This window comes from Medicago sativa, chromosome 4 (genome assembly GCF_051527215.1).
Source record: "Medicago sativa cultivar Bolivia chromosome 4, Bolivia_mono, whole genome shotgun sequence".
NCBI lineage: Eukaryota > Viridiplantae > Streptophyta > Magnoliopsida > Fabales > Fabaceae > Medicago > Medicago sativa.
This window is the reverse complement of record NC_140752.1, coordinates 37,132,186-37,190,411: the sequence shown is the minus strand read 5'-3', so window position 1 is coordinate 37,190,411 and position 58,226 is coordinate 37,132,186. Positions and strand designations below refer to the sequence as shown.

Genomic DNA, 58,226 nt, shown 5'->3' with positions numbered 1-58,226 from the left:
GTTCGGGGTTCAAACCTCGGCCACCACAAAAGAAAAAAACAAAATAAATTATGATTTTTTTTATAAAATCTCTAAATTAATAAATATCAAAATCACTTTTATTTTAATTTTTAACAAAATAGACCCTAAATTGTTTTTTTAATCATGATAAACAATCATAAAATTTATTATACATTTTTATAAAATCTATAAATCATTGAATGTCAATATCACTTTTTTTAATTTGTAACAAATCAGTCATATATTTAATTTACATTTACTAAAAATAAACTTTATGATGTGCATGTGATTTTATCTCACCTTGTCTTTCTAATAAAAAAACATTAATAAATACATTTCACCTATAAATAATATAAAAAATATGGGAGAAACATTTAAAAAATATATATAATCTACAAAAAAAAATCTAATAACAACTTCAAATGAAAAGTTGTTAAGAGTAGCCTTTCAACAAATAGATTTTGTAGATGAGAGAAAATTAGTGTCAAAAGAATGATGCAATTTTGTAATTTTTTTTTATAATTGTATCCAAACAAACAAAATTATTTAAAAAATGAGATTTTAATTACGATAAACAAACAAAATAAATTCTGATTTTTTATAAAATCTATAAATTAATAAATATCAAGTTTTATTTTAATTTATAACAATATGGGCCATAAAAAATTAATAAATATCAAGTTTTATTTTAATTTATAACAATATGGGCCATAAATTGTATTTTTAAAGAGGTGTTTTTTGTTAAGTAGCCTAGTGGTTGGAGCTCACATAATTTAATTGTGGTGGAGAAGTGAATTGTATTTTTAAAGAGGTGTTTTTTGTTAAGTAGTCTAGTGGTTGGAGCTCACATAATTTAATTGTGGAGAAGTAGGGTTTCCAGGGTTCGAACCCTGACCCCAACATATAATATGAAATATCCTTACCATCTGAGTTAAGCTAACGGGAATTAAAGAATAGGTTTTTATCATGATAAACAATCACAAAATTTATTATACTTTTCTATAAAATCTATAAATTATTGAATGTCAATATCACTTTTTTTTTTAATTCGTAACAAATCAACCATATATTTAATTTACATTTACCAATATACTTTATGACGTGCATATGATTTTATCTCACCTTGTGTTTCTAATAAAAAACATTAATAAATAAATTTCACTTATTTTTTTTTTTAAAGAAAATAAATTTCACTTATAAATAATATAAAAAATATGGGAGAAACATAAAGAGTTTCGAACATATCGCAGTCATATGTCCTCTTCTTAAGGGTTGGTAATCTTTCCCATAAAGAGTTCAGAATCATTTTCCCATCATACTAATCATATTCATTCGTATATCCCATTCTCTCAAGTGTCCTAGTATGGTCACTTAAATTTATTCTAAAGCCGATTGATCTGAAGCTGCCTATTACACAAAACAAAACTGTTTTTACAATTTTTGAAAGTAGCAACCTCAGAAAAATCACTTTTCAGCATTCAGCAATGTTGCTCTTAAAATCTTAGTTTCAGACCTCCGCTTCAGTCCTTGTCCTTTCGATCTAGCTGGTGAACTGAATATTTTAGCATGAACATTCCAACCACATTAGTGCAGATTTTTAATTAAACAATTGAAACTTGTAACTTAGTTTTCTCCATCATAACATAATCGATTTAAGCCATTCTAAAGCCTATTTCAGGTTAATTTTTGTCTTCTTTCTACAAGTCTAATTCCAAAGTGAAGTATGAACGAGGGGACATGACAGAAACATTCCAACAACAATGATGCATATTTTAATTCAGTATTGATAACTCAGTTTTATCAAACATAGAATAACGAAATTAAGTTCTTCCAGAGCCTATTTCGTGTTAAATTTTGTCTATTTTCAAATGGTTTTATTCCCACTCAAAAAACGATGTAAGCACAAGTATTTACTACTGCTTTTCTGACAGTATAGGTCTATACGAATTTTAACCAACAATTCTTAAAATTCCACCATAACCAAACTAACAAATACATCCCTATCTAATCAAATTCAAGATTAATAGAGAACTCACATATTCAAACGAGGGACAAGAGCTGCCATCCTGAAATTATTCTTGTTTCTTGTTCCCATAGCCATTCAGCCAAATAGTTAAGAAATTGTTGAGTTTGATGCCATTTCATATAACATTGGTTAATATAACATTGAAAATCTTAAGTAGTTTTATTTCATCATTAATTAAAGTTGGAATGTTACAACACATTTTCAAGATTACTTCTTTAATACATATTTATTATTTATAAATTTATATAAAATTAATAGAATTGATAAAAAAATTACAAATATTTTTCAATGATATATAAAAATCACATGGTTTATTAACGTCGTCTTTATCACTAATGTGATTTTATTATTTATGGTATTTTCACTTTCACATATTTTTAATCTATCACTTTTTTTTTTTAGAGAACATATTTTTAGTCTATTACTTTATAATATTTCATAACAACTATTTCATTGTTTTTATTATTATATATCTTCATCTTTATTATTAGTTTTTTCTTATTTTTCAATGTAAATATTATTGTATAAAGTTGTCCCGAACTATTGTTGAACCACTCACAATTCATGCTTGCCGGCAAAAACGGGGTAGTGGAATTTGAATTGTATAACGCTACAAAGCCTAGCCTTCGTGCAATTGTCGCTTGTCGCTACTTCATTTCTCGCTATCTCAAGCATTTCCCTTATTTTATATCTTTGCAGCATTGGTCATCATCATTTGACGATTGACTGATACTTCTCATAACAAATAATTTGATGATTAACTGATATTTCTCATAGCAAATACTTTATTTATTTAGAGATACAATCCATTCCAGGTACAACACTCATAAAAAATGAACAAGCAACATAACACAACACGTTTATTGAATCGCTTTCAAAACGAAAGTTTAAATTTATTCAGGTAACAACCCTGATAACAGTAAACATAAACAAGAACACAACATAAAGAAAAAAGTACTATTATATCTCCTTAACTTCCTCCTCATTCTCATCCTCACTCCAGCAACCACTACACCATTTATCCTCTTTTGCAATAGTTAAAAAATGTAGCCAGTACTGTGAAAATCGTTGCCTAAAAGAATAGGGGACGTTTTTCAGGCGTCTCCTATTCGAGCGTAGCCTATTGTCTATGGGGACGTTTTTTCATGCTATTTGGGCACACTTTCAGAAAACGTCGCCTGAACCATTGGAAAAGGGGACGCTTTTTTATGTCATTTGTAGCAACGATTTTTAATTGTTGCCATATGCGGTTACGGTTATTAATCGTTGCCTTAGAGTTTAAAAGTGAACAAAAATAAAAATTGGAAACATTGCTTATAGGAGACGATTTTTGAAAGTACTCAAAAAAGATTTTACAATAATTGTGTAAATATAATCATTTATAGCGCATATGAAATTGAATTTAACTACATATCCACAAAAATTGTGTAACAACAAATTTGAGTTAATACATAATAATACTAAGGAAAATGTCTAACATTACTTGATACCAAGTGCAAGCCTAGCAAAATACATGGTTCAATCAATTTTAATGCTTTAAAGTGCGAGTTTAAATAAAAAATCATCCAACTTGTTCAACTTTGATTAAAAATTCACCATCAACTATGTTGTTATCTTGAAATTCATCATCTTCTTGAAACTCATCATCTCTGTCACCTTATTCGTCATCTTCATTGATACCTTGATGCAAAAAAAAGTAAAACAAAATTACATTAACCATAGATAGTATTGATTCGATGGACAATTAGAAAGCCATCAAAAGTTATACATAACACAAATAAAAACCAAGACAATTAGTAAAACACACCCAAAGTATTTACTGTGAACAAGAAAACGTCTTTTATAAGAGTAATTTCCTACAACATCAAAGTCATAAAATAGTCATCATAACAACACTAGAATAATTCCACAATCTCTAAAATGAATCAACCTTACACTAAATAAATTCTCTAATAAGTTTGCTAATATTCTACAACCTTTTAGTAACTACAAAAAATGCCAAGATGACATGCATAAACAAAACATTTATCCCAATCCTACTTGAACTTAATTGATGCCAAGTATAACATCATCAACCTTTATCCACAATCAATCACAAATTAAACTCAACATAAGATAGCAACAACATTACTCAACAACTAATAATCAATAAAATACTCAAATTATTCTTATCCTCACATAATAACTTTCATCCACAATAACTTACAAATGAAACTCAAAAGAAGATAGCAACAACATTACTCAACAACTAATCCATCAAATACTCAAATTATTTTTATCCTCACATAATAAAATCTCTAACACTAGTTTGGGATTCAAATCTTATTAATACTTAAGTCAAATTCATCAACAATAATATTTTTTACAACATAAAACCATAGGGTAGCCACCAATATTTATTACAAGAAAATTTACAAGTTGTCAAATAACTTGATATCAACTAAAACCTCTAATAACTTTGTTAATACTCTAAAACTTTTTCTCAACCATCAACAACTCCAAAGTACCCAAGTTAAGAAACTTAAACACAAAATAGAAATCATTTAGTCTAAAAAATATATACTTTGGAAAAATCCAATTTCAAAATTAAGAAAAAAGGTGAAAAATTAGAGTTTAAGAGAGTAAGAACAAAAATAAGTCCAAATCCTAGAGCTAAAATTTTGCCCAAACATGTGCCAAATTCGGATTTGAGGAAAAAGAATACAAGGGTTTCAAAAAAATTAATCTTTTAAGTTTTCATAGCTTTAATTCAACACTCACCTTGGAAAAATGAAGGAAAAAATTTGGATTTCAGGAACCCGTGGTTCTGCACAAACCGATTCTGTTGTCATAAAAACGAAAGAGATAGTTAAATAGTTGAATGAAACATAAAAGAATAAGAAGAACATAAAGGTATGGTGGCCGGAAAAGCCATTACCGCGGCGGAGGAAGAAAAGGGTCGGCGGAAAAGATGCTCCTTACGCAAAACTAATTGGATCAATGAAAAGATCTCGTCAAAGGGATAAAGAAAACCATGTTATTTCATCCGATCTGTGAGCACGATGACCGGATCGACGCCGGAAAGTTTGGGGATGGTGGTGGTTTGTTGAAGAAAGAAGGAGGAAACGCGTGCGTACTGAAGGAGAGAGAAGGGAAAAGTTTTCTAATCTATTTAACTCTAATAACTCTAATAATAATATAATAATATTATTTTGTCAAAAAAATATAATAATAATATTAATACTAATAATATAATAATAATAATATTAATACTAATAAAAAATAATAATTCTTTCAAACAAAATTAATAATAATAATAATAATAATATATACATTAACAAAATATATTATTACCTAATTTACTATATATAAAGAAATTTGGCTTAAAATACATGAATTTGTGTTGACTTTTTTTTTTCATTACCTAATATACTCTTCATTTAAACTATTTTATTTACTATTTTATCCTTCTATAATATTATTTTAAATATTAATTAAAAAATTAAATCCCATTAAAATAGGAGATATCTCACAAGAATAGGAACAATAGTCAATATTATCAATATTATATACTATTATTTTAAATATTAATTAAAAAAATTAAATCCCATTAAAATAGGAGATATCTCACAAGAATAGGAACAATATTATCAATATTATATACTAGCGAAAAAAGGACATTCACGTGTCCGTCTTTTCCTCATTTTTTATTGCGCTAACGCGTGTAGATTATCAACGATATTTTATAGAAATGTGTGTGTAAATTACAAACTATAATTTTTTTTTTGAAGGATACAATTGACACCTCAATATATTTATACCCTTTTTTTCTTTTCTAACAAATAATCATATATAGAGGGGAGAGAAAATAACTATCAAAAATATGAGATGACTTTGTAACAAAAAGTTCCTCTAAGGGAAAAAGTTCATTTATCTATTTATGAAATTTAATGACTAGCAAAAATATAATTTTGTCTCCTAATAATTTGACACTTGAGCATATTTTTAACCTTTTATGTCTTTTCTAACAAATAATCATATCTAGAGGAGAGAGAAAATAGTTGTCAAAAAATTGAGATATTTTTGCAAGAAAAAAAATTCTTTTATATATTTCACTAAATGCAGTGTACCATTAAGATATTTGTCCTACACCGGTTCGTTGATAATTTTATTTCTGGATACCATGCATACAAAATTTCGGGCATCTTTAATTATTTGTCTAACCCGGACAACGTCGGGTAAATACACTAGTATATATTAAAATATATTAAAATTATAAGTGTATATATTTATATTTCAAAAAAAGTGTGTATATTTATGTATATATGGTTTGTTGAGTTTGTTACATTTAAAAGTGACAAAAAAAGCAACCCAAAATCTGATTAAGGGTATCATTGGAATAACAAAAAAGACAATCCAAAATTCTCCCAAAATGGGCAAATTTTCATTATATATAGTATAGATATAGATGAAGGGGATAGATATTTTTGGCTCAATTTTTTATAATTCCAATTATGGATATATATATATATATATATATATATATATATTAATTATCCATATATTATATTTTTTTAAATAATTATCCATATATTATATGATAGCTATTTTTTTTATTATTTTTTTAATAATGTTTGGAGGGTAGATTTTGTTTTTGATAAACAAGTTTAGATGGAAGATTGTCACCAAAATGTTGATGTTGTGAATCTTATGCAACATTGAAGGAATGCAGTCTTTTGTTAAAACTAAAGTAACAATCTAAAATTGTCCCCAAAAGTATCTAAGGGGACAATTATCAAATATTGTCAGAGAAATAATATTGTGACACTTTAAAAACGTCCCCAAAAGTATTTAAGGGGACAATTCGTGAACGTTTCCAAAGAAATAATATATTAACGAACCAAAAACGTCCCCAAAAGTATTTTAGGGGACGTTTATCAGGGGTTGCGAAAATATTTTTGGCAACAGCCAAAAAGCGTTGCCTAAGCGACTTTTCGGGGACAATTTTTACACGTTTCCTAAAAAAGTGTTGCCAGAGACAACAAATGGTGTAGTGAACATTTCAGAGTAGACCTTGGAGATGTGCAGCCATCATTTCGAACAAAGGTACGGTACACAACAGCGCCATCTTCTCCAAGCACTTCATTGATCCTCTCTCCACAGTTGTATCCTTTAACCTCCAAAGGAAATTTGTCAAGTTTTTCACCATTTGTATCAATGTGCAATGCAACAGAAAACTCAGCTGGATAGAAACATGCTAAAACCCTTCCAACAAGTTCATTCAGAGATTTCTCTTCATAGTCATAACCTACTGCTTCAAAGCTTGCATAGCTGAACCCATCTTCTGGGGTGACATGGATAGTTGATATTGCACTTCCCTCAATTCCGTTCATTGAGTACCCGCAAGGTTCAAATTCAAAGTCACAAATGTCGGATTTGGGAAGAATCTTCCTGATTCCCGAGTTCTTAGTCATCGAAGCTGCTGAAGATTTATCTGTCTTGAAAAAGACCGATGCCTTTTCTTTATCTAGACCAGTCATGCACATTTCAAGGCCATAGACAGCTTCCAGTGAAGCTTCTAGCTTAGCACTAGCAGAGTAAATGTGCCAAATTTGTGACTTATCAGCACCACCCATCATATAAGCTTGGCTACCAGAACCTAGTTTGCCAAAATAGCTGTCAAGAACAGCAACTTCCTCAGAAAAGCTACGGTGAGGGAACGATTGAGCTCCAGGAAAAATGAAGCTTCCGCGAGTGTATCTCACCGATTTCACAGCAATGTTAAGACCATCAGCCAGCTTAAGAATGACAGGTATCGACAGAAGCAACTTGGTAGTCCCGCAGGTTTAGATGATAAGTTTGTACGCATAGATGAATAAGCTTGACTCAGAAAGAACATATGAATCAACATAATCATTAGATAGTGAGTCAACAATGGTGCATTCTGCTGGTTTCAGAATCTCATCAATTTGGTCTTTGGACAATGCCCGGAGGCCTAATCCAGCAGGGTCAGAGAAAACACCGTTTTCTAAAAAAGTTATCTCAAGCCTCTTTTCATAGCCTTCAAAACCGATAGCTGAGTTTGTCATGGTCATCTTGACTCAAAGGGGAAAATAATTTTTGTCGTATGTAGAATATGGAGGGAGGACAAGAAAAAGGAGAGGAGTAAACTAGAATAATTTTGCAGAATGAAAAACCTAAGAACTATATCAGAACCCAGAAAATCTCAGGATGGTTTGCGGGTGCACTGCATAATAAAGAAAAAAGGGTGTTAAAAAACAAAGCCAAATCAACCAATCTTATAACTATAAAGTTAACATTAATCAAAGGAATTGAAATTGAAATGGGAAATTATTACGTTTGAGTAATCAGGTGATTTGAATTTTTCTACTCCACCGTTAGGTCGAACGTCTTCAATGATGTAACCGAGAGGAGCTTCGTACAAAAAGGAGGAATTACTACTGCTAGACTTCTTCTTACCACCTTTAGACTCCATTACTTCATTCACACTTTCCTGGAAAAAGAATAAATCAAAATGTCTATAATATGTGAAATCATAGAAATTCAACATGTAACATGAAATAATATAGCATAGCATGAACAACACATACATCAAAATTGGATAGTGACCATATCAATTTCTTATGACCTAATTAAATGAATCAGAATTCTGAATTATTATGACCTAAATCGAACAATATAAAAAATAGAAAAAATAATCAAAACATTGAAATCATCACAAAAACAAAACAATTGAAAAGAAAAAAAAGCAAAATGAAAATCGTAATATTGCACTTACAGAGAATGAAGAAAGATGAGGAACGAAAGAAAAACCGCTGAAAGAAGGAGCGAAGAGAGAAAAATTGGAATTGGAATTGGAATTGGTTTAGGTTATTAAAGAGGAGGGGGCGGGGTGGTTTATATAGAGGCCGAGGTGAATGACAATAATACCCTCATGATTTTGATCATATCGCTGGAAATAATTTTCCCAGTTCTTCACCGCGTGGCGTGGTGTGGCACGTACGTACCACCGTTCTCCTTCAAATTTGGTATGGAATCTTTTTTTATTTCTCATGAACCAATTAAATCTTTGAGAAAAGTAAAATTTAATTAAATTTAATCTCTAATGTTTTAATATTGTAACAAATTACACATGAGGTTGTAACCAAAAAAAAATTACACATGAGGTGGGGTTGGAACAAGTTTTACATTTTTCGTCCCGTCCTTGATTCTCATATTCTCATACTTACAAGTTACTTGGTGTTCGGAGGAGGTTTTTATTTGGGTTTTGATTTGTGGTTATGGTATACCGTCTATATGCGGCACCATTTGTATATTGTTTCGTCCATACCTTGCGTCTTGTGGGGTTGGCGTTTAATAATATTTTCCGATTAAAAAAAACTTACAAGTTACTTTACTCATACTCAAACTTAACAGGATGATAAATAATCTCATCCCATCCCAGTATCCGATGGGTTCTGGTACCCCCGCTCCATCCTTGTATTTGTAGTGAATCTCTTTAGTAAAAAAATAAGTTTTTTCCAGTCTCGATAACAATGTTGTAATGCATTATCCAACAATGCACTTGCTTTAACTTTTATTTGACCTAATGATTTAGTTGCTCCTTTAAATATCAACTAGATTTTTGACCCGTGCTCCGCTCGGGTTTATTGTAAAGGGATTGACATACGAATAATAAAATGCAATATATAATAGGTAACGGTGAAAAAATAACATGTGATAATCCATAGTAGACAAAATAAAACACTTCATAAAATGTATGAAATCTAAAAATATTGTAAAAGAAAAATCGGTAATCCTATCAATAATTCGGGTATATATAACCAAGTTTACATAGAAATTAGGGTAGCCGGAAAAAAAGTATAAAATAGAAGGCATGAAACGTGATCATTGATATGCTCATAGTTTCTAGAACAAACGTGCAACATCAAATAAGTGTAGAAAATATTTTCTTCAAAAAAAAAGGCAAGTGGATATGAATGAAATTGGTGCGATGCATTTTTTTAGATGGAATTTGTTAGGTTAAAAAATTGCAAACCTAATAAAGCAAATGAGCGGGAAAAAATTAGGTTAAATTGCTGCAGACGTAACAAAATTAATAAATAAGGATGAATTTTTTTACAACAAGACAATTATCAACCATTCGAGTCATGTTTGAGTATGGGTACGAGGTGGGTACTTATATCTCTGTTACCCATCCTATACTTGTGTTTTGAATTTGGGGGAACCCAAATCTAGTCAAAGCGAGTAACATACGTCAAATCGGGGTGGGTTTGTGTGAGTATCTACATGTATGAGTTTTGTTGTCATGCCTAGAACAAATCAATCATTCAATTAAAACAAATCAAGACTGCTTTGTCCTTCATTATGAAAATATCAATGATTAAATTGGATTTTATTTTGTCAAAGACTGAATTTAACCATCAAAAAATTGTGATGAAGTAAAATAGATCTTCGCACTTTTTATTTTATACCATTTTGTTTCATTTTCTTTGCTTTTTTTTCTTCTAATAATGCCACGTTTTCTAAGGTTGTCAGACTCGCGAGTATACACAGACTCGAAAATGGTCCATAGACTCGACTCTTAAACTCGTACGAATTTATAAAAAATTAAAAATAATATTAACAAACCTATATGCGACACATATATAACAAAATATCAATTTAATAAAAATTCAAACTCCATAACCAACTTGTTAGCAAACGATCTCTAGTAAATTTGCAAAAGTATTTTTTTTTTTTTTGACGTAAACAAGATTTCATTAAGCAACCAAATCGGCTGCAATAGAAGAAGCAATACAAGGAGGACATTCCTCAATCCAAACGGTATCTGAGGAACTTAAAGCAAATTTAGCTAAAAAGTGAGCCGCCGTATTAGCACTACGTTTAACATGACTCAATGAAAAAGAATTAAAACGGGAACTAAGACGATTACAATCAGCAAGAACCATACCAAAGTAAGATTGATTATTTGAGAGGTTGTGAAAACCACGAACCACATTTAGGGAGTCGCCTTCAAACATCACTTGGAAAAATCCCATATCTAGGGCAAACTGAATTGCTAACCTTACACCCAATGCCTCGCCAATATCAGGATCCGGAAGTGCTTCAACAGACCATGTAGCTGCTGCTGCAACATTTCCATCTGAATCTCTAACAACAACACCAATACCCCACATATTGTTAATCGGACCAGCAGCGTCAACATTAACTTTATAACAATGTGGAGGAGGGGGGTTCCAAGAAATGGGAGAATTGGAGGGCTCCAGATAATCATATGTTACATGTGTGTTCAACATTAAATTATAGTCATCTACTACATTCCAAGCCTTACAAACAATATCCTCCGCAGAAATTTGTTTCCCATCAAAACAAGACTTATTACGAGCAAACCAAATACCATAACATAAAGAAAGAACATATGAGATGACTTCTAATGTTGAATGAGAAATGACATGATCGAGCCAAGATATAAAAGATAGGGGAGAATCCACTAATCGAACACCCAAAGGAGATTGAAACCACACCTTTTTTGCCCAGTTGCACCTTTTAAAGACATGGTCCAAATCTTCCTCAGCATTACCACAACGAGGACAAAAAGGGTCAATCATCATTCCTCTATGGATCAACTTCTTTTTTGTGGGGAGACTATCATGAAAAATTCTCCAAGCAAGATGAATATGTTTTGGGATGGTGCGAATGTTCCAAAGCTTTGACCAACACTCTGAGTTCGAATTACGAGTAGAAGTTTGAGAAAGATCAGATTCCTCCCACTTCCTAATGGAGTGATATGCACTTTTAACCGAGAAAATGCCTTTTTTGTTAGGGCCCCAAATTTGAGAATCCATATGTGTTGATGTTGGCAAAGGGAGTTGAAGGATTTGCATGGCTTCGAAAGGCAAGAAATTTGCATTTATCAATGGTGCATTCCAAATTCCAAGATCATGATGAATAAGTTGAGACACCTGAGAAAGTTCAGTATTTGGTGGCTTTGGAGACCACACTTTGTAGCCATTCTGAAGAGGAAGCCAATTATCTTCCCAAATGTTGATGAAATGACCTGTTCCCACTCTCCAGACACATCCGCGATTCAGAACCCATAAAGCTCCATGGATACTTCTCCAAGTATAGCTTGGAACATGTCCAAGGCTCGCTTTCAGCAAATTTCCACGTGGAAAATAGCGAGCCTTTAAACACCTAGCAAGCAAAGAATCAGGATTTGATAATATACGCCAGCCTTGTTTGGCAAGAAGAGCAAGGTTGAAATCTTTGATATTTCTAAAACCCATGCCTCCACTGCTTTTGGGTTGACAACATTTATTCCAATTAATCCAATGAAACTTTTTCTTTTCTCCTTTATTGTAGCCCCACCAGAACTGTTTGATCATAGATTCAATGTGCTCACATAACCCCAATGGGAGGATGAAACAACTCATAATATAGGTAGGGATAGACTGAACCACTGATTTGATCAAAACCTCTCGACCAGCTGACGAAAGAAATTTCTCCTTCCAACCTTTTAACTTCTTCCACACGCGATCTTGAATGAAATCAAACACTTGTTTTTTCGATCTCCCGACATAGGAGGGAAGTCCCAAGTATTTTGATTGTGTCTCTACAGCCTTAAAGGGGATCCATCTTTGGAAATCAATTTTTTTCTCATTAGGAACATTTCGGCTATAAGAGATCTCTGATTTATCCAAGTTCACAAGTTGACCAGAAGAATCTTGGTATAGTTGGAGAATACTTTGTATACTGGCAGCATTTGATTGATTAGCTCTGCAAAAAATGAGAGAGTCATCGGCAAAAAACAAATGGGAAATAATAGGAGCTCCTCTTGCAATTTGGATACCATGGAGGGTGTTCCTTTCAATAGCTCTAGAAATAAGCCCTGAAAAAACCTCAGCACATAAAATAAACAAGTAAGGAGATAATGGATCCCCTTGTCTCAAACCTCTATGGGCCAAGAAGGATTGACACGGACCACCATTCAAGAGAACTGAAAATGACACAGTTGAAACACAATTCATGATAAGGGAGATCCAATGCTGGGGAAAACCCATGCTAATCAAAACTTCCTTGAGAAAAGGCCACTCAATTCTGTCATAAGCTTTGGACATATCCAATTTCAAACCCACAAAACCTTTTCGACCCGTAGTTTTTTTCCTCATGTAATGAAATGCTTCAAAAGCTACAAGAGCATTATCTGTAATTAATCGACCAGGAACAAAAGCACTTTGGGATGCATCAATAATGTCAGGTAGAATTAATTTCAGTCGATTAGCTATCACTTTTGTTACAATTTTGTAAATAACATTACAAAGAGAAATCGGTCTGAACTCACTTGTCAAAGTTGGCTTCTTCTTCTTTGGAATGAGACAAAGGAAAGTGTGATTCAGTTTGCTCAAGTCGCTGCCATTATTTAGCACGTTTAGCACCAAAAGAGAGATCTCGTCTCCAACGATGTGCCAATACTTTTGATAAAAGATTGCCGGCATACCATCAGGGCCTGGAGCTGCTGTAGGTTTCATAGATTTTAAAGCAACAAAAACCTCTTCTCGGGAGAAAGGCTGGTTCAAAAACCCTCTCATTTGTTCAGTTACTCTGCCTTGCACAACATTCACAGCTTCGTCAATTCTAGACGGCTCAGAAGAGGTAAATAAATTCTGGAAAAATTCAGTGAAAATTCTAGCAATGTCTTCTTCTTCTGAAAATTTTTCTCCATACTCATCATAAATGACATCCACCCAGTTCCTACTCTTTCTTTGAGAAGCCTTTTGGTGAAAAAATTTTGTATTGCGATCACCGTGTTGAAGCCACATAGTCCTCGACCGTTGCGCCCACCAAATCTCTTCACTCTCAAACAAATCATCAAGAGTAGCTTCTACCTCTTTAATTTTCCTCATGTTACCAGCAACATTAGAATTAGAATTCAAAATCTCAAGTTGTTTCTGGAGCTCTCGAATCTTTTTTGGGACATCACCAAAGCGATCATCACCCCATCTAGAAAATTCATCCACAACATAAGGAATTTTGGAATCAAGCTGAGAAGAATTAGAAGACCAAACCTGTCGGACTAGTTGCTCAAAATCATTATCTCTCATCCAACATTGCTCAAACCGCTTAGGCTTATTAAAATTTCGTCTTTTAACTTTTGGAGCTTGAAGACGAAGAAGAATAGGCATGTGATCAGATGCATATCGAATCAAGTTAGTTACCGAGGCTGAAGGAAATGAATACAACCAGTCAGGAGTTGCTACACAACGGTCTAAACGAGCTTTAATATTGTGCTCCCCATCTTGTTTATTGCACCAAGTATATGGATCTCCAACATAACCAAGGTCACTAAGATTGTAATTTTGTAAAGTATCCCGAAATAAATTGATTAGAGCATTTGAAGCTAGATTTCGTCCGCCTTGTTTTTCCTCGCTGTTAAGAACCAAATTAAAATCACCCATGATTAACCATCTATTTGTAGAGTAAGAATTAGCAAGATGGTTGATCAAATCACAAGTCTTGTGTTTATTAGCGGTTTCTGGGAAGCCATACAATCCAGTGCACCTCCATTCAATATCATCATTTGTGAGCTTTACTAACATATCAATGTGATTCGATGAGAATGAAAGAATAGTAACATCAACCTCTGACTTCCAGAGACAAGCCAAACCACCTGATCTCTCCCTACCATTACCAAAGCAGCTGACAGCAAAAATGTTAGAAAAACCATTCCAATTTCGAAAAAAATTCATCTCAAAATCTTTTCTCCTTGTTTCAGAGAGGAAAACAAGGTTGGGCCCTTTATCATGGGTGAGCTTCCGCAAAGCTCGAACTGCACATGGGTTCCCAAGCCCACGACAGTTCCATGCTAGACAACTCATTGGGACTGGCAGGCCTGCTGAACAGGACCCGCCATATTTGTATCGTAATGTGATCTTTTTGGGGAAGAAATATCCATGTCTTCAACTTCATCGTTCGCTTTTCGCTTTGATTCAATTTTTTGAGAGACTCCCACAACATTACCTCCATGCCGAACACTAATTCTTTTCCACTTATTTTTAGAGCATTTTTTTTTGAATTTCATGAGTATGGTCTTTGTTTATTTCCACATGAGTACCAACAACATTATCTACATTTTCCTTGGCTGACTCACCACCATCATTCACATGGGTTGCTGCTACATTAGCCAACATGTCTCCATCATACACATGGGTTACTTTTTTAGGAGCTAACACGTCACTTTCATGAATTACCACTTGTTGTTTAATATTTTGTAGCTCTGCCACTTTTTCTACTTGGCCATCTATACCATGGTTCATGTATGTCTTTTTATTTTTATCATTATTCATCTCACCACCGTTGCTATTATGTTGGATAACATTCACATATTCTACCTCCTTTCTTACTTGGCCATAATTTGCTTCAAGTGTAGGTAAACTAGTGCTATTTAAACACACCCCATTCAACTCCTTCTCTTCACCATTCGTCTCACTTTCTTTGAAAGAAATTGATGCTAATTGTGATAGAATCTCAGCTGGAAATTCCTTTCTACTGCCACCCCTTCCTTTAACAACACTATTTACCTTCTGTTTGTTTTCTTTTTTGTCATCATGAACCCTTCTACCTCCTATTTGAGCTCTAAGCCATGGTCCCAAATTTAGAGACATTTTTCCCTCATTATCGGCCCTATTTTCTTCACAACCTATCTCTCCGTGGCCAATAATTCCGCAGTGAAAGCAAAATTGCGGAAGTTTCTCATATTTAAAATCAACCCAAAAAACCCCATCCTTTTTGCTTCCCACATTTGCACCTTTCTTAATTTTGTGAGAGATATCAAATATAACACAGGCTTTCATGATTAAAGATTTATCGGGCATTTGAAACATACCTGTATCCAAGACCTCTCCTATCGTAGCCCCAATTTTGGCCGCCATGTTCTTTGTGCGACAATGAGAAGGCAGTCCGTGGATCTGCACCCACAGAGGGACCTTGGTAAAGTCCATGTCTTTAGGGTCTATGTCACGGCTCCATGGATGAATGATAAACCATGAGTTTCTGAATAACCATGGACTGCCGTTGGTGATTCTCGCAAGGTCTCGATCGTTATCCATGAAAATCTGGAACGTTTTGTCAGCTACCTCCTCCATCCTCAAACCTTTAGGGTTACACCATATGTTGGCCAGGGCACTATGCACAGAACCCTTATGAATTGGTTTCTCTGTTACAATCTTTCCCACCAAGCTTTTTTGACACTCTTGTACACCCTCTTCTACATCCTCATCATCAAAGATGATGATGTGTTCCTCTGTTATTTGTTCACAATTATTATTTTCAGACTCGCTAGGAGGAGAAGAAGAAGACGCCATGGAAACTGGAACTGGAAGAAAACGTAAAGGAAATTGGAGTGATACACGTTCAAACGGAACGAGAACACGTTGAAAACGGAAAGAGAACGTGTTGAAACAGATTGCTGCGACACTATACGCTCAAAGTTTCTTTGAAACCCTAGCAGAGAGTCACAAAAGAAAGCGGCGCAAGGAACGATAAGATGTAATTTTTATCAATCAATTTAAGAACTCAGCAAAAGTAAATAGATAAGTATAAATAAATAAATGGGATAATTACAATGACCTCCCCTGAGGTTTCTTTAAATGACACTGACACCCCCTCTAATTTTATAATAGACATTAACCTCCCTTAAAATTTTCAAAATAGATAGATACCTCCCTCTTCAATTTAACACCGTTTATTATTCTGTTAAAGTAAAAACGCTGTTTTCCAGTTAAAAAAAGACCATCTTCATCGACAATACCATTGAAGATTATGTTGTTGTTTGAAACTTTTTTTTATTCTTCTTTCTTTTATTTTTATTTCTTCTACCAAATTGTCGTATATATAAAAGGCAATAACAAATGAACTTAAATTAAACAAATTGTCAATACCAAATTGGTGATGAAATTCTGCACGTACATCAAATCCCTAAAACTGTAAATTAAACAATGGCCCAAAATCATTGCATCAACATAAATAATAGAAGAACCCCAGAAATTGTAATTCAAGGTTTCCCTCTTCTTCAAACCCATCGATGAGCAGTATCACGAGTGATTTGCCCATTTCTTAGAATGGGAATAGACATACAATGAAAGAGACACACCTATGTTTCACGCCCTTTGTTTTGTTTCCATGGAGGAAGGTAATTTTAGGGCACTAGTTGCTTCGATAAAATGAAAACCCAGGCAACATGAGTTTTTAATCTTTTTGTTTTTCTAAATAACTTGACGGAAGCTAAACAGTGTCTCACGGCAGGGGAGGTCAATGTTGAGTATGAAAATAGAGGGGGTGTCATTGTCATTTAAAGAAACCTCAGGGGAGGTGAGTGTAATTATCCCTAAATAAATATGCTCATATAATTTGTTACACTTTTTAAATAATAAAGGAAAAAAAAAACCAGACATATATGTATTCATATCCTATTTGTTACATTTTTTTAATATTTTAATTTATACTTATCTATTTGTTACATGTGTTATTTGTATTCAAAACTGAAGGCATTTTTTGAAAGAAAAAGCCAACCCAAAAGAGCTGAAAGAGAGTGTTTTCTTTATATATAGTAAAAATTTAATATAGTGCTAACAAATCTTTTTCTAAAATATTTTGAGTCCTAATCTTTTTTTAGAGGATTTAAAGTTAAATCTTTAACATTATTATTTGCTTACGTTTGTTACATTTGTTTTAATATTTAAATTTATTCTTATCTAATTGTTACATGTGTTATTTGTATTGAAACTTAATGGTATTTTTGGAAAGAAAAATCTAACCAAAAAGTGTTGAAATGGTAGTTTTCTTTATTTTTTTTATTTTATTTTGAGTGTGTGTGTGTATGAATTCTTTTTTTTACCAAATTCTTAAAAATTACACATACCATTTTGGGCCCGTTTGTTTCAGATTTTTTCCAAAAAAAATCTATTTTTTCCCTTAAAAAAATCACTTTTTTCATTTTTAAGTGTTTGTTTAGGATTTTTAGAAAAATCATTTTATCAAAAAAATCTATTTTGACCCTAAAATGAAAAGCTATTAGGATTAGCTTTTCTCAAAATCTATTTTTTTCAACAACAAGGAGATAACACATGTGCATGTTAGAACTCATTTTTTTAAAAAAATGGATTTTTATGGATAGTAGGCAAACACAAATAACTTCAGATTTTTTTTTAAAATCTCTAAAAAAAATCTCTAGATTCTTTTGACACAAAATCTATTTTTTTTAAAGCTGAAACAAACGCACCCTTTATTTGTTTTGCATTTTGAACCTAGAACCAAAGACTCCTTCCCTCTCCATTGAATTATCGATTGCAGCAGCGCCACCTTCCACCACCACGTGCGACCCACTCCCTAACCTCTTCACTCTGTGGCGCGACCACCGCCATCCTCCGTCCAAGTCCACCACCTCGCTCTCCAAGCCTCCAACACCTCAGGTTTGTTTTCTAACTCTCATCAGAACAATCTGAATGAATGAATCTCCCTTTTTTGTTTTAAATTAGTGTTTTTTGATTTTGGATTCTTTTATATGAGTGTTTAATTGATTGATTGATTATGAAATTGGGATTATGAGTAATATATTTGTGTTGTGAAACCAAACCATTGTTAGGGTTCTGTCCAAAATTGGTACTAATTTGTTGTTGTTGCTCTTGATATGCCTAAATAAGCCAAATTGTTTTGGTTCATTGTGTAATTCAATGATTATTATTTCACTTTTCATATCAATCTTCTAACACAATTGAGCTACTTCAAGTATGTAGTGGAGTTATTAAAGCAGACACTGGGTTATAACAAAAAGGTTTTCAACAATGTTATATACTTGTTTAGTATTGCAGGCAACAATTACTTTGGCATTCACAACCTAAAACCTAATGTCACTCGGTTATACCAAAGACAGTTTTCAAGATGGTAATAGACAACTTGACTAATACACTAGAAAGCATGTTATTATGATTAAGTTTATAATTATAGTAAGGGTAAATTGCATTAACCTCCCGTGAGGTTTCACTAAACAACACTAACACCCCTTCTATTTTATAAAAAAAACATTCACCTCCCTTTAAGTTAACACTGTTAAAGTACCGTTAGTTAGAAAATCACAATACTACACTTTGCTTCCTAAGTTCCTAGTTGATCCAGGGAATCAATTCATTGACCTGTTAAATTTATGTTTTTTTGTTGCTCATTTTTTAAAGGTGCGAACTGTTGTGCAACATTGTTGTGCTCTGTTTCTACGATCCTTACCGCGCCGCACCTTAGGGGAATATGAAGCTTGATTTCATTGACAGCTACATTCTGGTTCCATTCCACCAATTCATTCGATCCGTTTTACATTCCTTGGTTTCTTCTTCGTCATTAGAGGTTGGTGATGGTGAGTCGATGACTTCTTTTGCGGAGAGTGAGAGAGACGAAGGAATATGCATGGTGTGGGGTGTATTTGTGTGTGTGAGTGAGAGAGAATGGTGTGGTGAGTTGTTTCCTAGCTTTTGGCATTTTTTCCCCAAATTCTTTGAACGAGATTCTATCATTTGCCTTTGATCTTCCTTAATTTCTTTGGCCACTTCGTTAACAATTTTTTTTTTCTTCTTGTTAATAGTTAATTCTTCGTTTTTAGATTTTTGCATCTCCTCTCACTTTTTTGTTGAGGTGTGTACTCAGAAGTCTAAGGATTCAACATTTACAGAAAGAATGGCAATGGCTTTAAGAGTGTACTGTGCATCTTTTTTAACTTGAAGATAATGTTGTGCAACATGATTCTATTGCGTTATGGGTGAATAAATCAAGATTTGAAGTAGCTAGCAAAATATAGGATATGTTCTGCTACTTTTCAAGCACTGTCAATGGCTTTGACATCTAGTGCTTGTGGTCAAGAGACCGAGACTAACCATTCAAAAGTACAAGACGCATCTATTGTGAACGGACCAACCAAGCTGTGTTTTAACGGAGATAAACAGTGTTAAGTTAGAAGGGATGTGTTTGTCACGTTGAAAATTAAGTAGGGGAGGTTTTTGTATGGTTGAAAAATAGAGGGGAGGTGAGTGTCATTTAAACATACCTCAAGGGAGCTTGGTGTAATTTTCCCTTATAGTAATAATTATAATTATCAAGTTTATAAGTTTGAACCCCCTGATCCAGGGTCCTGGCAACGCCACTGGTGATACTTGGAATGCATTGGACATACTTCTTGTTCAAAATATCATAACTTCACATTCAAGATAAAGGAAGTGGAAGCTGTAAATATTAAATATTTTTGGAATTGATCGACCCCTTTGTATATTTTATATCTTACGTCATGACAGTTACTACTCAGGCCGAACTGTGGCTTCATAGTTATATTGGGCGATTTATTTTGCTATTTCATCATGATTTATGGCTTTTGGTGTTTTATTCAAAGGTTTCTGGTCACTTTATTGCGTATAAATTTTGGATTCTGCTACTTGTTATGTGTTTTGAGTTGTCTTAGTCAATCATAGATGTCTTAAAATAATTGATCATTTTGTCTACATAATGCATATTGACTTGTCATGGTGCCTATTTCATTTTTTCCATGTTCCAAAATTTTAGATGAGTAGGGTTTAAAGATTCTTCATTATGATTCACTCAACTCAACATTTTAATTTATAATTTCATTTTCAGGAAAGTATTATTTACTTGAAAGTGTAAACTGTAAAGTACTTTCAATTTGAATGATATAATTAACACTCTGCTTGACATTTTTCTCTTGTAAGGAATGAAACGTTTGCAAGAATCTGGTTCCTCTCAACAGAAACGACAAAAACTGTCGTCGCTGCCAAATGAAGAGCGTATACTCTATGACCTTATACTTAGGAAGGAAAACTCAGGGATCTCAAAAACAGACATGAGAAGAGAAACAAACCTTCCTATTGCTGCGCTTAATAAACACATGAAGGCACTTATGAACAAGAGTATGGTAAAGGAACTTCCTTCCATTAAAAACAAAGGTATAAAGATCTACATGGGAACAGAATTTGAGCCTTCGAAGGATATAACTGGTGGGCATTTTTACAGCGAAGGGAGTCTTGATACGGTTTTTATAGACGCTCTAAAGCAAACGTGCTTGCAATGCATTTCATTACAGAGAGTTTCCACATGTGATGGATGTTTGGAGTGGGTTAAAAGGAGTGGGGTCATCACAACTCAAGTCACGGGAGAACAAATAGAAGAGATTTTGCAAACTTTGGTTTTAGATGATGAGATCATGCAGATGACAAGTACTGGATATGGGGATTTTGCATCTATTCCTGTTGGCAAAACTTGTTACATATGCAAAAGCAAGGGTGAAAAGAAATCTGCTGACTCGACTCCCTTTCCATGTTTTTCTTGTCAACGGATGAGCTTTTGTTCAACAGATGGCGTTATCTCTCCAACAACATGTGTCTATTATCAGAAATGGTTGGATTTTTGAATGAAATGACTCTCGGAGTTCTGACTCTCATACAACAGTTATCGTGGTTTCTTTTTCGTTTCTCTTTTAACTTTATTGCTCAATGTATCTAACATCCTTCCACATTTGCTGATTTGCTGTCCAGATACACATTCAACCTGTTGGTCAAGTTGAATGAATGAATCTCAGGTTTTTTATTGCTTTGCAAGAATCTTACAGCCGTACTGTTTGTATATTTTGGTATGCTTGGTTTTCTATGAATAAAATTACGTGGATCCATTGAATCCAATTCCTAAGTATTTTTTATTTTTTATATATATGGAATGACCAATACTTGTTTGGTTTCCAATGTATGACTAACTAGTTTCATTCAGTTTATAATTTGAGCCAAGTATATTTCATTATCAAACACCAGTCCTTTGATAACAATATGGGAATTGTGTAAGTAGTAAGAGATTTATTCATCTTTAGCAAGTGATTAATGGTTTGTAATCATGACTTTTGAGTAATGAAAAATTTCTAGTTAAGAGGAGTGAATCCACTTTGTCGTTTTTAGTTTAGATTAGTCATTGTTGCCTATAATAGTTGATAAAAAAATGGGGCTTTGGTCACATTTATTATCAGCACTGAAACTAGTTTGTAACTTTGTATTCTTGAAATCTTCACTCATTTTTGTTGAGCATTGTCTTGTGTTTCATCTACCTCTCTTCCATAAAAACATATTTACCCTAACAAGTGTAACGTTAACCAAAAGATTTTATGATGGTGCGGAAGAAAGAGAAACACTTCTTTTAAGAAGCAAATAGAAATGAGAAACATGCTCTATAGTAACATATGCAATAGTGATGGTGTTTGGATGGAATTGAAATTTAGTTGGTGTGTGGAGTATCATTTGACAGACACGTATATGCAATAGTTTAATGCTTCCGAGTTATATTTAGAAAACTGGATTCATCCCTGGTGTGATCAAACTTTTATATTGACAAACACGTTCTTTGATTTTGTTCACTCCAGTTGGATGTTAAATTTCTCAAAAGGGAAATAAAGTGGAAGCGGGCTCAATTGATGTGCACTTGTTATTGATATGAAAAATGCTCTTCTCCCAACAAAAATTACTCGCTTCCAACTAAACTTTTGAAAATACCCCGCGTAAGTTAACTCACGTATGTGTATACCACAGCGTGACTTAAGTCGCGCTGGGTTTAACACATGCGTGACTTAAGTCACGTTAACTCACGCAAGTGTTAAACCCGACTTGACTTAAGTCATGCAGCATGACTTAAGTTACACTGTGGTATACACCTGCGTGAGTTAACTCATGCAAGGGTATTTTCGGAAGTTTGGTTGGGAGCGAGTAATATTTGTTGGGAGAAGAGCATTTTTCTATTGATATGATCTTCTCAAATTGGATCAGTCGCCACTATTAATATATTTTGACTATTACTTTTCTCATCCTACCCATTTCTCGTGCACCCTGTTTTTTTTTACTAAAATGCCCATAAGGTTTTCAGATTTTAAAACCCGTAATGATTTTTCACTAATTCAGATTTTATAATCCGAATTATGCTTATGTATAATCAACAATCAGAATCTCTCACATTTCAGCAGTTTTGAATTTTACTTTTAAAATCAACCAAAAAAACAAAGTAAAAAATGTTAAAAACATGTCAAATAAAATTATAAATATAAAAATACATCCAAACAAATCTAAAAACCAAATAAAACTAATGAATTTTTTTCCATTATGCAAATAAAAGATGGGATATTTGAGGTCCCCCATTTGATATGTATATGGGCTCCCAATTCCCTTGATGGACATCATTACTGATGGCTGAAGAGAGCTCTTTCATGCAGAGAATAAAAAGGTAAGGAGAGAGCGGATCACCTTGTCTCAGACCATGGGATGGCTTAAAAGGATGCATTTTGTTCCCATTCCATAAAATAGAAAAAGTGGATGAGGAGACACAATGCATGATGAGCTTGATGGTGATGTCAGGGAAGCCGAAATCATGGAGGCAATTTTGGAGAAAATCCCTGTTGACATTATCAAAGGCTTTCTCAAGGTCAAGTTTGAAAGCCATATGACCTTTCTTCTTTTTGGATTTTCTCATGAAATGAACAATTTCCTGCAAAACAATAGAATTATCAGTTGTTCCCCTACCAGGCAGAAAACTGCTTTGATAGGGGCCAATAATATTATTAAGAAATGGTCTAAGCCGATGAACCAAAACTTTAGTGATGATCTTGTAGACAGTATTGCAGAGACTGATGTGCTTGAAATCTTTGAAAGTATTGGGAGAGTCGCTTTTAGGAATAAGTGCAATGAGAGTGTCTGAAATCTCCGAATCAAAATGACCATTTTGAAAGGCTGATTTGACTAAGTGGTATATGTCATCTCCAACAATATGCCAATATTGTTTGAAGAAAATGCATTGAAAACCGTCGGGGTCATGGGCTTTGTAAGGTTTCATGGAATTGAGGGCAGCATAAACTTCACTTTTGGTAACCGGGTTGGTGAGAGATTGTTGGCCTATGTCATCAATGATTGGGTGGTTGCCTTCATTGAAGGTGCGATTTTGGTGGGGTTGGTTACTAGTGAATAGATTTTTGAAAAAGGTTTGGGCTTCTTCTTGTAAGATGTTGCTATCTGAGAACCAGATTCCATTAGGGAGCTGAAGTTTGTGAATCCTATTTTTCTTTCTTCTTATGATGGTCTGAGCATGGAAAAAGGAGTTGTTTTTATCACCAAACTTCACCCATTTCTCTCTTGATTTTTGATACCAAAGCATTTCCTCTTGAAAAAGAATATGGTTGTATTCATTTTGCAATTCTTTTTCAAGGAGAGTATGTCCAAGGGAATCTACTCTTTCAAGATAACTTTGAATTCCCTTGAAAAAGATTGTTTTTAAAGAACTAAAAAGTACATTATTAAAAAAAAAACAAAAAAGTACAATTTCTTTACTAACACGAAAAATAAAATTCAATTCAATAATTTCACAAGGACAACAAACATATTTAATTTTTTTTATCATATTTTGTAGGAAAAAAAATGCAATTTATTTAATTATATTTTTGACAAATTATGTAATGACGTTTTTATTCATTTTGACCGGTATTAAATACTGTTTTCCTTCCATCTACACAAAAATTCTGTTTTCCAGGCATGCGATTTATTTAATTTTTTAATTTAATTAGATTTAGAATATATGACTTGATTTGAGGAGAGATGACATAATGAAAGTAATTCCGCAAGGTAGCATACATGTCAAGATTTAATTGGATTATGTTACAAATTTCATGTAAGCATGTTTCATGTAAGCACGTGTACTCATACGCCTATTTGGTTCCAATATTTTTTTTGAGGTTTTGTTTCGTTCCAACTTGATAAATTAATTTTGACATTTTTAATTGTTTTTGATTAAAATTAATTGCATCTATAGAATTAATTTTTTTTTTAAGAATCTAAATTAGTCCACCTAAATTAACACCGAGGACATCGAGGAGGACACTCCTAAATTCTAAGTCAATACCACCGAACCAACTCAAGTGGGTTAATTAATTTAAGTTTTAAACTACAAGAGTGTGTTTTTAAGATTTTTTTTATATAAAAAATAACTTTTATCTTTTTTATGTGTTTATTTGGGACTTAAACTATCTTGATTGACTTTTTTTAAAATCTACTTTTTAAAAAACGAAGAGGTATTTGTCCCAAAAAACCAAAGAGACAACACATAAATGGATTAAAAATTATTTTAACACAAAAAATAATTTTTATAGATTGTAAAAAAACACAAATAATTTCAATTTTTTTTAACACAATATCCCTTTTCTTTAATTGAAATGAAATAACACATTCTTTTTTTGGTGGTGTCCGAGATTTGAACCACAGACCTTACATATATTATGCATTATCCTACCAATTGAATTAAGCAAACGAGACAAATAACACATTCTAAATAAACCAATATAAAATCAAATTTTATTGGTGGTGGTTTTACGGTCTAAAACAATCTTGCACACATAACCAATCAAAATATTTAAAATTGTCACGTCAATTAAATTATTACTTAATTTTTAATTAATATGACAATTCTAAATTTTTTGATTGGTTGTATGTGTCAACCCACCCTCATTAAACTCATTGTTTATCCAAACAGGAACCACGGTTGCCCGTAAACATACAACACCACCAAACTGTGTAAGCAAGTGTGTGCAAGTATATATAAACTCAGAAAACGTAACACCAAAAATTTCCACTATTAATTCCACTATTAAAAACGCAGAAAGAGATTAAAAAATAAAAATAAACTTAGAGAGAGAAAGCGAGAAAGAAAAAGAGAGAGTGGTTCTTCACACTCTTACATTTCTTCATTTTTCACAGATCACAGATCCAAAACAATTCGAATTTCTCAGATCCACTTTCATTCCCAATTTTCCAATTCTCAATTTCAACAATTTCAACCTAATTAGGTTTCCGATTCTCTAATGGCGTGTATCAAAGGGGTTAATCGATCGGCGTCAGTCGCACTGGCGCCGGATGCACCGTATCTCGCTGCCGGTACGATGGCCGGAGCCGTCGATCTCTCGTTTAGCTCATCGGCGAATCTTGAAATATTCAAGATAGATTTCCAATCCGATGATCCTGAATTGCCTCTTGTTGCGGAATACCCTAGCTCTGATCGGTTTAATCGTCTTTCTTGGGGGAGAAACGGTTCTTCGTCTGAAGATTTCGCTTTTGGTCTTGTTGCTGGTGGATTAGTCGATGGGAATATTGATATTTGGAATCCTCTTGCTCTGATTCGGTAATTTGATTTTCGTTTTGATTTTCTTCAATTTTGCGTAATTGTTTTGATAATCGATGATTTTTTGTGTTTTTATGGATTTTGAATTGATTGAAGATATGATTACGATGTTTTTTCGAGGATATGAGTTGATCTTGCGGAATGATTTTGATAATTGATAATTGTTAGTGTATTTATGGATTATGAATTGATTAGTTGAAATCTTAATGCAAATCAAAGTTCAATTGGACTCCGTAGAATCAACACTTCTATCGAATGCGCGTCTGGTGTCTAACAGCGGCACATATGATTACATTGAGTTATGTCATTTTCTCAATTTATTAGGTGTCCGTGCTTCGTAGCTTGGAAGTTTCTTAATTACTTTTAGATATAGTTCAGTTGCAATTTTCACATTGTGCTAAATGATTTAGTGTTTCCGAGTCTGAAAAATTTTGGTCCATTTCAATATATCATTTCTCTCTTTGTTATTGCAATTTGCATTTCCTATAGCTTTTTTTTTTTTGTTTTGAAAGCATCAAAGATTAATAACAAAAGGAATACACTTAATAGCTATGAAGCATGGACACAGGACACGACAAAGACATTGACATGTCATACCAATAGTAATTTGAGAAAAATGTAACGTAATCACATGTGTTGGTGTAGTGCTCATGTCGATGTCATACACTGACACATGTTTGGACACTGAACACGCCTTGGATCAGAAATGTCAGTGCTATAGAGTTTAAAAGTGCTTCCTAATTAATCCCTCTGTTAGACATATATGATATTGTTTATTCTATGGGTAGTCCGTATAGTGCTTTTTATCGATGCTCATTATGTTATGGAAGTCGTTAGATTTTACAGCAATATGTGTGTTTATGTACTTGTCATTCCTAGCTTCTAGTTTGTGAGACAGTGAGAGCAGTGGTCTCTTTGCTACCATTTATATACAATCTATGTTAACTAAAAACCAAATTACACTCAAATTATAACACTATAGAATGGTTTTTACTTGTCATGAAAATGGAGAAACACAGTGGTTTCTGCTGGAGTAAACAAACAGAGCTTCTTTGCTAGCATCATGTTTTTCCTTAGTTTGCTCGAAGTTGTTGATAAAATACTTGTAATTTTGTATGCAAACAAATAGAGCTTCTTTGCTAGCATCATGTTTTAACTTAGTCTGCTTGAAGTTGTTGATAAAATACTTGTAATTTTGTATATGTAGGTTCATAGCTTGATTAATCAATGCTATGATTTTAGTGTCACATACAATTTTCTCAATGCCTTAATGATTTTTTTTTTTCCTTTTCTGATAAATGTTCTCAGCTCGGAGGAAAATGAAAGTTCTCTCGTTGGGCACCTTGTAAGGCATAAGGGACCGGTATGTTCTCTCTGCTTTTATGAGCCCACCTGCTGAGTCTTGATTGTTCTTTGTTTTCTGGCATATATGTAGTGTTTGCTAGTGAAATCATATCTTTGACATATTTATATTTCAGGTTCGTGGTCTTGAGTTTAATTCAATTGCACCTAATCTTCTTGCATCTGGGGCTGAGGATGGTGAAATTTGCATATGGGATTTGGCCAATCCTTTAGAGCCTACACATTTTCCACCATTAAAGGTCAGAGACTTTTTCCCTCGATGGTGGTGTTTAGCCCCCCTCCCTCTCCTCTTTTGATGGATTAATATGGTGCTAATATTCAAATTTTATGCAATGTTTATGATCACTGTGCAGGGTAGTGGCTCTGCTTCCCAGGGTGAAGTTTCATTCTTATCTTGGAATAGTAAAGTGCAGCACATATTAGCGTCCACTTCATATAATGGGACCACTGGTGAGGAAGGGTGTAAACTCAACCTTTATATATATTGTTCTCATTGTTGTATTGTTCATACCAATGATAGATTTTTTATGCGTTTTTTAATTTGGTTTTATTCTCCAGTGGTCTGGGACCTAAAGAAACAAAAGTCAGTGATAAGGTAACTTAATCATCTCTTGCCTTTTGATTTTGAAAATGTCTGATATTGTGTTGCCAAAAAGAACTCATTATAACCTTATGTCCTATGTGAACCGACAGCGTTGTAGATCCAATTAGACGGCGGTGCTCAGCTTTGCAGTGGCATCCTGATGTTGCTACCCAACTTGCTGTTGCATCAGATGAAGATGGATCTCCTTCTATAAAGGTATAGTCGCTGCAGATTGTCTGTTTAATTTAAAGATGATGTGTGTTGACTTTATATGAGCATGTTGATGCAGCTTTGGGATATGAGGAATACAATGACACCAGTAAAGGAGTTTGTGGGGCACACTAGAGGTAATGACAGCCATTCATTTATTTATGATTCATTGTAATCTCTGTCTGTCTAGTTGTGATTATGATGCTACCTTTTCTTTTTTGTTTTATTCTTATCCTCCCTACCACAAATCCATTGAAAATATATGGAAACAAATGAGTAACTAGTAAAATTCGACAGTTGTAAATCCCTATTTTGTGCGAATTGCATATGACAAGGGATAGAGAGTGCTAGGAAGTATATACAATATAGAATTTGTATATTACATGGGCATGAGGGTGTAGCAAACTTTAGGTATTTTAGGATGTTACATTGCTTGGCTGTGGTAAAAAGTATGTGACATAAAGTTTTTATTTCTTGTTGTTTTTAGCAGTTACTTTATAGAATTTTTTTTCCCTATGGTGTTCTCTTCCTTAATACTGTATTTTCTGGCTCTTGCTTTTTGATCAAGTTATGATCTACTACAAGATTATTGATTATTGCTGTAAAATTAATGTGAAAATGGATGGTAGCATTTTTTTATTTTTTTATTTTAGGCTTTCTTGATCTTAATTTCATAGTTCTTTTATCTTTTACTGTGAAGCTACACTGTCTCCACCACTGCTTTAAGTTTATCTGACTTTATTTTATTGTCTAAATCTCTGATATTAGGAGTAATTGCAATGTCATGGTGTCCCAATGATAGCTCTTATTTGCTTACTTGTGGCAAAGATAGCCGAACCATATGCTGGGACACTATTTCTGGAGAGGTGGTGTTTGGCCTTCTTTTACTGCTTTCACATTTGTTTTGAACAATTTCAAAGTTGCCTGATTTGGAAGATTTTCTATTATAGGACATTGTTTTTTTCCCAGTAGTGACAATTTTTCTTTTCTGGTTGGGGGTGGGAACAGATTGCCTATGAATTGCCAGCTGGAACCAACTGGAACTTTGATGTGCATTGGTATTCTAAGATACCTGGGGTAATATCAGCATCCTCCTTTGATGGAAAAATCGGCATATACAATATTAAGGTACATCAGTATATATTGGGGTTTTTTTGTTTGTTGGTGAGATCAGATTTTGTTTTGCAACTACGTGTATGTATACTTTAACTATTCATTTTGAAACTAATTAGCAAGGAATGTTGTGATGAGGAAAACGAAATACTAGATTAGTTATATATTGATTTTTTTTTTTGCTTGATTATGATTGTTCACAAATTTAATAGGTAGTTGTTATTATGGCTTATGCCAGCTGAAGTAGTCTCATAAAGGGTACAACGAGTTAATATTTTACTCTGTAATATTTTTATAAAAATAACCAATTTCATGTTGTCCCTCCTACAACTCTGTAAGATCAATTTACTACGTATCTTGTTCTCCATCCCATCTTTATCATTTCAGTCGTGCTACAAATTGTAAGATAATTAGTTCTTGTTCAAGTTATAGACATGAAGTTGATCTCCAAAATTATATTCCATCTCGTAAATAAAATTCTTGGTTTTTCCAATTTCATTTCCCTTTAATTACCGACATTTGACTATAAACTGGATTTCCACTTTTGTGAGCCAAGTGTTCCTTAAATCCTGTCTCAGTTTTGACGGATAGACTTAACTTACGTTATTATTTTAACATGTTGCTTATAATTTAGGCCTTCATAATCTTTTAGTAGACAAGAAAGAAGCCATTGTGAGCAGAGTTCCTCAAATCTTATCAATCAGTTTTCATGTATAGACTTGGCTTATATTGTTATTTTAACATTTTGCTTAAAATTTAGGCCTTCATATATTTAATTTTTTAGTTTTAGTTTACAAAGAAGCAGCCAAGGCATAACTGGTATAGGCAAGTTGAATAAGTAATGCCTGTTTTGAATTTTTTACATTTTAGGCAATCTACTTTCCTGCAGATCTCTTTACTGACCATATTATTAATAACATATGTGATTATCTGCAGGGTTGCCGTCAATCTGGAGAGAGTGATTTTGGTGCAGGTGTGTGTGTGTGTGTGTGTGTGTTTTTTTTTTTTTTAATTCCATCAAATAAGTTACTATCATATTTACTTTCTTATAAATCATCTTCATGTTTCATGCTCAGTCTATGTTAGATTTGGTTTCTGATAATTTGGTGGTGTATGTTTTCTTTTTTTTTTGGTTAAGCAAGGCTTTCTGTTCTTTATGCACGACTTGCTATTAGATATTTTGGGACTCTATGAATGAAATGTCCTTTCTGTGCAGTACCGCTGAGAGCTCCAAAATGGTATAAACGTCCTGTTGGTGCGTCTTTTGGCTTTGGAGGTAAACTTGTGTCATTTCATCCTGGTTCTTCTGCTTCAGATTCACCTGCTGGGGCTTCAGAGGCAAGATTTTAGTGCTTCGATTTTATTTCTTTGTCCATGGTCTTTTAACCTTTCAGTTGAATTCATCCCATTTGTAATTTTCCAGGTTTATGTGCATAACATGGTCACCGAAGACGGTCTGGTGAGTCGTTCATCTGAATTTGAAGCTGCGATACAAAATGGGGAAAGAACTTTGCTAAGGGTTCTATGTGATAAAAAGTCTCAGGAATCAGTGTAAGTTTATCCACGAAGCACAACATTGTTCCATGCTGTTTGCGTTTGATTGTTAGCCTATCAATTAGGCTGTGGCTCTTGCATCTGCTGAGTGCTTTTTATTGTTATGGCAGATCTGAGGAGGAAAGGGAAACATGGGGCTTTTTGAAGGTTATGTTTGAAGATGATGGAACTGCAAGAACAAAACTTCTCACACACCTTGGTTTCAATGTACCTAGTGAAGAAAAAGACATAGTTAATGATGATCTTTCCCAGGAAATAAATGCTCTTGGACTTGAGGGCACATCTGCTAATAACACAGGACATGTGGCTACTAATGAAGCCAATAATTTCTTTTTGGACAACGGGGAGGATTTCTTTAACAATATTCCCAGTCCCAAAGCTGATACTCCTCCATCTGCGGCTGCTGGCAACTTTGTTGTTGCAGATAATGCAAACGGTTCAGACAAAATCGAAGATGGTGTGGAAGTGGAAGAGAGCAGTGATCCTTCATTTGATGACAGTGTGCAGCGTGCCTTAGTTGTTGGGGACTACAAGGATGCAGTTTCTCAATGCATATCTGCTGATAAATGGGCTGATGCTTTAGTTATTGCTCATGTGGGTAGCACCTCCTTGTGGGAAAGTACACGGGATCAATACCTTAAGAAGAACCGATCACCATACTTAAAGGTAGTTGATATTTACATTTTACAATCTATTTAAATTTCATATCCAACAACAATTCTGTCAAATTCCAACAAGATATTTGTTTTTGTAAATCTCTTCCTTTTGCGGTTCATTTCTATTTTCAGGTTGTATCAGCGATGGTGAGCAATGATCTCTTGAGCCTTGTGAACACCAGGCCTCTAAAATTCTGGAAAGAAACCCTCGCTCTTCTTTGCAGTGTAAGTCTCATTGGTCTTTGCTACTGGTCTATCTGTGAATACAGAGTTGTCTAAATTGATTAAAAGGGAATACAGATATCTGTGAATATTTTAATAGCGTTCAGATTCACTTGCTCTCTTTTGTTTTGCCCTAGGCTTCTTTTAAAATTTCTTGTTAATGCATAATATATGCAGGGGCCAGGGTTTGAACCCCGGGCACCCCACTTATTCACCTTTAAGGTGAATTTCTCTAGCCGCTCAGCTACTTTACCAAGAATAAATAAATTTCTTGTTAATTTAAGGTCGTGTTTTAATTTACTGCATCTTGGAAGCATGCATTTATTCCCCGATAGAATCTGGATTGGAAAACAGAAATATTTATTGGATGTATAAACAAACCCATGTGTTTAAAAGACCTGAACTCTCCCAATTGATTAATTTCTACAATTGCATTCTCTCCATCTCAACCCCTATTCCTAGGTAACTTGCTTAATTAATTTATTGTAACTGATTGTAACTAACTCCCAAATACCTATTAACTAAGGTTACCTATCAATACCCCTTAAAATTCACATTGTCCTCAAGGTGAGCAATATAAAAATTTAATTTCCCACCAGGATCCCATTGCATAAAACTTTATGACCTTGATATCATTTAAGTTGACCCATGGTTTCTGAAGGGCCCAATGAAAGGGTAATTAGGCCAAGGTGTGAAGCCCCATTAGGTCCACAGACGTCTTCTGCTGTAATTTCCATATTTCCCGTCTTGTGTCCTCCTTGTTCTTGCTCCTGGTGCCGCTTCTTGCAACAACTTCTGTACTGAGGCATTTTCACCACAGATTGCTAATCGCTGGGGTTCTTTCTGCAGAAAGTTGGAGTCCAACAGCTTGGGTGGCAGTGATGGTTCATCCAGCCAATGCGTTAGCATATCCTACCACCTGTTGATCATTCTTCCCTGCTCCCCTCCACTTTCTCAACATCCCCCACCCACACAACACACATTGTTGCTTCTGCTATTTCCCGGGAAGTTCCCAGCTGGTTTTTATTCTGTCATCTCTTCTTGACTATCACACTACTCCCAGTCCTCTTTACGTTGCTCTCGTTATCTTCTTTGTTTTTCCTCTGTTATGGGTTGATCAATCTTGTCCTGACGTCCTCCCTTAGGCTGTTCTCTTCCTTCACGGCTTCCTGTTTTCTGATTGTTGACCCTTCGTTGAGATTTTGCACATGCTGTTTCCCCCTTTCTTCGCCTCTTCTTTGGCCGCATCATTTGATTCTTTTTCTTTATCTGTTTCTACCTGTCCCACTGGTTCTTGTTGGCCCTTGTTTTTGACTGTACCTTGAAGATAAACCCCAAGCTCAGGCGCTGTTGCATGAGCAGAGCCTTCTCAAAGGTGGTAAATGTACTAATCTGGTTTGTTTCTCTCAACATACCACTGGCAAACTTCTCCTTCTAACTCCAATGTATTCAATGGCAGATTATGATGGCAAGCCTAAAATCCACCATATATGGTGGACAGCGCTCTAAGATCCATCATGGCCCAATTTCAATGTGGCCGCCATTGCCCCATCACGCGAAAATCATTGCACCATTCCTATTGTATTGCGGTCTCAAATTTCTGCTACCGCCATCTACCTTGGTGCCGCCACGATTGATTTTCATCACCGACCAATTCCCTAATTGATCCTATCAACAAACTAATTTGTTTCAACCTTTTGACTACATTGTAAACTATTGCTACCAATTTGCATATTGAAGTAGTGAAATCTAAGATCATGATGCAATATGTGTATGCTTTATCTTCTGTTTTGGATTTAGATTGGATAAATTCCAAAACTAGAACTTTACTTGGTATAATCCAGGAACTCCACAATGGGACAATTTTTTTGATTATCAGGTATTTTTATGATTCAGTAGTATAATTCTTGTCATCTCATTAACAGTTTGCTCAGAGAGATGAATGGACCATGCTTTGCGACACACTTGCTTCAAAACTCATGGGGGCTGGCAATACATTAGCTGCAACACTTTGTTATATATGTGCTGGAAATATTGATAAAACTGTTGAAATTTGGTCAAGGAGCCTGTCGGATGAGCACAAGGGGAAATCTTATGTTGATCTTCTTCAGGTAAGATTGATACTTTTATTTGTAATTGGAAATATTTATAATTTAAAACTCACACTTACCAATTTTATAGCTTTACAACTGACAACTATATATTGTTAGGATTTGATGGAAAAAACTATTGTTCTTGCCTTGGCAACTGGGCAGAAGCGGTTTAGTGCCTCTCTGTGCAAGCTTGTTGAGAAATATGCTGAAATTTTAGCAAGTCAAGGGTTGCTGACCACAGCAATGGAGTATCTAAAACTTTTGGGTTCTGAAGAACTTTCAACTGAACTTGTGATTTTGAAGGACCGAATTGCACTGTCTACAGAAACTGGTAAACTTTTTCTTGGATTTCTATACGACATGGTTAAAAAAATAGAGGAAAATAGTAAAAATGGGATGCTATTTATTAGCAAGTGACTCTTCAAATGCCCACTTCTGGTTGATGAATACTTCAAGTACTAGATTTTTCTCTTTACAATTTCGTAGTGAACATTTGTGCATACTGCATGGTGATACGTTGCTGTTATCATACATGTAACATTATACACCTAACCATTTTTCCCTTTGTTTTTATGGAGTAAGGGAAGGCTACTAAAATACCGAAAAAAAATAATAATTGGTGAAGATATTGTCGGTTTTAGGATGACTTATTGACTACTCAAGTGATTACTTATTGACTACTCTTTGAACATTACTAATAACTAGTGGGAGTGGTTAATGGTTCATAAACCGTGTAATTTTACCAAATCCTTTCTGGCAAAGTTTTATAGTTTAATTAAAATAATTCAGTGTAAATGGCATCTGCCATACGGAACTGTAGTTCTCTCCAGATATATTCATTTGGTGGAGGAACATAATCATTTTGATATGAAGGACTCTCAATTGGAGAAGTATATGTTCATGGATTTTGTTAGCTAATTAATTACCATTTTGTTATGAAATCAGCTAGTGTTTGAAGCTTTCCCCACACCCATAATTTCTTCACTTTCTTTTTTCTTTCCCTGTTCTATTTATGGTTGCAGAGAAAGACTTAAAGACCACTGCTTTTGAAAATTCTCAATCACACGGTGGATCCTATTATGGTGCTGATAATTCCAATTATGTGAATCATTACCAGGTAGTTACCTTTACTTTGTTCTTTAGCATTTTCTTTTGGTGTAAATCATAGTGTCTGGCATTTTGAAACTATACCTTTGAATATCTGTTGGTCAGGGTTCAGTATCCACTCATGTGCCGCCTGGTGTTCATGTGCCACCTGGTGTTTCGGGAGGTCAATATCCTGATAGCTATCAGCCGCCATATGATAATAGATATGTGCCTGGATATGGTGCTCCTGTTCCACACCAGCCACCCCAACAGCCCAATATATTTGTTCCATCACCGACTACTCAGCCCCAGCCTCCTCAGGTACATTATCATATCATATAAATGTCATAAAAAAGTTGTTGCATATGTGCATGATATTCACAAGTCTGTGCTCAGTGGTCAATGAGTTTGATTGAGTTGTGTCATCCTTTGGTTTGATGGAAAACAGTGCGGTTCAAGGTAGTCAAAATCAGGATTTTAGGTATAATCGGTAAAGGGAAGTAAATCATAAATCGTAGAATCATTACATTAATCGTAGGATTATACAAAATTCATAAAACTCAAATATATGCATATAAAATAGTATAGGTAAGACAAAAACCTTATATTACTCTTGAAATGCTTGTGTAAATTTAAATTCGTAAGCATAACTCACATAATAGCATACTTGCATAACACATACACAATGAAAACTGAAAATACTTGTGTAATTAACACACTAACACTCACATATCAACAACATAACACTTGAAACATTTATGTAATTAAATCATTAAATCAAAACTCATAAGTCTCAAACAAAACTAGGGGTTTACAAGGGTTGGGTCAAACCCACTGGAAAAACCCAAAAATAACAAGTAAAGTCGGGTAATTGGGTGTGTATGGTTTCAAAAAATGAGAAACCCATCAAAAAACAGGTTCCGGGTACAACCAGATCCAGACCAAAGAAGAATACCAAAGGTTTTGGTTATAACCCAAGTCCATTTTCAAAACTGACAAAGTGCACCACCCTCTATACTGAAAATCAAAACATGCTACAAATTAGGATGTTACACTTTCTTGTTATTTTGATGCTAACACAATTTTATGTCATGCAATTTTAGTTTGTTGCAGGTATTTTATGATGGAGTTTATTGTTTGATATTATTTATCATTTATTGTTTTATGATGCTTAGAAAAAAGTGAAAATAGGTTACAATTTTTTTTTGAAGAAAATCAGAAAGTTGAGTAATTTTAAAGAAAAAAATATAAGGACTCATCATTTAGTTATTTAATTATTAAAAAAAACAAAAATAATTTTGGTAACCCACTACTCAACCCAACCCAACCCAGCCCGGAAATTAGTGGGTATTCTGAAATCGGCCCAATGGTGTAATGGGTGGTTATTTTACCTCACCCAAACTGGAAAACCCTATATGGTTTGGGTTTTGGGTTTGATCAAATCCAACCCAAACTGACCTACGTACACCCCTAAAGAAAACATCAACTAAAATTGCTTTTGTAGTTCCACCACTGCGACCATAATCGCAGAATTGTTTCAAAGAAAAGTGGGTTATACAGGATTCCACCAAAATAAGATTTTGCAAATACCGATTATTGTTGAGGGTAAGTATAATCACAAAATCGTTAGATTTAGGATAAAAATTGGGATTTTAACTACCATGATGCTGTTCATCATCAAGTTACATAAAATACTAATAAGAGATATCAAACAATTGTGAGCAGAGACCAAATTTCATCTGATGCATATTTTTCTCTTCTAAAAACTCTTCGGCTAAATTAGTTCGGAAGTAAATGTGTATTTAGAGTGTGAAGTAAATGTATATTTAGAGTGTGAAAGTTGTCTCGGAAAATGCATTGGTTATGCTCCATAAAATATACGTATAGCTATGCCGACTGCGGACAAAGGGGACTTGTTAAATGTGAAGAATTTCCCCCCTTGACCACTCTTCTGGTCAATTTGTTGCTGACTGCTGAAATGCACCATGTACTTGTTGTGTTAACTTCGACTCTGAATGTTTGGTTTTGAAGTGGAATAAGTTGTTTTGATTTAAGTCCAAACTCAACCAGTGGCGTTCATATTATTTGGGTATGAATTATTTTTGCTTTATTTTTGTTGTTGGAAGGCACAATGGGAGAAAGCTCATGCACTGGCTCACTCTTATTATCAATTCATGCGCTTAAGTCCTCCTTGTATAAACATTTTATTTTATTCATTAGTTTTATATTTTAAATACTTAAAGAACAGTTGGTTTGAGTGACTTAAAGAACAGTTGGTTTGAGTGATTTGGATGTTATATTCTGAACAAATTTGAATTAGTTGTTATTGATGATTTTCCCTATTTCTTTAATCTTCAATCCTTTCTTTCTTCCAGTCAAACTTCCCAAATACTTCCGGGGCACAACCTCCTGTGAGAGTTTTTGAACCTCAAACTCCTGCTTTGATTAGAAATCCAGAGCAATATCAGCAGCCAACATTGGGTTCTCAATTGTACAATGTGAGTTGATCTTTAAATTCAAATTCAATTTTATCAAGTATTTTTTACCAGATGCAGTTTATGAAATGACTTTCCGTATTTCAGACAAACAACAATCCAACTTTCCCGCCTACCAATCAACCTTACCAGCCTACACCTCCTGCTCCATCTCACATTGGTCATGGCCCGAACTTACCACACGTTGCGGCACCTACCTCAAATCCAATTGGATTCATGCAAACCCCTAGTTCTGCTGGTGTTCAAAGACCTGGGGTGGGATCAATTCAACCTCCCAGTCCCCCTCAACCGCAACCTGTGCAACCGGCTGCTGCACCAGCAGCTCCACCACCTACTGTGCAGACTGCTGATACTTCAAAAGTACCTGGTAATATTTCTTTTACTTTTCAGCGACTTTTTCTTTCATTGAAAAGACTAAACTAAATATACTGGTGTTTATTTTATGAGTAAGAAGGCATAAGTCTTTAATTATGAAATTTATTTCATTCCTTTACTTTTTTTTGAAGAGGTATTTCATTCCTTTACTGATTCTCTTTTGATTTTAATTTTTGCTTAACTATTTCAGCACAACAAATGCCTATCGTCACATCATTGACAAGGCTTTTCAATGAGACATCGGAAGCACTGGGAGGTTCACGTGCAAACCCAGCAAAGAAGCGGGAGATAGAAGACAACTCAAAGAGACTTGGTGGGTTGTTTGCGAAGTTGAACAGCGGGGACATCTCCAAAAATGCTTCTGATAAGCTCCTTCAGCTTTGTCAAGCGTTAGACAATGGTGATTTTGGTACTGCCCTTCAAATTCAGGTAAGTCAATTGCAATTTCTAGCATCAACATAGTTGTATCAAACTTACATTTTAACTGTTTTACTTATGTGTTGCAGGTTCATCTGACTACTACTGAATGGGATGAATGCCAGTCCTGGTTAGGTTCACTGAAGCGAATGATCAAGACAAAGCAGAGTGTGAGATTGAGTTAAAAAGTTACTGATACTGTTTTGCTGATTTTGGAGAATTTTCATGTGATTAGTAACTTGCAGTAGTGATTGCTGATACTCTTATCATCGTCCAAAAGACTACTGCCTCTAGATTGAAGGTGCAGGGTTTTGTTTTTTATGCACTTCTACAATTTCTAGCAGTGTCTGCAGTTTTCAAATCGACTGTTATTAAAAGCTGTTACTCAAAATAGTTTTCAGGAAATGAACGGAAAATGTTTAGCAGATTGTTTTACGACCAACATCTGTAATAGAAGTGTTTTTGTCTGTTTGTTTGCTCTAAAATTTCAGATAGTTTTTTCATCACCACACCCCTCTAGTAACAATGGTGATGCTCCAAGCTGTTCTAGTGTCGGTTATAGTCGGTTATAGATTGATATTTCCTTTTCTTTGATATAATTTTTGTATCACACTAGTCATATAAGTATTGAATTAATTGCCAAACAATTGAATAATGTAGCATCATGTTTATTTGTCAACCATTTAAACTCTTGAAGCTGTACGTTATATAGGCTTACCACGTCAATAGGGCATAGACTCGTAGTAGTTGGGACATGAAATGATCTTAGTTTTAGTTTGGATAAAAATTGATGGGGATCTTTCTGTACGTGAAATGGTGATATGATTGCATAGCTGTGAAATGTGGATTATTTATGGATTTTGATAATATCCTTTTGGGTGAACTTTTGTTTTGAAGGATCCTTTCGGGTGAATTTAATGAATCATTTGAGTCCAAATATAACAAAAATAAATACTTAGGATATAAGAGTGGAATAAAGTGGTGTGAAATGTGATTCCATTGTTTGAAATAAGGGTTGAATGGGAGTGGTATGAAATGTGATTCCATTCCATCCACGAATCTCATTTTCCTTCCCCTCTCATTTGGATTTGTATGGGATGAAGTCCAACCTCTTAATTTGTTAATTAGTACTCCCTCCGTTTCAAAATGAGTGTCACTTTAGGCTTTGGCACACAGATTAAGAAATGGAATGATATAATCGTTGGATATAACGTTTTTACTAAACTGCCCTTACTTTATAAGAAAAAGTCAAAATTAAAGTTGCATTGAAAATTGTGAGAGAAAAGTTGGATTATTTATTGAGGGTAAAGTTGGAAGAAAAAATTAAAGTTGTATTGAAAATGTAAAATGACATTCATTTTGAAACAATTTTTTTTAGCTAAAGTGATACTCATTTTGAAACGGAGGGAGTATATTATCCATTTTGTACATCAAAACAATATTATTTACTGCTTCACGATACTGCATATTATAGCTCGTGTCCATTTTCTTCTTCCAACTGACTTTCAATCTTGCCTATGATGCTTATATAAAGCTGAAATTCTTCCACCAACTTTTTTGTCTTTTTTATTTAATGGCCAGCTATACTACTACTATAATAATAAAAAAAAAACAACAATAACAATAACAAGACGTTGTCCAAAGAAAAGAGTAATGACGGAAGGAATTCAAACCTGAAACTTCCTAACCTCTATAAGAAGTGATAATTAGAAAAGCCAATGAAAGTGATATAATTTCGGTTGTCAGTGCCTACTTTTATCCTACTTTTATCAGAACGTCAATGAATGTCATTTTACGTGAAGGTACAAAGAAGGACAACAGTGTACGACCACTACTCCACTACCTCCAACATTTCCATGTGCATTGTACGAAGCTACATTTGTGCCTCCATTGGAAAAGAATGGTAAATTCCTTATCAAGAAAAAGGATTCAAATTCATTCCTTCATAGGTCATTAACCAAATCAAGCAACAAATCAATGTTGAAAGATCAAGCATCTCAAATGACTCTTTGATGTGCTGGCACTCTTCAACGTCTTTTTTCAACCTCTATATAAAGAATTGAAGACTTGAAGACAAAACAAGACTCTGCAATATTCTTACAAGTGCCAAAACAATGTCAAATTCATTACATATCAAACACTTAATTTTTTTTTATAAACTTTCATATCTTAGAAATTCTTAAGTCTAGAGTCTGAACTGTTTTGTATATGTGAACACATCTGATTGTATATCAAGTGTTCAACCAAACAATTTTTCTTTGTAATCTTTGTTTGTTAGAAGTCTCTTGCTTGTGTGCTTGAGCAATTGTAATCTCGTGTGATTATAGTAAAAAATCTCTTGTATGTGACAAGGGGACTGGACTACTTCCGGATTGTGGAAGGAACCAGGATAAATTGTTTGTGTCTCTTTCTTCTCTCTCTTTAGTTCTTTCTTATCTGCTTCAGGTTTTGAAATCTATCAGAAGCTGAACTTCAGACTTAGTCTAAAACAACAAAAAGCTAACACAATTCAACCCCCTTCTTGTGTTTTTCTCACCTTCATAAAGAACATCATAACTAAACAATAGAAAAACATACCCTAGAGAGAACAAGAGAAGGAAGAATCATGCCCTGAAGCTCTAATGCTTGACCCTTGCCTTGATTATCAATGTTTCTGAATGAATGAATAATAATGGGTGCATAAGTCTCTATTTATAACAAATGATTAATTAGGGTTTAATAGAAGAAAACTAGGCTTTTTGCACCGATCCACCTTGAAAAACAAGCAAACTGCCCATTCTGGACATAGCAGGGTGCCTAGGCGCATGGGGTTGGATGCAGGGGCGCATGGGGCAGTAGCCATTGCTGCCTCAAACGTAGGGGGCCTGAAGCAGCCCCTCTTGGGTGTTATCTTGCGTTTTTGTCCCGTTTTCGATCGTTCTTCCGTCTAAAAACTCCTAGGAACTTGAAATGAATTGTCTTCACTTTGAATTGTCTTCAACAACCTTCTAAGAACCATTGGTCTTCAATTTCATATCTTTGATCCTTCACGTAATGTCTTGATTTGTCGATTTACATGATTTCTCACTGCAAAACACTCAAAACACCTATGGAGTTGCATGATCTAGGATAAAAGCGAATTACAACGACTCGAGTGAAAACAAAACAATATGTTCCTCAAACTTAACAAATCCCCTGCCTCTCATATTATTTGTCTTCAAATGCAAAGAAAAGTACGAAAAATATAACAAAAAATGTCATATGATGCTCTATCATCATATTTTCCAATGTAAATGGCTTCCTCACTCACTCCCTCTGGGACACACTCACCATGTTCATGTCCCTAACCATAGAAATCACACTTAATAGCTTGAACATTCTGCACCTGTTGCATGTGCTTGTCTCATACTCAAAACTTGCATTTGCATTGAAAGAGCTTCCATTTGTCTAGCTATAAGAGTACAACTAGCCATGAGTGCACCCTTGTCATTAATCTAAAACCCAGCCCTTTTAACTCGAACAATTTCATACATATACTCATTTTGAGTCATGTTCTCAATTAAGGCTTGTACTTCTCGGTCAGTTTTCACTTTCATACTACCTCCATCCGAGGCATCGAAAAGAATCCAAGTATTTGGTTTTAGTCCTTCAATGAAAATCTGCATTTGGGTTACCTAACTCAACTTATGTGCTGGACAACTTTTCAACAACAATTTAAACCTCTCCCATGCATCATAGAGAGATTCAAGCTCACCTCGTCTGAAGTTTGTAATTTGGTGCTTTTCCTCCCAATTTTTTGACATAGGCATGAATCTTGGCAAAAACTTCAGATGCAGCTCATCCTAGGTTTGAATGGTCCCATAAGGCAATACAAACAACAAATCCTTAGCTCTCCCTATTAAAGTGAATGCAAACAACCACAACTTTTTCTGATCCTCAATTACATGATCCGGGGGTAAATGATATTGACATGTTTCATAAAATCTACTGAGATGCTCATTAGGGCATTAAGCATCCTTCCCTCATATTGGTTCTCACACAGGCCTTTGAGAATTGAGTTCTTAATGTCAAAGACTACAAGGTGGCAAGTTGAAAAATGTGAGTCAGTTGACTCCTGTTGCTCGCCACCCCATACTCACCCATGATAGGCCTTGGTGGTGGTACTTGAGGATTATCACCCATAATTACTACTTCAGTTACACCCTGAGTCGGACAACCTTGTGTTGCTCTTAATACTTCTTCTGCTAACTAGGCCAACTAGACTGCTTTCCGATTAGCTCTCGTGGTCTTTTCGATCTTAGGATCGTGAAGCAATTCCTCACATAAAATTCTACCTCTCATAAACAATCAGAAAACACCTCAGTAGCACAGAACAATACAAAATCAAAATCAAAATCAAGCACAAATGATTATTTAAGTATGGTTGGAAATTAGTCAGTTTGACTTAATAAGAACTTATTTAATTTAAAGCTTGACTCGAGATTGATATAAACATAGTTTTTAGCTTGGACTCGACTTAATTCATTTTTGCAAACAAATTAGTTTAACTCGAGCTCAAATAAAACAATTCAAAAGTGGATATAACTTTAAATCTTTAACGTTTTAAATTAATAATTTAATAATATTTTTGATCAAAGATAAAAAAAATTCTAATTAAAAAATATAAATTAATGTAAACAAGTATTATGAAAAAGTTCTCTTTTTTAGGGTTAAATAGGTTTTTCGTCCCTAACAATATTTCAAATTTAACAATATTTTTGATGTTTATTGTTCTGCCGATTGTGGTTGTTTAGAAGACTGAGATCATCTTTTTTCAACGGTGATTTGTTTGGTCGGATATGGTCGCTGGTTTCTAGCTGGTTAGGTTTATCAACGGCTCATCACGGTAATTTATATGATCATCTTCTTCAGTTTGGTGAGCTAGAGGGGTTTTCTAAAAATTCTCATTTGGAAGGAGAGAAATTCGAGGATTTTTAACCATAAGGTAAATCTTCCTCATTCTTTAACAGAAAAGGTTAAACTCCCGTCTTTTTGGTGGCTAAAATTGCATTATGTCTTATTTGATTTTGATTACCTCACTTGGAGGCCGAGTCCTTTGTCGTGTTTAAAGGCAGTTGTATAGTTTTTTTTTTTCTTCGCTGTTTTTGGTTTGTAATGTGAACATCTCGGATTCTTAAGTTTCTCGTACACCTTGTGTTGGAGGTGCTTTTATTGGTTTATCAATATATTTTTAGCTTTATCAAAAAAATATATCAAATTTGATTATAGTCCCTAAAAAATAAAATGAGATGTTTTTATCGTCACAAAAAATTTCATTTGTTTTTAGTCGTTAATGGATATAATTGTGACATGTTTTTGACATTTCTTGAACATAATAATATGGGCATACAAGGGTTGAACATAAGAGATGTAAATATTGACATTCGTATGAACATAAGTTGGTCATTATGGACTAAAAACAATGAAAAATCCCATTTTATTTGTTAAGAACTAAAATCAAACTTTGATATATTTTCGGGACGAAAAACTTATTTACCCAAAATAAAAAATTATCTTAATCCTAATCTACATTAAGGGTTTTAAGGGATAAAATCAAACTTCATTATATTTTTAACAAAGATATTTTAAATCTTACATTTTTTTATAAAATTAATTGCCATTATGCTCCAAATATTTATTGCCACCCCCCCCCCCCCCCCCCCCCCGAAATTAAATATTTATTGGGCTGATCATGAATTAAAGGCGAAGTAAATGGTTTCACACATAACTGCTACTAATGTTCTGGAGCCTAGTTAACTTTGTATTTTGATAATCTTAGCACGTTTGGTTGAAAGTTTATTACTTTATATTGATTGTTGTCATTTAAAAATAATAATTATACTCCTTCAAAAAAACATATAATCTTCGGTAAAAAATAATCAACACACAAAAGATCTTGTAACCACAAAAGATCTGCGTGATTTTCTTATATTGTCGTCTTAGCGAAACGTTTAAAAATTAGCCAACTCAACTTAATTTTTTTAGGGGAGCTAACTCAACTTAAATTATTTAAGTATTCAAAAACAATCATATAAATATAAAAATAAAATATATTTGTTAAGTATTATATATATCTATATACTCGAGATAAAACTAAACAAGAGACCACATGGAGATCGGGTGAAACTGAATTGTGATGGAGCTTATAAGGAGTCAGTGGACATCGTAGGCTGTGGGGGCCTTATTCGAGACTCCAACGGTCAGTGACTAAAAGGTTATGTTCGGAAGATTGGAACATGTGATGCTCTTTATGCTGAGATGTAGGGGCATGTATGAGGGCTTAAGGATAGCCAGAAGACAAGGTTTTTCGCAACTCATTGTGGAAAGCGACTCCAAGCTGCTAGTGGACATGGTAACGGGAAATTGCAAGATTAATGGGGCTATCCCCATTTTGATTCGTCGAATCCGAGATCTAATTGAACTTTTTGGGGAGGTTCAAATAAACCATACCTTACGTGAAGGAAACAGAAGTGCAGACTTGTTAGCTGCATATAGTCTTACACAAGATTCTTTTGTGCCTATTGTTTTAGAGGTCCCTCCAAAGGAGCTGCAGAGTATTTTGTTCGAGGACATTTCCGGGGTTTGCATATCTAAGAATGTACGTTTAATTTCTTAATTTTTTTTGGGCTTAGCCCTCTTTTCTGTACCAAAAAAAAAACTAAACAAGTCCAACTATATATATAATTTAAATTCAATTAGTTTATCTTAATAATAAAGTTCAGTTAATTTCGTTAACAAACTCAATTTACAACTATAGTTTAATTCATGAAACAAATTCAATTAATTAATTTTCAAGTTAAGTGCTTGTTAGGTTTCAATTCTCAACACCCAGAAGCGGTTTTATAGACTTTCTCTTCTCATACTTATATTTCTTTTTTTCTTTTTTTTGGTACAAACATACTTATATTTCTTTAACTGTTTTCAAGTCTATATTTCTTAATTTCTCAAGTTTCATGTGCTTAATAGGAAAGAAAGTTTGTGAGCTGTAAAGCCTTGATTTAAGGAAAGGAATATAGACTTTTCATACTTATGCAAACAGTTAAAGAGTAAAAGACAGTCACTTTCTTCGAGTTTTTTGGATTATGAAGCTAACGCTTTTTAGATAGATCCTATTTGTCTTAATAGTGGAAGCCATTGTCTGTACAATTTTTTTTTGGCTGTTACAATAACTCTGACTGAATGAGGATAACTCGGGGTCTGTGTAGTTATTTTCTTGGCTACAATTTTGGGGGATCCAGGGCACCCTTAATATGGACCTAAAGAAACATACAACTATTGTGATTGATGTTGCTGCTATGACTGCCAAAAGTTCCTGATAACACATGGAAATGGCCAAAAAAACCCAGCAGTAGTTAACTATCGCCGGTTTTCTGGTTATAAGCCAGCGGTAGTTAACTACCACTGAGGATATTTTATACATTTCCATGTGTTATTAGAAACTTTTGGAAGTGAGAAAAGCAATTTTCATTGTGATTTTGTCATCCTCAGAGTGATCCAAACATGCATTATGTTAAATTAGCAATGATTGTTTTACAAAAATATTGCCATTTCATATGAGTTGATATCTTTTTGAACTAATGTATTTTAGCGCGTAATTACAAAATTAATTGCACGAAATAATAAATGACATTTTTAATATTAATTTTAATGCATAAAATATGCAAGGTTCGGGGTTCGAACCCCGGCCACCACAAAAAAAAAAAAACGCTACAAAAATATGTTTTTATGCGTTGATATCCACTCTCTAATTAAATTTTTAAGGAGCTTAGCCTGAATATCAACCAAAAGTGCTACACTATGTTTGTTAAAAATTGAAAAATGGGACAGCGAAAAATATAAATTTAAATGGAAGACTTGTCTGTAGTAGTTCTATAAATTCGAGTAAACCACTAAACTAATCCTTGATTCTCTAAAATACTCTTAAATAGGTCATTGGATTATAAATATTTTAAAGAGATCGATTCTATCAAAATTTATCATATTCTGTATTTTAAAAACATGTTTGAGACTAAACTAATAATAAATTGTTAAAGATATGAACCAAATTGATAAGAACTAGTTATAATACGAGGAACTAATTGCCGGTAAGTGGTTAATTTAGGGACAAAGTTAACAGTTTAGTAGAATCACGGATCTTTTTGAAATATCCAGAATCTCAAAGACCTATTTAAGAGTGTTATAAGGTCATAAACTGATTACATGATTTACGCTTTATAAATCATATTAAGTTATCGTTTGATGAACAAACTGAGCATCGTACTAGATAACATTAAAAGATAGGATTTACCTAGTCATTGGGATATATGTTTTATCTAGCGAAAAGGATTAGTGTCTTATTTTAACAGAAAGATATGTCCACACTTAGTGTTCAACTGGATCTCAAACATAATTACCAATAATGTGCAGAAGTGCTAGCACAGCATAAGTAAATATCACAAATAATGTGGAGAACATTTCACAAATGGTGAATACAGAAAGTTCATTCCACTCGATTGTTATAATACAACAAGAACTAAGTTTTATCATACTAAGTGATATCCGTTACATGAATTAAATAGTTTCTCTCTTTTTTTAGGTCTACCCATACTTCAAGCAATTTCATTCCCTTTCATCTGATCTACTCTTGATCTACTCTTCATACTACATTAACCACCTAAGCATAGTTTCTACCATCTTTTCTACTATAGATGTTACCCCAACTTTCATAGTAATTATGTCATTTTTAATTAAATTCCACTTATTCTTACCGCACATCCAACACAACCAATGACGGAGACCCTTTAGGGCATGGGTGGGCCACGACCCACCCCACAAAAAAAATTATAGGGGAAATTACTAAAATATTTTTTATTTGTAAATAAAATTAACTTACGGTCTACCCTTTTCTCCATTTTTGTACGTCTTACTATCACACTTTCGAGTCATTTAAAATACATAGATATTTTCTTTTTAAATTTCTATGGTATGTAATTTAATTTTTTAAAGCTTAACTTTGTGCTTAATGTTTTTTTTTGACAAACCGTGCTTAATGTTTATTAACACATAAATTTTGCGTATATAAATTATAGTTTATTTTAGTGGTTCATCCATACATTTTTTTTTCTCCGCCGCTGAATATGCATCATCATGATCTCTGTTACGTTTACATTATGTTCATGATCGTTCTTTACCGCCTAACATTCTATTCCGTACAACATCGTCGGTCTTACCGTTGTCCAATAAATTTTCCCTTCAACTTAAGCGGTACTTTTGTATCACATAAAACATTTGAGACACTCCTCCTCAACCACCCAATTTGGATTCAATGGTCACGCCTTCTAACTTCTATTTTTCTTTCTTAGACTCTCCATGTTGGACTATATCATATGCAAAAAGCTTATATATTGGTGCTCGCTCTTAGATGTATTCTGTAAGTACATTCAAAACTAAGGTGAAAAGATAAGGGCTTAGTGTTAAACTTTGATGTAATCCTATTGTTATCGGAAACTCTTCAATCAATCATTAGAAGAAAGAATATTGGTCGTTCTTTTGGCTTTTGTACCAAAGAAAAAGGAAAAGTGTTACAGTATATTGATCTTTCATGCATTGAAAATATGTTTTTATATTAGATAGCTAAGATGCTAATTGTGTACACTCTATCTGAAGACATGTAGTGAGTAGTGACCATTAAGATTCATGATTAAAAGTTGGGATTCACAATTGCAATGATTGATGAATATAAAACGACAAAGAAAGTACAAGTATAAAAAATGGACACGGATTGATCTAATGTCCTCTTACATTATTTTTTTTATGAAAATGTCCCTTTACATTTGAAGAACGCTGGGAGGATTTCATAAATTAATCAAATATCATTCATAGTTTAAGAAGGAAGACATTTTTCGAGGAGGGAGATATTTCTAAGTAGGGAGATATCAGATAGTTGTAACAAGTTGGTACTAGTTTTCTTGTTCATTTTCTTTATTGAGGGGTGAGTAGATCAAAGTGATTACTGATTATTATCTCCTCTATTATTAGACCCGCCATGACCCCACCAAAAACAAAATATATATTATATGAATAGTATACGTAATCAAACAAAATTAGTTATTTTGAGATGAAGGAACTATAAGAAATCAGGTAAAGAGATAACAGCGGGGCAAACATTTATTTATGTGAAGGGGATGTGACTTCAAGTTATTATGTGGCCAAAAGCAAAATTTTGTTGCTCTACCAAGAGTTGCACGTGAAAGGAGATAGGAACAGAGTAGCAAACATACAAAAAATTGTCCTACAAAGCATACAGCTCGGAAACTTCAAGATTTAAATATTGGAGAATTAGTCACTTTAGTCCCTGAATGGGGAACGATTTGTCAATTTAGTCCCTGAATGCAGATAAATTGCAAAATAGTCCCTGAATGTAGACTTTGTTAGTCAATTTAGTCCCTGAATGCAGACTCCGTTAGTCAATTTAGTCCCTGAATGTAGACTTCGTTAGTCACTTTAGTCCCTGAAATTGACCATGCAGGGACTGTTTTGCATATTATCTACATTCAGGGACTAAATTGACGAATCGTTCCGCATTCAGGGACTAAAGTGACTAATTCCCCTTTAAATATTCCTACTTTCTGGTACCGACCTGTCTGGTCACATTCTTGGTTGGTTTAAATATATTTTGTTTGTTAAAATTGGATCATTTTTGCTTTTGCTCTCCGAAAACTCTTTGATCTCTTTTTAGTAAAATTTCTAATAAAAGATGCCAACAAACAGTACACACTACTACTCTACTATTTTGGTCTTTTGGGTGATGATTTTAGAAGAATAAATAAAGAGTCATCACTAGTATGTATTTTAAAATATCAGAGGTGGAGTAATTTGATTAGTTGATAATCAATTAAGGACAGTTTGTTATGACTTTTTAAAATAATTCTTATAGTATTTTTTTTTTTTGTTATTAGAAACATATTCATTATTAATAATTGATTTTTTCATTCAGAAAGAGTTGTGACTTTTTGTTATGACAAATTTAACAATTTTTTTCTTAATAAAGGTTTCAAATGTGAAATCAGTTTAAATAGTTTTTTATATAATATTACTTTTTATGGTAGTAAAATTTCAAAAAATGCTTTAAAATGTGATTTTTATTATGTTACATCTATAATAATGAATATTTATTTTTTCGTAAAAATTATTCTTATAAATACAAATCAAAATCATTATTTTTAATATATGACAAACGAACTCATAGTCTAAGTTTTATGATCAAAATGCTGAGTTGACATATTACTGACATTAGCTAATATGTGCGCAGTTGGGTCATATTTTCATAAGTATATTTTAATGTTGAGTGAGTCTCTTATTTCACGATCTACATTTATTAGAATTTGATAAAAAAAATATTGACAAATGAACTAAATTTTTATTGTCAATTTTCCATTTTCAAAGCTAATTTGTAAATTTTTAGAACCAAATTATCCTATCTATATTACTTTGATGACTAAAATGATAATTCACTTTTAAGCTAAAAGTATTTTGCATTTTTTGTTCTTTTTAAAAAAAAAAAAAAGATTTGCAAAATACTATTAAACCAACACAGTTGACCTGTGAGACCAAAATGTGAAAACAAAATCTAGGGGACCAAAATAAAAGTTTACTAAATTTTGAGAGGCTTAAAAACATATTTATGTCTTTTTAAGTAAATGGTGAATCATGTAAAAGATATTTCCTATTCCACAACATAAAGATATCCCTAAAAAGATATCAGTGAAGTGGACTTTGCCCCCTCCCATCTAGAGAGACTTTGCTATCTGCCACTTGTGCCAAACCTTATCTGTAGCTTGTATTACATAAGCAGTTATAATACAAATTGTTAAACTAATGACCACAAAATGACGAATCAAAACTTTGTTATTGGGTAGTGGGGTGGGTCCATTAGACACTACACAAATGGAAATGGTTCCAGCAATTTTTTGTCATTGCCTCTGTGTTTTATATATAAAAAAAAAAAATATCATAGAGCAAATGTGACATATTAATCTACGCCATAATTTTCTGAAATCAAACTTAACCTGTGGCTTAAAGTTGCTTGATTGAAATATTGTTAATTGATTGAATTAGTGTTTACTTTAGAGTCAACAGGGAAACAAAATCTATGGAACATTGACACATTTCTTTTGAAGGTAACACATTTGTTAATTAAAGGGTGTCCCTACAAGTTAGGTGAGTAAGGTTCAATCAAAGTATATAATGAAGATATAATCAAAGTATTATAATATTCAATAGAGCATATAAGTATAAATTCAAAATTTGACTTGAAACAAGCTTCTATTTGCTTTGTAATTTTTATTCTTATTAATCAATTTTGTATAACAATCACATGAATCTGTAAAAGTTGTATATAGGGTCTGTTTTGCAAGACCATTAAACTAACTTATAGCTTATAAACTCTGAAATTTCTCCTTTACCGTGAATAGGTTTAGCTAGGGCATTTACAACACGACCCAAATAATCCTCACTTACTCTGAGCTATTCTACATGTTGCTTTTACCGAACTTCCCTTTTGTATCAGCAAACCATCACCCATTAATACAACACCAACATTTTTGGATTCCAAATTCCAAGCAATACCTATAGTACTCTCTTTAAATTTGACAAATTCACTTGCCATTACTTTGTCAAGACCGTAAATACGAGCAATGTCGTTACCTAGTATGAATAAAAAAGATCTGTTTGATCTGTTTATTAACAGTCAATTGGGATTACGAGTGTAGGGTGGGATGGAAGACAGCGTGCTTCAGCCTTCAGTGAAATCCAGGTCAATTTTAGAAAAAAGAGACATGGAATGGAACATAAGTCAATTTTAGAAAAAGGTATCAAACAGAAGTCCTGATATTTTATAGCAAAAGATAAAATAACATTAATTTTTTTTTTTTTTTTTTGTATATACTATAAGTTGTTTTTATAAACTATAGTGGAGACCTAATGAAAATCATTTGTAAAAAACTTATGAAAATTGTCATAAACTATTTTCATAAATTCTCCCAAACAGTTTCACAAAACTTATGTCAGTAGATAAGCTCAAATAAGTCAATCCAAACTGGTCCAACACTTGATAAAAGAAACTCAGATGAATGATAAAAGAATAAAAAAAGATTAGACAACATCAGTGCGACTGAATTGAAATTTTAATTGAGCTAGATACAACCAAGTTATTTAACTATGAAGCAGTTGAAAGGTTTTTACAATTTTCAGCAGCAGCTTCATGTTTGTGTAAGATAACATCAGTATGTGTTCCTAAATCAGGCTTTTGCATTTGTTATTGACAGGAAGAATAGGGAAAACAAAACCTTTGACAAAGATTTTTGAACAGTTTTAAGGTAACATAAGTTATGTGCCCTTCAATCCAAATCCAAATACTTACAGTTAAATGAACATGTCAATTCTCAAATCCACAATTAATGAACTAACACCAAATCTACACAAGTATAATTTGCAAGCAAGGAAAGCTTACAAGTTATGAAACATCGACACAAACACAGACACGACACCGACATGTTGACACAAGTTTTAAAAAATTGAATAATTGAATGTAACCACATATGTTGGTGCCGTGTCAGTGTCAGACACAAGACACGCCTTCAATCTGATTTGTCTGTGTTACAAGACTAAGCATCACTCCAATCAAAACATTTATGAAAATAACTAGACAGCCTCAGTTGCAAGAGAATTCAAAGTTGATTCAGAAATCTCATGCTGTTTTGAAGATCTCTCCCCAACAATCTGAACTTTACTCAAACCAAAAGCATCCTTATCAGTACCACAAGGCCTGTATAGATTCTTCCCTCTTGCAAAATATCTTCCACTTCCAAATCTTGAACTAGAAACTTGTTCAACTGATTTAGAACTATGTTCAAAAACACCATCTCGTACAAATTCCGCCTCCTCAGTCGTAGCCATAAGGTCCATCAAGTTACTACTGAACCCCAAATCCGAATGCACTCTCCTCGAATATCTCAACGCAGACTTCGACAATCTAGCATCCAAACCATCAAAATTCCCTTCATCCACAAACCTCGAACTATTGACATGTCCGTTCCTCGGTTCAACCGGTCGTCCAACGGTTTCAACCATCATACAAGGGTTATTAAAACCATTCCACGAATGATTCGGAACCAACTTACACAACCCACCAAGCCAATTAACAACCTCATTCATCGACGGCCTTCTCTCCCTACAAGACCTAACACATTTCGCCGCAATCAAAGCCAACTGTTTCCTCACAACAAGATCCTTAGGAGGTGGTATTCTAGGATCATAAACAGAAAAAACTTTCCCTTTCTTAATAAGTGGAATAGCCCAATCCACAACAGAAGGAGGTGAATAAGCAACATCAATTGCTTTCCTTCCACTTATAATCTCCAACAACAAAATCCCAAAACTAAAAACATCAATCTTAGTACTTAAATTATCAGGTGTAACATAACAAGGATCAAGGTAACCCATAGTACCAGCAGGTGGAGTTGACCTCACCCTATCAAAACCTCTAAGTGCTAAACCAAAATCACCTAATCTAGCATTATAATTCTGATCAATAAGAACATTAGCAGATTTAATATCTCTATGAATCACAGGTGGGTTTGATGAATGAAGAATATCAATAGCCTTAGCAGTTTGCAAAGCCAAACGAATTCTTCTACCCCAGTTAAGATTTCTTGAAGAAGAATGAAGAACATCAAAAAGTGTACCATTACACATAAACTCAACAACCAAAAGCCTATCTTTAGAATCATTGGTGAAACCAACAAGATTAACCAACCTGGGACTATGAATTTTGGACAAAATATCGATTTCGTTATCAACTTCATTGGTGATTTCTGAGGATGAGATGGGTCTGGATGGTCTTTTTACAGCTACAGGTTTACCACGAACAATTGCTTTGTAGACATAACCATGACTTCCTTTGCCAAGAAGTTTGTTGTCTGAGAAATTGTTTGTTGCAGCTTCAAGGTCACTGTATTGAAACTGTTGGATCTTGATGGTTTTTTCTTTGTTCTCTTTGTTTGGTTTTGATGATGATGATGATGTTACAGAATTTGAAGTTGAGATTGAAGATTCAGCTTTGCAAGAAAAATTGAGGTAACCCATCTAAGGCTTATGGATTTTGGAGAGAAAATATCAGAACACAGATTTGGCCTTTGGGTAGAAAATGTTTATGTTATGGGAATGAGAGTGTAATAGTGTAAACTAGTTTTATTTTATTTTTATTTTTATTACAAACGCGTTTTTTTAACATAATACTGTTAATTATTATTTTATTATCTTGACTAAAAATTAAGATTTAGTTTAATGGTGTTTTTTTTGGGTATGTCTGTCTGTCATTGAAAATGGGGTCCATTTTTGGAATAATCTCGTGGCCCAAGGTGGGTAAAGTAATTGCGGATGATGTAAAGGCTATAATTTAACAAGAAATTTAAGTTTTTTTGGATAAAGAAATGATATTTTCCTACTCCCTCCCTTCTGGCCTATGTATAAACTCCTTTTATTTTTTCTTAAAAAAAAAGTTGTTAATACAATGAATTTGTCTATTTTGATTGTTAATATTATTAAAGAGTAAATTACATTAGAGATTCTTTAAGTTGCTTAAAATTAATAGATTGGTTCTTTAAGTTTCTTTTACCGATTAAGTCCTTTAAGTTAGTTAATTTTGTTTCTTTAATTTTTTTTTTATACCGATGAGGTCCTTTTAAGTTATTTACTCGTAATAATTTGGGGGTTTTAAATCTTAAAATATAAGTTATCCGGAGATTAAAAGTTACGATTAAATAACTTAAAGGATCTAAGTGTTACAAAAAATACTTATATGACCAACTTATTACAATTAATACTTTATGGATCTAAGTGGTACAAAAAACTTAAATGACCAATTTGTTACAATTAAATAACTTAAAAGACATTCGGAGTAATTTAGCCTATTACTAAATTATCATTTGTTTGTATGTGTATTCAATTTCACTTTTCATGTTCTTGTGAGCTTAGCTCAGTTGGTATCGACAATGCATAATATATGCAAAGTCTTGGGTTCGAATCCCGACCACCACAAAAAAAAAATTCACTTTTCATATTTCAAAACAAGTTAATAGTATTAATTAAGAGTATGTTTAAGGAAAAAAAATAAAATAAATGCATATTGTAATTTAAAAAATGGCTTATATTTAGGGACAATTTTTGTGTAAAATGAATACTTATATATAAGGACTAAGGACGAATGGAGTATTATTTTAGAACAACTCTTTTCCATACTCTCGTTATTTATGATCTAAATTTTTTGGTTTTAATTTTTGTGGCAATACCTACATTGTTCCAAACTCAGATTCTCATTTATAATTTATCCTTGATAGAGATCATTAATCACTTGAATGCAATTGTTTGGTTAAATTAGAAATAGTCATTTTTGGTCCTTGTGTAATTAGTAGCCACAATAACCCTCAATGTATTGAAATTTCAAATTAGTTCATGATTGTGCATTTCGTTAGTTAAAATACTCTCTAACTCTCTAACGTTAAAATAGTCCTTCAATGTTGACATGAACTATTTTTCATAGATGGATTGAAATGATAGTAAATAAATACTTATATGGACTTCTTAAAAAAAATACTTATCTGGACTAATATGACAATAAATAAGTATATTGTGATTAATATCACATTATTAACAAAATATTTTAAAGTAAAAGATGGTTTTGACTAGCATAGTGCACAATCAAAGATTATTTTGAAATTTCGATTCATTGAATGATTGTTGTTGTAGGTTGTAGCTACTCGTTACATATTCAGATTTCAGAGACAAAAATGTCCGATAAAAAAAGAATTAAATTGGTTACAAAATATTGAGATATAGACTTGATTCTTAACATTAGTAAATGTCGGTTTAATTAATTCTTACTGAAGTATCATTAAGAAACATCAATTTGAATCATATTTGAGATTCTTAAGGATAAATTGGTATTTATTTTTTAAAAGGCAAATATCTCTTGGTATTATTTATCTTTTTCTTTAACTTTTTGTTCTACTCTTAGTAGTATTATTTTTGTTACTAAAAAAGTTTGGTTATTTTTTCGTAATTTTAATTTCGACCAGCTTAGTTTTTGCAATGACTTTATTTTTTACTCAACGCTTTAAAATTTATGCTTTTTGTGTTTTAAATTAAGGAAATGCTAAAAAGTGTTTTGATGACGTTTCTTTAAAAGTTTAAACTGAAAATTTCATTTAGAAATTATGCATTCAACATATTAAAGCAACAAAATGTAATTTTTCTATGTAAAATTTATCAATCATTTTATTTTTGAATCCTTAACTAATATATCTGTTACCGTAACCTTTTAAATTATAGTCAAGGTGATTTCAAAACAAAAATTATTGCAAAGTCGTACTAAGAAATACGAATTAAGAAGATTCACTTGATGATCTCACCCGTGATTTCTATGCACTTTCGTTGCCCTTGACTAGCGGGTTGTTTCCACTTGTTCTTTTACTACATAATGAAATTGTATTATCAATTTAAACTAATTGATCTCATACAAAGTCATTATAGATTAAAATGTATCCACATTTATTTGTGTCACGGTTGATAGGATGTAATCCAAGGTTTATATTAGGAGTCTAGAGAATGTAAAGGTTGTCTGCAAGTATATATTGCATACAAGATTTTTTTTTCCGTGGTAAATTAGGAGAAATGACAGACATCAAGGAGAAACAACGACATCCGGACTAGGTTGGCACCCCGATGAACTTCCATCCTATGCCGCCAATCTCAAATTTATTAAAAAAATGGGAAAATTACAGGGGGGGTGATGACAGTCAGTCATTCACTATTTTTAGAGTCTTTTTAGTTAAGTTTTTGGTTTATTTTTATTAGTCTAGTATTTAATTTAGTGTCAATTTAAATAAATTATCGTTTTAAAGTTATTGTGTCACATAGTAGATTATCATTATATTTAAGTGGTAATATGGAAAGAAAAGCTTGGTTAATTGAATTTGGTTGATGGTCACGTGAGCAAGTGTTTATTGTTGGTGGTGTGAATAAAACAAAAGGATGGTAAGAGCTAGAACTAAAAGAGATGGGCCACCAAGTTGTGTTGATAGACATGAGTAGTGAGGTCCACTTACGGCAATTGGAAAAGAAATAGCTTGAATTTTGCTCTCCACCCAGCACATTTTGCTCGCACCCTGCAGCCATGCCAAATTTACCCTTGCGCAAGTTAACTCACGCAACGCAAGTTAACTCACGCAATGTTCCTGTTTTTGAACAAAACACATCAGTCCGAACTCCAACCACCATTTTCTTTCCCTCCACCTTCAAAAACCCAAAAAGTGCGATTTTTTGGGTCAAAATCATCATCCCAAATCATTGCAAATCGTCAGGAAGCAAGTTTCTACGCTCATCAAGCATCAAATATCAGGTATTGTACCATCTAAACTCATCTCATTTTGCTGGTTTTTGAGCTTGGTTCGTCTGGTATTCGTAGGCACTAGGGCTAGGTACGCAAGTTAACTTGCGCAAGTTAACTTGGCTGCGCGACTTAACTGTCGCAAGTGTTAAAGCCATGCGTGACTTAAGTCACGCCACTGTGCAGTCATGTTTTTTGAATTTTTAGCGCCACTTTTGTTCTTGGTTAGCTTGTTCCGCAAGTAATTTATTTATTATTCCTTTGTAAATTTTTTTATTCAATAGATATATATGGAGATGGTTGACAAAGTCGCGGATGATGACGTTGAACCGAAATCGGCCAAAAAAGAAGTTTCCGGTGAAGGTTCCGGCGTAGGTTCCGGCGATGTCAAACCAAACTTTAATTTGAAACCATTTAAAGTCCAAATTCCAATTCAAGCTCGAATTGGTAAAATTGAAGAACCTAAACCGGTACCTACCGGTGTTATTTGTGAAGCTCGTGACACCGCCTCATTTTTTACAACAAATGCAAGATGGAGAGAGCGAGAAGAGTTACTTACTTGGGTTCGCGGACAAGGGGTAAAGGCCGGATTTGGTGTTTGTATAGATAAATCCGTTATAAAAAGGCCGTACTTGACGATGCAATGTGAAAGGAGTGGAGTATACAAGCCACCTAAGACAAGGAAGAAACCGAACCTTGAAGGCATTGGCTCAAGGAAATGTAATTGTCCGTTTAGGTTGAAAGGTTTCTTTGATAAAGATGCAAATGATTGGTGGCTTGCAATGCTTTGTGGAATGCACAACCATGACTTGGAGGTGGGAAAGTTACAAGGACACCTAATTGCGGGTAGACTTTGTGCGGAGGAGAAGAAAAAAGTTATTGAAATGACAAAGAGTTTGACGGTGCCTCAGAATATTCTCACCAATTTGAAGGAAAACAACAACGAAAGTGTGGCAACAATCAAGCAAGTGTACAATGTGCGAACAAGATGGCGCAAGGGGGAAAGAGGTGACATGACGGAGTTGCAATTCTTGATTTCGAAGTTGGTGGAGCATAAGTACGTCTGTTACACAAGATGCAATAGTGAGGAAACCACTCTTGAAGACATCTTTTTTGCTCATCTGGAGTCAATTAAATTGCTCAACACCTTTCCGACCGTTTTGGTCATGGACTCTACATACAAAACCAACAACTACAGAATGCCGTTGTTTGAGATAGTTGGTTGCACCTCTACAAAAATGACGTATTCCGTTGGTTTCGCCTTTCTTCACTTTGAACTAGAGAATAACTTTGCTTGGGCACTTACCATGTTGAAAGGTCTCTTGTACTCAAAAGACAACGTGCCTAAGGTG

General features: G+C 33.7%; 4 protein-coding genes and 1 long non-coding RNA gene across 7 annotated transcripts; 2 read left to right on the top strand and 3 right to left on the bottom strand.

Annotated features, from left to right (window-relative positions):
• Nucleotides 1-3,417: 3,417 nt before the first annotated feature.
• Nucleotides 3,418-5,174, bottom strand: LOC146929144 (uncharacterized). Its single transcript, XR_015005965.1, has 3 exons — nt 4,944-5,174; nt 4,787-4,847; nt 3,418-3,706 (listed from the first exon to the last, which is right to left on the bottom strand). It is a non-coding gene; the product is annotated as an uncharacterized LOC146929144 (long non-coding RNA).
• Nucleotides 5,175-7,008: 1,834 nt separating this feature from the next.
• Nucleotides 7,009-8,218, bottom strand: LOC146929143 (S-adenosylmethionine decarboxylase proenzyme-like). The gene has a single exon (XM_085701208.1). The coding sequence runs from the start codon at nt 7,642-7,644 to the stop codon at nt 7,024-7,026; it is 621 nt and encodes a 206-aa protein (XP_085557334.1). The 5' UTR covers nt 7,645-8,218; the 3' UTR covers nt 7,009-7,023.
• Nucleotides 8,219-17,939: 9,721 nt separating this feature from the next.
• On the top strand, nt 17,940-21,760 carry LOC146929142 (uncharacterized). Of its 3 annotated transcripts, XM_085701206.1 has the most exons (3): nt 17,940-18,495; nt 19,255-19,526; nt 20,788-21,760. In XM_085701206.1, exons 2-3 carry the CDS (start codon nt 19,325-19,327, stop codon nt 21,483-21,485), a joined length of 900 nt encoding a protein of 299 aa, XP_085557332.1. In that variant the 5' UTR covers nt 17,940-18,495; nt 19,255-19,324; the 3' UTR covers nt 21,486-21,760. The 3 variants fall into 3 exon arrangements, with proteins under 3 accessions (XP_085557332.1, XP_085557333.1, XP_085557330.1); XM_085701207.1 differs by lacking the exon at nt 19,255-19,526; XM_085701204.1 differs by lacking the exon at nt 17,940-18,495 and having other exon boundaries at nt 18,568-19,526.
• Nucleotides 21,761-25,824: 4,064 nt separating this feature from the next.
• Nucleotides 25,825-39,114, top strand: LOC146929141 (transducin family protein / WD-40 repeat family protein). Its single transcript, XM_085701203.1, has 22 exons — nt 25,825-26,266; nt 27,575-27,629; nt 27,745-27,867; nt 27,982-28,078; nt 28,187-28,223; nt 28,322-28,427; nt 28,501-28,558; nt 29,190-29,287; nt 29,430-29,549; nt 30,471-30,507; nt 30,751-30,872; nt 30,958-31,085; nt 31,199-31,754; nt 31,877-31,969; nt 33,892-34,077; nt 34,177-34,390; nt 35,082-35,176; nt 35,272-35,466; nt 37,521-37,643; nt 37,728-38,007; nt 38,206-38,444; nt 38,522-39,114. Exons 1-22 carry the CDS (start codon nt 25,950-25,952, stop codon nt 38,615-38,617), a joined length of 3,375 nt encoding a protein of 1,124 aa, XP_085557329.1. The 5' UTR covers nt 25,825-25,949; the 3' UTR covers nt 38,618-39,114.
• A 12,673-nt stretch (nt 39,115-51,787) lies between these two features.
• Nucleotides 51,788-53,659, bottom strand: LOC146929140 (Protein kinase superfamily protein). The gene has a single exon (XM_085701201.1). It carries the CDS (start codon nt 53,571-53,573, stop codon nt 52,131-52,133), a length of 1,443 nt encoding a protein of 480 aa, XP_085557327.1. The 5' UTR covers nt 53,574-53,659; the 3' UTR covers nt 51,788-52,130.
• Nucleotides 53,660-58,226: the final 4,567 nt, after the last annotated feature.

Coding starts and splice junctions, on each gene's coding strand:
- LOC146929143 (XM_085701208.1), bottom strand. CDS start 7,644: ATGATGGGTGGTGCTGATAAGTCACAAATTTGGCACATTTACTCTGCT.
- LOC146929142 (XM_085701206.1), top strand. CDS start 19,325: ATGAAGCTTGATTTCATTGACAGCTACATTCTGGTTCCATTCCACCAA. Junction 19,527..20,787: donor GAGTGAGAGAGAATGGTGTG/GTGAGTTGTTTC, acceptor TTCTCTTGTAAG/GAATGAAACGTTTGCAAGAA.
- LOC146929141 (XM_085701203.1), top strand. CDS start 25,950: ATGGCGTGTATCAAAGGGGTTAATCGATCGGCGTCAGTCGCACTGGCG. Junction 26,267..27,574: donor AATCCTCTTGCTCTGATTCG/GTAATTTGATTT, acceptor AAATGTTCTCAG/CTCGGAGGAAAATGAAAGTT. Junction 35,467..37,520: donor CTCAGCCCCAGCCTCCTCAG/GTACATTATCAT, acceptor TCTTTCTTCCAG/TCAAACTTCCCAAATACTTC.
- LOC146929140 (XM_085701201.1), bottom strand. CDS start 53,573: ATGGGTTACCTCAATTTTTCTTGCAAAGCTGAATCTTCAATCTCAACT.